The sequence below is a fragment of the Heterodontus francisci genome, chromosome 25, assembly GCF_036365525.1.
Source record: "Heterodontus francisci isolate sHetFra1 chromosome 25, sHetFra1.hap1, whole genome shotgun sequence".
Taxonomy (NCBI): Eukaryota; Metazoa; Chordata; class Chondrichthyes; order Heterodontiformes; family Heterodontidae; genus Heterodontus; species Heterodontus francisci.
This window is the reverse complement of record NC_090395.1, coordinates 49784410-49856498: the sequence shown is the minus strand read 5'-3', so window position 1 is coordinate 49856498 and position 72089 is coordinate 49784410. Positions and strand designations below refer to the sequence as shown.

Below are 72089 nucleotides of genomic sequence, written 5' to 3'. Positions count from 1 at the left end.
AAGTAACCAATAAACCAAAGTCATAGTGTTACTATAAAACACTGCAAGATTTTGACCAGATAAAAGCTCACAACTTCATGATAAGGGAAATATCAGCAATTAAATAATGAAGAACAAAAGTGAATGATACAACCTTATATGGATAATAGAAGCGGGAGGAACATTCACAGTGAGGTGACACCCACATTTGCAATAACCTAATTGGATTGGAAATAATATAAATATAGGGGCTTTACAGTCAAAAAATGAAAAGTATTGAATTCCTCAACAATGCTACTCACCTCATGGTAAAGGAATCTAACTGCATGACACGATAATTCTACTCTTAACTGAGGGGGTTTTGTCTTGTTAGGCAGGAGGCTTACTTGGGGAATTTAAGGTAACAGTTGACTTTGAATTTTGATGGATATTCCAAGATATTTTGCTGTAACATTGTCAAGGTTGAGTTTTTTGGATTCTATTTAAGAAATAAGATTATGTTTTCCATCTTTTAGTAATCTTTAATATTGTGATATACTTAGCCACTTAAAGTGTATTGCATGTTCAATTCTTTAATAAATCTGTAAATAAGTTAGTAAATCGTCTCATGTAGTTTCCTGTATACAATGGCAAGAACTCCTCTCTGTACCTCCTTAATGTTGAAGAGAGAATCCTGGACCCCCCTTATAATTTCTGGGATAGTTCTGACCTAGCTGATGCTTATTAAAAAATAAGCTATCCAAAAGATGGTAATACTCTCTGTTGATTGGTGGTGAGCTGCCTTTTTGAACTCCTGACATTCTTGGGGTGTAGTTATACCAACAGTGCTGTTAGGGAGTTCCAGGATTTTCACCCAGTGACAGTGAAGGAATGGAGATATAGTTGCAAGTCAGGATGGTGTGTGGCTTGGAGGGGAACTTGCAGGTGGCGGTGTTCCCATGCAACTGCTGCTCTTGTCCTTCTAGGTGGTAGAGATTGTGGGTTTGGAAGGTGCTGAGGAAGGAGCCTTGGTGAGTAGTGCATCTTGCTGATGGGACACACTGCCGCCACTGTGCGTCTGTGGTGAAGGGAGTGATTGTTGAAAGTGGTGGATGGGGTGCCAATCAAGCGGGCTGCTTTGTCCTGGATGGTATCAAGCTTCTTGAGTGTTGTTGGAGCTACACCCATCCAGGCAAGCGGAGAGTATTTCATCACACTCCTGACTTGTGCCTTGTAGATGCTGGACAGGCTTCGGGACTCAGGAGGTGAGTTACTCGCTGCAGGATTCCTAGCCTCTTACCTGCTCTAGTAGCCACAGTATTTATGTGGCTGGTTCAGTTAAGCTTTTGGTCAATGGTAACCCCCAGGATGTTGATAGAGGGTCATCAAAGCTCCAACAGACAAGCCAGCCACCTTCATCAACAGAAAGGGCTTCCATTCAATTAATGTGCAACTGGTCTGTAACCACTGAAAGCATTTCCTACAGGTGTGTGCAGGAAGCAGCCATGACGCCTACATACTTCCACAGTACCAGGTGCCACAGCATTTCAGGTCCCAGCTCGCCTTCAGGGATTGATTCACGGGGACAAAGGATACCCATTGAAGACATGGCTACCGATGCCTGTGAAGAACCCTCACAATGCAGCAGAGGAGATTTACACCACTTGCTACGGCTCCACCCAAGCGACCATCGAACCGACCATTGGGCTGCTGAAGAAGAGATTCCTTTGCCTAGTGCGATCCGGTGGAGACCCATCAAGGGTTTTATGTATCATGGTGGTTTGCTGTGCTCCGCAGAGGAGGGAGGCCTTGCATGACAAGGGCATGATTGATCGACACTTCTCCACCAAAGGAGGGAGATGAGCAGGCAGACTGAAAGCTGAAGCCGGAGGTCAGGTACATTGAGCGACCGGCCAAGGAGGCAAGAGACAATCTCATACTTACCTGCTTCCAGCCACCATGATGGCCACTCAGTGTAAAAACAACAAAGACTCACCCCAATGCATGCAGTCTGTCACTTCCTTTCTATTTGTCTTCTGTGACTAGCTTAACCACATTCTATGGCCCCGAGAGACCTATTCAAATGAGTGCTGTGCCTATATAGGCATCCACTAAGGGTGAAGGGAGAAGTCAGCAGCTCACAATTAATGCATGATAGAATAATCACTTTTACATAATGAATATTTATCTAAATACAAAAGAAATTGATATGATGAAGCAAATGTCAAATTTCAAACACCCGTGAAATCCCAAGTGTGTCTAGGTGGTTTTCTTTAGACATTTACATGTGCTTCTATGAGGTGTGACCCCGGTGCTAGCAGCTGGGCTGGAGGCAAGCTGTTGCCCCTTGGCCTGTGATGACTTCGGTGCCATCCTCTGGCACCCTGAGGCTTGGAGGGCCCTGGCTGCTTGAGGTGCAGGACGCTCCGCAGGCATCACGGCTACTGTAGCTGGGCCCACTGGCGGAGGGGCTGTGTTACTGGTGTCCACACTTGGAGTGTCCTGAGGGGATCCCCCAGCTGTGGAGGTCAGCCTCTCCTCCTCCCTTTCAAGACTCATTTGAATCTCCCTGCTCACCAGAGATGAATGAGAAGTTGGAGAAGACTTCAGGCGCCTTGTCCTTCTCTCGCATTGACACTGCTGCGCTGAGCTCACGGCCAGGGCAGATGGTCTGCATCTGTGAGATCTGGCTGTCCATGAGGGTCACCAACCTCTCAATGAATGAAGCCATGCACTCACATGCCTGGGACAAGGCATGGATGGACTCCTCCATCATCCTCTCCGACTGTCAGAGGCCTTGACTGTTTCTACCTCAGCTAGCTGCTCGGGCACATGTGCAGTGCTCTCACTAGCTTGTGATCCTGATTCTACAGCTGAGTGGACACCCACCGAGGAAACCCACCGCTGCGCTGGTGGAAGGTGCAGGAGAGTCATAGGCTGATGCGCCCTCTTGACTCCAGATCCTCCTCCGAGGTAGACTGCTGTTCCCCATCTGCTGGAGTCTCCTGCTGATACAGATCTGCATGAGAGAACACAAACATGTGTGGGTCAGGCTGTGCAGATCTCTTCATGCCCACCATATGTGATGTGGGTCTCCAGAAGTATGTTGATGGAAGACAATCCTCACTCTCTTGCGTGGTGATTCCAAACTCTCCCTCAAATATGGAGCAGCCGTCCTGGGTCCCCACTAATTTTAGTGCCTCCTCCTCGGCTGTGGAGAGAGGCTGAAGATCTGGGATGTCTCTGCCAGTCTGGGATATCTTCCTGCTGTTATCAGCTCTCTTGTCCTGCAAGTGGAAAGAGGGAGATAGTCATACTTTGCAGAGAGAGCAACATGATATTTTTGCTAGCGTCAGCCCCTTGTCCCCTAGTGGGGTTGCCTATATAGTTCATGCTTCCACTTGATCTCAGGGGAATTAATGGGGGTGAGCTGTGAAAGAAGGTGGCCTGTGGCCAAGATGCTGCTTTGCATCTGTCAGGATGAGGTGATGCCTAACCCCTGCTGCCGGGACCTTCGACGGATTGACTAAATTCAGCCCTGTTGTGCATTGATGGATGAATATCTCCTTCGATTTAGAATAAACTCCTGATTGTGGTTGTGGTAGTGGTTTGATTGCCACATGTGTGCAATCAATATAGCACCCTATACTGAGGGGAATCCAGCCAGAGAAGAGAATCCCAGTGCTTGCTTAGTCTGGCTGTTGGCATCACGTGGGAGATTTATATAATTGTCAGCCCTGGCAAACAAGCCATAAGTGACTTGCCTTATGTATTTATGTGCAGCCGACTGGGAGATCCTGGCTATATCACTGGTAGTGCCCTGGAAATATCTGGAGACAAAAAAGTCACTATCACAGCTACTGGTAATGTGTGGTCACCAGGACGAGCAGGAAGCATGTCTTCCTTTAGGAGGCTGCAGATATCTGCCACTGCCTGACGTGACAGCCTTAGTCTGTAGAAGCACTGCTCTTTTGAGTGGTCAAGGAAGCTGAGCCTCTGTCTGTAAACCAGTAACGTGAGTAGTGCCTCCTGCGACCTCCTTGGCCGTCTCCTGTGCAACTCCCTCCTGTCCATATGCTGATCCCACCACAGCACATTGTTGCTGTCAGGCAGGACAGCGATGGTCTTCCTCTTCTGACGTGCTGTCAAACACCTCCAGCACACCTCCTATCCCGATCTTACCAATTTGCAATCCTCAAAAAATTGAATAAAATCTATATCCACAAAAACACTCTCTGCCAAGCGTTTTCCAGAGGGAACTCAGCAGCTGCAATAACTGAGTTTTTATTCAGATGGGACCATGATGAGTTTAAATACCCACCTGAACTACTGCTCAAGCTCACTTCTGTTTCACTGACCAGTTTCCAGAGCTCTGAGAAACCCGTGCTGCCAAAATAAAATTTGGAACCAAGACGAAAACAATTTAAAAATACATCATTATTGTCTCCTAAGGACATTAATTGCACCAATGAATGACCCCCCCTGCATCCAATTATGAAATTGAACTTCTGTCTAGTGACTTGTGTACAGCGACGTTCATTAATAGTGTTAGGGCCATGAAATTTATTCTTGAAGTTGGTTTAGCCAGCATAAATTTTGCATCTGCAAATCAAAACAAGTTTGGCTTCTGACAGATTTTTTTTTTGTTGTCCTTTTATAACTACAAATCAAGTTTATAATTCTTCTGTCAGCAATTCAGGGTTGGGGATGCAAGGCGAGTGACAAGCTCACATTCCGAGGCCCAGTGAGGTTTTAGCTCCCAGACTTCATTTCATAATCAGGAATGAACTCCGCCTAAACCTGCCATATACTGCTAGCTGCCAGCAATGGAAATTCCAACAGCAGGATGCTGTTGTTGTGAATCAGCAGGAAATGTCCTGATCAGGGAAGGGTGGCAACCCAAAGGGCAAGGGAAACCCAAAGGTTACTTGTGAGGCCTGGAAGAGTATGTCTGCTACTATTGGCTCACAAGGAAACAGAAGAACATACATACGAACATACGAATTAGGAGCAGAAGTAGATCATTTGGCCCCTCCAGCCTGCTCTGTCATTCAATAAGATCAAGGCTGATCTGTTTGTGTCTCGAATTCCACTCCCATCTAGCCCCGATAACACTTTATTCCCTTGCCTAACAAGAATCTATCTACCTACGCCTTAAAATTATTCAATGATCCCGCCTCCACCACCTTCTGAGGCAGAGTTCCAAAGTCGCACAACCCTCTGAAAGAAAGAATTTCTCCTCATCTCTGTCCTAAAAGGGCAACCCCTAATTTTAACGCAGTGCCCCCTAGTTCTGGACACCCCAACAAGAGGAAACATTAACTATTTAGCTTTCTGGGCCTCTTCTGGCTATCAATGGATCCTGGCAGGTTTGGTTTGGAGGGGAAGCCACCACTGTTCTCCCATGCACGCCCTGGGTTAAAACCGCAGATCAGGCCTCAATGTAGCCAGTGAGATCAAGGCAAGACAGGAAGGGACAAATCCCTCACTCGATTTTAACGACCCTTCTTTGTTTCTGCTAGGTTGGGGTGAGGGATGGGGCAAGAGGAGGGTGTGGGGGAGAGAGGAGGGGAGGGAGTTAAAATTGAAGCCTAATTTATAGACTCTCGTCCTGCGATTTTCTCCAAAACTCAGGGATTTCAATTTACGCTGAGCATCTTATTTTCGTACTAACAAAGGTCAGCAACACTCTTTTAACCCTTGTTTGAAAACTTTTGTTGGTATTTTTTGATACAGTAAGGATGAAATGACTTGTAATGATGTTATTGAGGATTTCAATAAATTTTCATCATCAGCACAGTAATCATCCCGATCCAAGCTACAATCTCACCCCGCCCTCCCCATCACCACCCATGCCTCCCCTCATTTGATTTTACAAATGGCAAAAGATAGGTTAGTCTAGGGTTGCCAACCCTCCAGGATTTCCCAGGAGACTCCAGAAATTAAAGATAAATCTCCAGGACACATCTGCAAGCAGGCCACGAGGCAAATCCTAGCAGCATTAACAAAAATTGTGTTTTTTGAAATTTTCTTTGATCATTTTAGTTTATTGGTTATAAAAATATCAGACTGTCTGACTGACAGTGAAGAATCATCTGATTGGGTAATGAAGAATTTATTCCCTTTCTGATTGGCACAGGAAGATGGTGCACCATGTGGATGGACATGTTGGTAACCAATAGTGGAAGTGTGGGACATGGCAGAGCATGATTGGAGGCCGGAGGTCATGTGATGAAATCTCCAGGAATACGTTGAAGCAGAGTTGGCAACCCTAGGTTAGTCCCCACTGGGACACTGGTAACTACATCTCTTACCTATTCAAAATCTAGCCCACTAGAGATGGAGGAATATATGATGGTGTGTGAACATTTGTGTGATGTCTCGTAACCTAGTCTAATGGGATGGGGTTTTGCCTCCGGTTGTGGGGATTTTTGTTTTTACTAGAGCAGTTTCATAGGTGCTATGAAAGATGTGGCTAGTTAAAAAGAAGTGGTAGTTGTTCTCTGCCTTGCTTTTTAGTCCAAGCATGAAGCAACAGTAATAAAAAGCAGCAAAAGCCATTTAGTGAAAGCATTCTTATCTGAGTAAGGAAATTCCACCTGTCATTTTCCCCCTTCTTTTCACCTTGCTACATGATTTTTGTTGAGTGTTTCCATGTTAGAATATTTTTATTGATGCTGCAAAGACTTTACATGAGATAAAGTAGAAAGTGTTCCGACCTGTTAATTGTTGTCAGTAAAATTGTACCTGCTGTAAAAATACTGATTCATATTCCAATATCTAGATCAGTGCCGCTACTCTTGGCATACAAAGCATGTTTCATTGGCTTGGTATTAACAAACATTCATGAGTTTTAAAAACAAAATAAAATGGTCTCTTTCATCAATTCTTGTCATCAATTACACAGCAGAAGCTCCACATGATTAAAAAATTAAACCAGAAATCAGAAAATAGAAACCCAAACCTTTTGATCAATGCTTACTGAGGATCTGGGGTGAAATAGGCCTCAGCGTTAAGCAACCCTTTCATGACAGGCAGGAGAGATTCGAGAAGGGGGGCATGGAGTGGTTAAAAATTAAAAAGCGGGGAACACGTCCCCAATCCGCTATGTACACATCTACCATTGTTTTCTATTTCTTTATTCATGGGATCTGGGTGTCACTGGCTAGGACAGTGTTTGTTGCCCATCCCTAATCGCCCTCGAGAAGGTGGTGGCGAGCTGCTTTCTTGAACCGCTGCAGTCCATGTGGTGTAGGTACACCTACAGTGCAATTAGGAAGGGAGTTCCAGCAACAGTGAAGGAACACTGATATAGTTCCAAGTCATGATTGTGTGTGGCTTGGAAGAGAACTTGCAAGTGGTGGTGTTCCCATGCATCTGCTACCCTTGTCCTTCTAGGTGGTAGAGGTCAGGGGTTCGGAAGGTGCTGTTGAAGGAGATTTGGTGAGTTCTGCAGTGCATCTTGTAGATGGTACGCACGGCTACCACGATGCGCCAGTGGTGGAGGGGAGTGACTGTTTAAGGTTGTGGATGGGGTGCCAATAAAGCAGGTTGCTTTGTCCCGGATGGTGTCAAGCTTCTTGAATGTTGTTAGAGTTGCCCTCATCCAGGCCAATGGAGTGTATTCCATCACACTCCTGACGTGTCTTGTAGGTGGTGGACAGGCTTTGGGGAGTCAGGAGGTGACTTATTCACTGCAGAATTCGCAGCCTCTGACCTGCCCTTGTAGCCACAGCATTTACATGGCTGGTCCAGTTTAGCTTCTGGTCAATGGTGACCCCCAGGATGTTGATAGTGGGGAATCCAGCAATGATAATGTCGTTGAATGTCAAAGGGACGTGGTTAGATTCTCTTTTATTGGAGATGGTAATTCTGGCAATGGTTTGGCACAAATGTCACTTGCTACTTATCAGCCCAGGCCTGAATGTTCTCCTGGTCTTGCTGAATGCAGGCATGGACTGCTTAATTATCTGAGGAATCACAAATAGTACTGAACACTGTGAAATCATCAGCAAGCATCCCCACTTCTGACCTTATGATAGAGGGAAGGTCATTGATGAAGTAACTGAAGATGGTTGAGCCTAGGAACTAACCTGAGGAACTCCTGCAGTGATGTCCTGGGGCTGAGATAATTGGCCTCCTACAACCACAACCATCTACCTTTGTGCTAGGTATGACTCCAACTGGAGGAGAGTTTTCACCCTGATTCTCACTGACTTTAATTTTGCTAGTGCTCCTTAATGCTATACCCCATCAAATGCTGCCTTGGTGTCAAGGGCAGTCACTCTCACCTCACCTCTGTAATTTAGCTCTTTGGTCCATGTAATGAGTTCTGGAACCGAGTGCCCCTGGTGGAATCCAAACTCAGCATTGATGAGCAGGTTTTTGCTGAGTAAGTGCCACTTGATAACACTGTCAACCACCCCTTCCATCACTTTGCTGATGATTGTGAGTAGGCTGATGGGTGATAGTTGACTGGATTGGTTTTGTCCTCCTTTTTGTGGACAGGACATACTTGGGCAATGTTCTACATTGTCAAGTAGATGCCAGTGTTGTAGCTGTACTGGAGCAGCTTGGCTAGGGGTGCGGTTAGTTCTGGAGCACAAGTCTTCAGTGCTACTGTTGTCAAGGCTGATAGCCTTTGCAGTATCCAGTGCCTCCAGCCGTTTCTTGATGTCAGATTGAGGGTATTGAATTGACTAAAGACTGACATCTGTGATGCTGGGGACCTCAGGAGGAGGCTTAGTCTTTTGCACTGATGTGCTGGGGTCCCCCATCATTGAGGACGAGGATGTTTTTGGAGGCTCTTCTTTCAATTAGTTGTTTAATTGTCCTCCACCATTACTGACTGGATGTGGCAGGACTGCAGAGCTTTGATTTGATCCATTGGTTATGGAATCACTTTGCTTTGTCTATCGCATGCTACTTCTGCTGTTTCGCATTCATATAGTGTTGTAGCTTCACCGGGTTGGCACCTCATTTTTAAATATACCTGAGGCTGCTCCTGGCATGCTCTTTTGCACTCCTTATTGAACCAGGCTTGATCCGTGGCTTGATGGTAATGGTAGATTGAGGGATATGCTGGGCCATGAGGTTACTGATTGTGGTTAAATACAATTCTGCTACTGCTGATGGCCCACAGTGCCTTATGGATGACCAGTTTTGAGCTGCTATATCTGTTCTGAATCTATCCCACGGTGGTAGTGCCACACATGATGGACCATATCCTCAGTGTGAAGCTGGGACCTCATCTCCACAAGGACTGTGCAGTGGTCACTCCTACCAATACTGCTACAGTAGCAAGTTGTGAAGAATATCCTGTCTTGGAAAGTTGAGACACCTCATTGTCATATTTAAATCAGGCTCCCACAGTGCATTTGGGAGCCAGATTTAATTTTAACAACTGCCGCTCTGTTTCCCAGTGCTCAGGAAACACAGCCGTAAAATGGAGACTCCAGCAGTTTGGTGTTTTTTGAAGACTCCCTAGAAGCCAGGAAGAACAGGGATCCTCCCCCGCACCTAGCCCCTCAGGGAAGCGTTCGGGCTTCCTTCCACTGATCTCGGCCTCTCTTTGCTGTGATTGGTGACCCTGCACCCATGCACCCGCCAACTACCAAGCTCCGATCTCTAGCCATCTGCTGGGCCCGACCCCGTTCCCACCCCCACCAAGCACCAATCCCAATCCCCAATCTCTTCCAATTGCGGGTGACCATCCCCAACTGCTGCTTCCTGCTGCTGGTTTTCCTGCCCGGTAGCTGCTCTGCCTGTCAATCTAGCCGACTCACAGGCAGGGAATGGAAAAAGAAAATGTTAATAAGGTTAATGTCAGCAAGACCTCTGCATCCCCTGTCTTTCTTGGCTTTAAACATGCTACTGCATACCCTGCTTCCTCCCCAGAAATACCAGGGCCATGCTTTCAGTTTCAGAGTTTCTAAAATTGTATCATTTCCAGTTGTAATGACTATTTTACCTGTTACTTCTACAATGGTAAGCGTGTAATTTTTATATCACTGCTTACAGATGGCACGAATATTTAAGGTGATAGATGGGATGCCAATCAGCAGGCTGCTTTGTCCTGGATGGTATCAAGCTTCTTAAGTGTTAGAGCTGCACTAATCCAGGCAAGAGGGTAATATTTCATCATACTTGTGAATGTGCCTTGTAGATGGTGGAAAAGCTTTGGGGAGTCAAGAGGTAAGTTACTCACCCTAGAATTCCCAGCCTCTACCTGCTCTTGTAGCTAAAGTGTTTATATGACTCGTCCAGTTAAGTTTCTGGCCAATGGTGATTCCTAAACTGTTGGTGGTGGAGGATTCAGTGATGGTAATCCTATTAATGTCAAGGGAATGTGGTTAGATTCTCGCTTGGAGATGGTCATTACCTGGCACATGTGTGGCATGCATGTTACTTGCCACTTATCAGTCCAAATATGAATGTTGTCCAGGCCTTGCTGCATGTGGGCATGGACTGCTTCAATATCCGAGGAGTTATGAAACTAAACGCTGTGCAACATTTAAGAAGTATTTAGAAGAGCACTTGAAATGCCATAGCATACATGGCAACGGGCCAAGTGCTAGAAAATGGGATTAGAATAGTTAGGTGCTTGATGGTTGGCATGGACACGATGGGCCGAAGGGCCTGTTTCTGTGCTGTATAACTCTCTGACTCTAATATAAAGGTTGCAGATGCTATATATGGTTGGAAACTGGCTTGAAAATGTAAATGTTGAGCCCTGGGTTTCATTCATTGGCATTACGCTGATGTAAATGTTCAGATGGTATGCAATCATTTTGGGAATCTCAGTGTCTTTTGTGATTCATTAGCAACTATTTGCGTCATGATGTATGCATGCACTTAAATATACACCTCATGGTACAAATTTGCAAATTTACCACATCAGCGTATAGGAATGATGGGCCAAAAAGACTGATTTACTGTGGTGTAAAAGGAACTGACTCTGACCCTTTTTAATCAGTACCTTTTGTCTAATATTGAATTTATATTAAAATTGAGGCTTTCATACTGTTAAGCCATGATTCTTTGTCTGGTGACGTCTAGTTGAGTTTACTTTCATTTGATTGATACTTCAAGCAAGGCCTCACTTAACCCAATACTGTCAATCGTAACCTTGAGCGGGTTTTGTGCTGACAAAATGTATACACTATCATTAATTTCCGGCCCAAGGTATTTTACCTCCTGGGTCTCATTTACATGCTGCCAGTCAGCTGCTTGCCATAAATGGGCAGAAAGTGCCAACTTGCCATTGGGAAGAGGGGATGTTGGGTTGGCCCAGAGCCCACCCATCAGCATTAAGGAATGCTGCCCAGTATGTAGGTAAGTTGCAGGTAGGGAGGTGGGAAGCCTGGGGCAGTAGAAGCTCAGGATTTTCATGAGGGGTCTAGAGGAGGACTCCAGCTCCTCTTGGACCCACTAAGGAAAGTATTTTACTTACTTTTAAGTGTGTGTGCTGCCTTCGTACAAGGTGGTTGTGGCAGATTTCTCACTCGCTACAGGGTTAAAATGGCATCAGACTTCTTTTGACGCCATAGGATGTGGATTAGCATTTATACATGAGCCTCTTTTCTGAGTCCCAGGAGTACCTCATGTGCTGTTAAAATTGGAAGTCAACTGGAACAGAATGGGAAGTGAAAGCCACTCCATTTTAACAGCTAATCTAATCCATTTCCGCCAAGTGAGGAGAGTTCAGATCCTCCCAAAGACTCACAAACAATGCTGGTAGAAATTTTAAAAGATATAACACACACTAGAATAATACAAACAGATCCCAAAACATGAAGCAGTGAAATGTTTCCCTGTGGAATTATGAGCAAAAGCGGTAAAGAAGAAAGTTGATTTTTAATTATTAGAGTTTAATGGAATTGTTGGATTCCATTATGGAAGCTATTATTAAGACTACTTAATGAAGCATTTATTTTGACAGCAGTTCATTCCTCACATATTCTATTGAGACGAGGAAATCCGCTGCTTTATAGTGATAGTTCAATATAAGGCTTCTTCTTTACAGACAGGAGTTTCAATCAGCATTTCAACATTTTGAAAAGACTGTTCTGACCTTTTGCCCTTGACATGTAATAGATGTGGTCCCATGTCACTCAGCCTAAAATCCTGCTGCCTGCGATTGGTTAATAACTTGAAAATCAGTACGTGTGGTTTAACTTGCAAAATAGAAAGAATTGAATGAAAGAACTGTTTGCTTCCCATGAGATGGTTTCCACTTTCCTATTAATAGGTTTCTACACTACTGTTTTTAGAAAACAGTCCTTGGCTAAGAACTCTATGGTGAGCAGAAGGGCCAGTGTGCATGCTAAGTAATAATCCATTACCACCTGAAGGCCTTTGAATCTAAATCCCCATTAATCCTAAATAACCCACATGGGCAAAGGGCTGAGATATGGCTTACAGAGGTATTACCAGTTATAGACTTAGATTTCCCTCTTGGTGACAAACCATTACCACCCAACCAGAGCAAAGTCCAGGCCATTGTTGTTAACTGTGCAGACTTTAATCACAGCACTCTAAATGTCATCCAATCTCTCGCCTTTTGCCTTGTTTGCTCCGAGATTTATGTGCAAAATCACTTTAATATTGCCAGTCTGCTGGGATAACACAGTATGGTGGGGCTTTTCTTGGTCTTCATCTTTTAATATCTCAGATTGACTAAAGAATTCAGTCCTGTAGGACTGCAAAACTGAACTCTGCAATGTTAGTCCAAAATGTGATTTAGGGGATACTGGTAAAACAAAATGTGCACGAAAGGGATTTGAAATAAAAAAAAAACTCTGGCTGAATGACAAGGGCACAATTTGAAATGGAACACATCAAACTAAATCTAATGAAATTACAGCAGTTGTAACCAGAAGAAAAAAGTAGTTAGGGAATACAGTGAGCTATCCAAGGAGAAGTTAATATTAAGAACAAGAAAGCTAGCTTTCAAATCCTTTCAGAAGAATCCACAATTTTGCAATAAGCTCAATCATAAGGACATAAGAAACAGGAGCAGGAGTAGGCCATTCAGTCCTTAGAGCCTACTCCATTATTGAATCCGATCATGGCTGATCTTCTTCCTTCCTGCATTATCACCATATCCCTTAATTACCTTTGTAATCAAAAATTTATCGACCTCTGTCTTGAATATACTCAATGACTGAGCATCCACAGCCCTCAAGAGATTGAGAATTTCAAAGATTCAAAACTACTTGGAGTGAAAAAATTCTCCTCATTTCAGTCTAAAAAAGGCACCTCTTATTCTGAGACTGTGAACCATAGTTCTAGACTCCCAAGCCAGGGGAAACAGCCTCTCAGCATATACCCTGTCAAGCACCCTTAAAAATGTTATGTTTCAATGAGATCACCTCTCATTCTACTAAACTCTCAGGAACATAGGCATATTCTACTCAATGTCTCCTCATAGGACAATTCCCTCAATCCCTTTGTTGCACTCTCTCCAAAGCAAGTATTTCTTTCCTTAGGTAAGGAGGCCAAACTGAACATAGTACTCCAGGTGTGGCCTCACTAAGACTGTATACAATTGCTAACATACCATTTGCTTTCTCAATTGATTGCTGTACCTGCAAGTTATCAATCTGCGATTTATGTACAAGGACACCCAGGTCCCTCTGAATGCCAACATTTCCCAGTTTCTCACCATTTAAAAAAAATTCTGCTTTACTATTTTTCCTACCAAAGTGGAGAATTTCATATTTCTCCACATTATATTCCAGCTGCCATGTTCTTGCTCAGTCACTCAACATAACTTTGTATTGTTACACTCAATACATTACACTCAGTACCCTCATCTAAGTCACTGATATAGATTGTAAGCTGATCTTTACAGTGCGCCTGTCGACCCAAAAAATGACCCGTTTATTCCTACTGTCTGTTTTCTGTCCATTAACTAACCCTCAATCTATGCTCATATATTATCCCCAATCCCAGGAATCCTAATTTTGTGTAATTTTATGGCAACTTATTGAATGCTTTTTGAAAATCCAAATACACAACATCCACTGGATCCCTCTTATCTAACATGCTAGTGACAACCTCAAAAAACTTCTACAGATTTGTCAAGCATGAGTTCCCACTCGTAAATCCACGTTGACTCTGACTAATTAATTATGTTATGATTCTCTGAGTACTACTTCCCCAATAACAGATTCTAGCATTTGTCCTGTTACTTTTGTTAGGTTAATTGGCTTATAGTTCCCGATGTTCTCTCTCATTTTTTTGAACAGTGGGATTATGTTTGCTACCTTCCAATCCCACCATGATTTAACAGTCTCACCCACTATTCTCTTAAGGCATTTTGGAAAACGTTGATAGAGAAGAATTTACCAAGGACTTTTAATATGATTTTGTTGATAAAGAGGTTGTAAAATTTGACCAAAAAATAATTCCAGCTTACAAAATAATTATTAGCAATGATGATGTGTGATAACCACTTATTACGTGTGCACCAGTAAGGAAAGATCTCATAATAACTAGCAAACAAGATTCACCTTTAAATATAACATTAAGAAAAGATTTTGAACTGGAGAAGATCTTGTGGTTCTTTCCTATTAACTATCATGAAAGAGTTGCCATACAAACTGCTTCGAGAATTTATTGTACCTATCCCTCCCCATAATTCAAGCTCACCAACTTAAAATGACTTTCATTGAATATCTTCATTTAAAAAAAAATTGTTTATCTTCTGCACGTTGTTTCTAAGATCACTTTAAAATCACTTTAATACCAGGCTTCCTTCCCTAAAATGATGTCTTTTTTAAATTACACATTGTTCTGGGCAACATGGATATTTGCGTTTTCACTGTACCCAGAAGGCTACAAAGTAACATACACCTTCAATTATAAACAACAAAGCAAGACAGTTTCTAATCATCACTTTGAAAGTGCAGTAGGGAATTTGTTCCTCTCAAATTTCAGATGCTGCCTTGCAGAATCTTATCTATTTCTCAGTATAAACTGCCAGACATTAAACACATTTAATTTCCCGATGTTTAAAATGTGAAAAGAGGTCACATGACCTCTTTCATGTTATTCAGTCAAACTTACAGACATTGCATAAATTATGCTCTGGCAGGTAGTGGCATTACAATTAGCTTTCCAGTATGACAGCTGTTGTTTTTCATGTAACCTTTGAAAGAGCAGCTGGTACAATGTGTCCTCTTTTCAAGGTTAACCCGAAATCTCTAGTAAACACAGTGGCACTCTCAATGTGCAAGTAATGATGGCTTCAGAACAAAGACTCAGAAAACCAAGGAAGAAGCTTGACCTTCACGAGAATCAATGCTGTATCACCAGTGCAGCAACTTCAGTAACATCACGGTATACAGAAAAATGCAAATGTCAGGCTGTAATGTCTTCCACTGAAATAATTATTATTCAAAGTGAGTGAATTATAGACCATTATAATATTTGACAACAGCAGAAACTGAAACACCTGTGCCCAATGAAATCAGGGGTTAAGATCGTTGCAGTTTCATACCCAACCATTTCTCAGCGACTTTGCCCCATGTGCCGTTTCAACAGGTATGTTTAGGTCAGCTTGCAAGGCCCTCACCCTAGGGTTGCAAACTCTGGTTGGAGGCATTCCTGGAGATTGCAGTACATGACATTCTGACCATATGACATTGATGTGATGCCTGGTCACATGACTTCTGATCATGTGACATCTGCTCATATAATTTCTGGAAATGCTATTGCATTTACTTTATAAAAGTTGGGTTAACTGTAGTCAAGCATTTTTGCCTATGGTTTTGCACCAGCAACTGTTGTGCAAAAAATTCCAAGAACCATGCAAAGAGGGGAAGCCCAGGGTGGGGAAAAGGGGAATCTGAAGGGAGGGGAGAGATCTACAGGGGGAACCAGAGATGATTTGATTCCAGCTGTAACTAATGGTAATTCACTGAAATTGCACTGATCGACAATAATAATAGTGGGAGCACTTTAATTCCCCTCATGATGAATAGTAATACTATAACTCATTGATAGTTTATAGGTAATTGATAGTAATTGATGTAATGGCCCAATATCCGACCTGTAACCAGTAGTAATCCTATAACCGGCTGATATTTATCCTGAAACCATAAGCCAGAAATCTTCCTTCACTGACAAGGTGTGGTCAGGCTCCACAATCAATGATACTTTTAACAGGCCTGATCTCTCTCATTGGACTCTGGTTTGGACGAGATTTCATATGAAGGTGGAAATTCAAAGCTGGGAATGTCTGTCAGAACTTCACAGACTGAGCTGAACAAACCAAAAGATCACACAAAAGGCAGTGAGCTTAAGTGTTTGAGGCTGTTCACACAGGTCGTATGACCTAAATCCAGCTTAACGCCAAACATTTCTAAACCACTCCATGAGCTTGGACTCATAAAGGAGTTTTCATAGAGTTATAGAACTGATCACACAGGGGGTCATTCAGCTCATTCCCCAGTCTCCCTCTCTCTCTGAGCCCTCATTTCCCCAGTCTCTCTTCCTGAAACCCCATTCCATAGTCTTCCTCTCTCCCTGAGCTCCCACTTCCCAGTCTCTCTCTCCCTTTCTCCCTGAGCCCCCGTTCCCCAGTCTCCCTCGCTCCCTGAACCCCTATTCACCATCCCCCATTCCTCAGTCTTCATCTATACCCCAACAAACAAATACCACAGTGTCTCTCTCCCCATTCCCCATTCCCCAGTCTCCCACTCCACCGAGCCCTCCTTCCTCACCCTACACCTATTCCCCAAGCCCCTATTTTCATCTCTCGAATGCACATTCCTCAGCCACCCTCTTGAATTCACATTCTTTTGAACGTCCCCAATTTCTCTGCTCCCCACCCAATTTCAGAGCCCTCTACCGACTTCAGACCCTCCCAATTCCTGACTCCCTATCCCCCTGCCGACTGTACTCATGCCAATCAATCAGACTGCAAAATTATTTATCTAGTTTTCAGTGAGATTACTGGCTGGTGTCAGCCTTACCAAGGAAACCCAACCCCAAGCAACAACAGCCCCAAAAGAGGGCCAAGAAAACCAGAGGTTTTTATTTTTTATTTAAAGCTTTTCTTCTGGACCAAAGGAGGAGGTTCAGTAGTAAACCCAAGATGTCCCCTTCCTTGGGCTTCCCTCTCACCCCCACAATTACCTTCAGCACTCCACCCCTCCAGATTTAACTTTGCCAGGAACTGTTCCCAGGTGGCTACTTTGTAACTTTGCATGCCCAAACCTGTTGGCCAGCACCAAGTCATTGATGCCAGATTCTGGGCGGACTTGGCCTAATGTTTTTAAATGAGGGCAGGGATTTAACATGGTCTGGTCTTCATGTTGGCAAGTTGGGGTGAACCTGAAACTCAACCTACCTGCCGCACCGCCCCCCCCCCCACCCCCCGCAAAAATCCCAATGAACATGTGATGCACAAATCCAATTTCATTATTTTATCCTTGTTTCAAAATAGGAGATTTTGTGATACTGAAAGTAATCATTGTTACTGAAAATAAATTCTTGAGAAGATGTGCTCTGGTCACTACATATATCAACATCACAAAAGCATTTATGAAGATTCCCTCCAATTAGTGCCTGTGGCAAAATCATAAAGGTGTACTGGCTTAATACATCTGTTTAAAAAGTGTACAAAGGAGCTTCATGAGCATATTTAATATTTGTACTTTAATGGTCCACATAGTAATTTTGGACTAATCTTTCTGTAACAGAATGCATAAAGCATAGGCAATTTATAAAGTTGAAACATTCATCAAGAACAATCTATTATTGCTTACATTCAGTCTATCAATGTACTTCTGGTAATATGTCTTACATAATAGGCAGGCAGCACAGGCCTCACTGGATGAGCTCTTGTGAACCCTGCCAACAGGCATCTATGGCTCCTATACACCTGTCACTGCATTTCACGTAACCTTCATCGATAGCAACTAAGCTTTCGGAGGGAGAATGCATGTTCATCTTTCTGGTGTAGTTCCTTGCTGGCGTAATTAACTTAGTACCTGCTTTATCCAGCAACCAACAAAGCGAACCAGAATCTTTGGGTAAAACTGGTTATGCTTTCAATTGCTATAAACCTTTAAATACTCCAAAGTCTTTCTAGATGTGTTGCACTAGAAACAGCAATATTGCAATTTGCCTTTTCATTGTACAACTAAAATCAAACCAACAGGCCAGACTAATGAAACAAAAACAAGAAATGCTGGAATCACTCAGCAGGTCTGGCAGCATCTGTGGAAAGAGAAGCAGAGTTGTGCTGGAAATCTGAAACATAAACAAGAAATGCTGGAATCACTCAGCATCCACAGATGCTGCCAGACCTGCTTGTTGATTCCAGCATTTCTTGTTTTTGTTTCAGATTTCCAGCATCCGCAGTATTTTGCTTTTATTTTAGGCCAGACTAATGAACTAGACAACATGAGGGTATGATGAGAAATAAAAACAGAAAATTCTGGGATTGCAGTCAGCATCTGAAGGCTCTGACTACCAATTTTCAGTCCTCTCTAGATGTGCAAACTGGGGGGATCGGCAATGTAACAAGTTCAGAGGGGTGGATGGGGGAAAGAATTGACCGGTTAACTTTAACCAGTTTAATATCAGTTGTGGGCAAGCTCTTAAAATTAATGACCATTTAAAAATACATGGGCTAACAGCCAGCATAGTTAAATCTAAGTTGTGTAACAAATGTCATGAGTTTTTTAAAAGAGAAAACTGATTGGATAGATAAAGGGAATGAAGTAAATGTGATGTATAGATTTTCAGAAGGTGTTTGATTATTTATGTCACAGGAAGGCTGTGTAAAAATTCAGGTGTATAAAAGGAACTAAAGTACAATGGATAGAACATGTTTCGATGGATAGAAAACAGAGGGTTAGGGTTAATGTGTGATGATCAAATTTTACTAGAGTTGGAAATGGTGCATCTCAGGCAATAGTGCTTAGTCCACACAAAAACAAGAAATGCTGGAATCACTCAGCAGGTCTGGCAGCATCTGTGGAAAGAGAAGCAGAGTTAACGTTTCGGGTCAGTGACCCTTCTTCGGAACCCAGTTCCGAACCCAGTTCTTCGGAACCCAGTTCCGAAGAAGGGTCACTGACCCGAAACGTTAACTCTGTTTCTCTTTCCACAGATGCTGCCAGACCTGCTGAGTGATTCCAGCATTTCTTGTTTTTGTTTCAGATTTCCAGCATCCGCAGTATTTTGCTTTTATTTTAGTGCTTAGTCCACTTTTGTTCTCAAAATATCGAGGTGATTTAGACTTGTGCATGGAAGCATAATATTGAAATTTGCTGATGAAACAAGTAAGGGAGTTGATAAACAGCAAAGAGGACTTCAGGTGAACCTAGATAGGTTAGCACAATTGACAGATACGTGGAAGATGCAAATTAACATAGAGAAATGTGAAGTAGAACATTGTGGGAGGAACAAAGCTATAATAGCCATATGCACTCAATCAGAAGATGCCAAAGGATGTGGATGGACGCAGGCGTTTAGGGATTCAAATATATCATTCCCTAAAAGTGAAAGTGTAGACAGATAAAGCCATGAAAAAAGCCAAAATAATTTTTAGGTTTTATAAATAGGGATATAGAGTATGAGTATAGTGATAATTATCTGTTTATATAAGCTTTTGGTTAGGCCACAGTTAGGGCACTGTCTGCAGTTTTGGTGTCCCATTAGAGAAAGCACAATAAAACTATAGAGAGCACACAGCATTGATTTACCAGAATGATACCAAGGATGAGCAATTGCAGTAACAAGGAAAGGCAAGATACTGAAACTATTTCCACGAGAACAGAGAAGGTTGAGAAAATATTTAATGGGGAGTTTTAAAGTTATGAAAGCTTTGATAGGTGAAAAGGGGAAAACAATGATGAAGTGTCTTCAATTTAAAATGATCAATGAGGAAGTGAGGAGAGAGATTGGGAGAAATTTATTTATCCAGAAGGCATGAAATGCTTTGCCACAAGGAGTGGTTGAGGCAGAAAATATTGCATGATTTGAACAAAAAGTGCATAAATATTTGAAGCAGAGGGAGGTCAAAGGGATGCACAGTGCGACTAGATTTTGATTATTTGATTATTTTAGCAATGGGAGCTTGCTGTGTGAAAATTAGCTGCTGCATGCCTATATTACCATAGTGACTGCACACCGAAAGTACATCATTGGCTGCAAAGTGCTTTGGGACATCCTGAGATCATGAAAGGTGCTATTAGTTTACTTTAGAGATACAGCACTGAAACAGGCCCTTCGGCCCACCAAGTTAGCGATAGTCAGCACGGTTTTGTGAAGCGTAGGTCGTGCCTCACAAACCTTATTGAGTTTTTCGAGGGTGTATATGGATTTCAGTAAGGCGTTTGAGAAGGTTCCCCATGGTAGGCTATTGCAGAAAATACGGAAGTATGGGGTTGAAGGTGATTTAGAGCTTTGGATCAGAAATTGGCTAGCTGAAAGAAGACAGAGGGTGGTGGTTGATGGCAAATGTTCATCCTGGAGTTTAGTTACTAGTGGTGTACCGCAAGGATCTGTTTTGGGGCCACTGCTGTTTGTCATTTTTATAAATGACCTGGAAGAGGGTGTAGAAGGGTGGGTTAGTAAATTTGCGGATGACACTAAGGTCGGTGGAGTTGTGGATAGTGCCGAAGGATGTTGTAGGGTACAGAGGGACATAGATAGGCTGCAGAGCTGGGCTGAGAGATGGCAAATGGAGTTTAATGCGGAAAAGTGCGAGGTGATTCACTTTGGAAGGAGTAACAGGAATGCAGAGTACTGGGCTAATGGGAAGATTCTTGGTAGTGTAGATGAACAGAGAGATCTTGGTGTCCAGGTGCATAAATCCCTGAAGGTTGCTACCCAGGTTAATAGGGCTGTTAAGAAGGCATATGGTGTGTTAGCTTTTATTAGTAGGGGGATCGAGTTTCGGAGCCACGAGGTCATGCTGCAGCTGTACAAAACTCTGGTGAGACCGCACCTGGAGTATTGCGTGCAGTTCTGGTCACCGCATTATAGGAAGGATGTGGAAGCTATGGAAAGGGTGCAGAGGAGATTTACTAGGATGTTGCCTGGTATGGAGGGAAGGTCTTACGAGGAAAGGCTGAGGGACTTGAGGTTGTTTTCGTTGGAGAGAAGGAGGAGGAGAGGTGACTTAATAGAGACATATAAGATAATCAGAGGGTTAGATAGGGTGGATAGTGAGAGTCCTTTTCCTTGGATGGTGATGGCAAACATGAGGGGACATAGCTTTAAGTTGAGGGGTGATAGATATAGGACAGATGTCAGAGGTAGTTTCTTTACTCAGAGAGTAGTAGGGGCGTGGAACGCCCTGCCTGCAATAGTAGTAGACTCTCCAACTTTAAGGGCATTTAAGTGGTCATTGGATAGACATATGGATGAAAATGGAATAGTGTAGGTCAGATGGTTTCACAGGTCGGCGCAACATCGAGGGCCGAAGGGCCTGTACTGCGCTGTAATGTTCTAATAAAAAAAAAGTCCATGCCGACCATCAACCACCCATTTATACTAATCCTACACTAATTCCATATTCCTACCACATCCCCACCTGTCCCTATATTTCCCTACCACCGACCTATACTCGGGGCAATTGCTAATGGCCAATTTACCTATCAACCTGCAAGTCTTTGGCATATGGGAGGAAACCGGAGCACCCGGAGGAAACCCACGCAGACACAGGGAGAACTTGCAAACTCCACACAGGCAGTACCCAGAATTGAACCCGGGTCGCTGGAGCTGTGAGGCTGCGGTGCTAACCACTGCGCCACTGTGCCGCTATAGAAATGCAAATTATTCTTTGGCTGTTAGCACCCAACATTCCAGCCCCAGTTCCGCAAGGTACTATTGGCACATTATGCAATGTCCATGGGGAATGTCACTAAAATACTTAAATGAACTAGATTTGTATTTTCAGGTGAGGTCAGCTTATTTGTGCACATCCACGCAGTGTCTAAAGGAGCAATGATCTTAGTGTGCTTTAGCAAGACTGCATTATCATCCCCCCCATGAGTATAAAGCATGTCACCTGACATTGAAAAGCTTGTTAAGTGTTCCAAGTGTGTAAAGCTTCATGAAATTGTGTACCTAAAATCTGTGTTCCGTATACCAGCCTACCATGACATGGGAAATCAACTAGTGATAATGTTAAATATTTTTTATTGACATTCTCCTCTCTCCTCTTTTCTTGAAGGGGCTCACTTCTCACTGACTTGCACTTAACTGACACCAAGTCCTGTTCACCCATCACCCCTGTGCTCATTGACTTCCTTTGGCTCCTGATTGACATATGTTTTATTTTCCAAGTTTCTCCATGGCTTCAACCCTTCCTGTCTCTGTAACCTCCTATAGCCGTACAACCCTCTGAAATCTCTGGGCACCTCTTGGCATCCCCAGTTTTAATCACTCCATTATTGGTGGCTGTGCCATCAGCTGCCTAGGCCCTAACCTCTGGAAATCCAGCCCTAAACTTCTCCACCTCGCTAACTCCCTCTTCTCCTTTCAGACTCATGTTATCTGTATTAATATCTTCTTGTATGGCTTGGTGTCAAATTTTGTTTGATAATGCAACTGTGAGGCACCTTGGGATGTTTTACTGCATTAAAAGCACTTGATAAAACAATTAATCCAGTGCTTCCAGATTTGATCCATCTTTTCTTTCATATTTTCCTTTTCAGTCAGTTCAATTTTTGCAGCTTTTGCAGTAGAATCTATTTGCACACAAGAACAAGTTGTTATTGTTGTTGGTTTTCCTCTAAAACCTCACCCAAGAGCCCATCATTTTGCATGAACCTTGATAACCAGTACCCACATGGAGCATTATAACTGAGGTTGATCCCTGCCTCAACCAGTGCCCACATATGCACACTTCCAGCAGTAAGTGACGAGAAGCAGAAACCTTAGTTGTGTTTCCCTTTCTTCCTCAGAGGTGCTGAACCCAATTGTAGTGCCATCTACCATCACCCAGTGAAGACAAGCTGACTCAGTACAGACCAAAGATTAAGCATAGGACTTCCTTGGTTTGTATAGCCCAACTGCTCATCAAATAAACTCACTGAGCCATCAGGTAGCCAACGTTAGATATGTTCAAATGCTGCAACTGTTTCCAATCCACGACTGAAGATTAAAAAGTAGCTCATGTGACTCAGGGCATTAATAACTGTTCCAGAAACTTAGGAGTGATAATTTTTTCTTTTGTTCATGCCAACCGTTCAAGCATGTTGATAATGAATGTGTATTGGAATGCTCCTGAAATTTTCATTTTAGTCTAGGATCTAATGGCTGCCATGCACTAAGGGACCATGAAGTGAGATTAAATTTGTACATTGAGTGTGATGATGAATTGCATCAATATGACATTTCTCACTGAGTTGACATTTTCTAGACAGCTCAAAACTAGTTACATAAAATGGTTAATTACATAGTTCCAAGTCTGACATCGGTTAAAGAAATGATTGCAGTTGGGGCTCTGGGAAAACACAATTTATTCAGTGAGTCTTTGATAAATGCTATTGGTGAAAGAAACTCTCACATGTTATTGTGATATGAATGAAATGTAGCATAATAGGATAATGACTGGAACCACCTTTCTCTCATTGACTATTCACTTAAATATGGCCTTATCAAATATTTTAAGCAGGGTTACCACACTGCTCTGGAGATATTAAGCAGATGAATATCTTTTTACTGAACAGCACCCAATGGTCAGCTTGTGTACTTTTCTGGGCATGCCTCTCACATTTAAGTATTCATACTAGATACAAACCATACTCTTGCAACAAATAATAGTTGGGACAAGAATGCCCTCATAAATGTAATACTTCATCCCATGTAAAGTAGAAGCTTGGTGATATCTGAGGAGAAATTCAAGACATAGCCCACATTGCAACAAGAAAACCTATTCCTTTAATAACCTCCATTAAAATAACGTTATTCACTCAATAAGATTTTTATTACTTCATAACAAATGTTTCCACAACTAGTGTCTGAACAGAATATGCAAGGTTAATATGTAGTTTATTCTACATGTTAACATCAATATCAATTTTTTTTTTTGGATTTATGGAATTAGCTGGCTTTTTTACTGACACAATTGCATATGTTATGTATACAAAAATAGAATGAGACAAAATAGGTTAGACACCAGCCTTTTCCTTCTGTGGTCTGATTTCTATTCCACCCAGGCTGATTAAAAGAAAATCCCTCTATCTGCTGACTATGTGAAATGAATCTGGGCAATCTGAACCCAATTCTTAATGCATAACTACATGGCTCAAAACTGGCATTAATTATCAATTTTGACGAAGCATGAGAAGGGATAAAGGCTGGCTGGAGATATCAAACTGATGGAGTCTAACAATGTGGCAAAGGCACCTTGTTAGGACAAATTAGAGTTTTTTTCTGCATCCAACTCTCCTGTACCTGACCTGGGGAAATTCTTGAAGCTGACGGTGAGTTTCTGAAATGGGGAAGTGGTCTATTTCACATGACTTATACCCCTCGCTGTAATGATTGCAAATATAGGAACATAAGAAGATAGGAACAGGAGTAGGCCATTCAGCCCCTCGAGCCTGTCCCGCCATTCAATGAGATCATGGCTGATTCGCGGCCTAACTGCATATACCTGCCTTTGGCCCATATCCCTTAATATCTTTGCTTAACAAAAATCTATCTATCTCAGATTTAAATTTAACAACTGTTATAGCTTCAACTGCTGTTTGTGGGAGAGAGTTCCAAACCTCTACCACCCTCTGCATGAAGAAGTGCTTTCTAACATCTCTCCTGAATGGTCTGGTCCTAATTTTTTAGACTATGTCCCCTAGTTTTAGAATCTGCAACCAGTGGAAATAGTTTATCTTTATCTAGCCTGTCTTTTCCTGTTAATATATTGAAGACTTCGATCAGATCACATCTTAACCTTCTAGATTCTAGCGAAAACAGGCCTAATTTGTGTAATCTCTCCTTGTAGCTTAACCCCTGTAGGCCAGGTATCATTCTTGTAAACCTACGTTGCACTCCCTCCAAGGCCAATATATCCTTCCTAAGGTGTGGTGCCCAGAACTGCTCACAGTACTCCAAGTGGGGTCTAACCAGGGTTTTGTACAGCTGCAGCATAACCTCTGTGACTTTATACTCCAATCCTCTAGATATAAAGGCTTTTTTGATTATTTTCTGCACTTGCTCATGGCATTTTAAAGATCTATGCACCTGAACTCCCAAGTCTCTTTGGACATCCACTGTATTTAACCTCTTCCCATTTAGAAAGTACCCTGCTCTATCCTTTTTTGGTCCAAAATGGATAATCTCACACTTGTCTGCATTGAAATCCATCTGCCACAGTTTTGCCCACTCACCTAGTCTGTCAATATCTCTTTGCAATTTTATGCTGTCATCTAGACTGTCTACAATGCTGCCTAACTTTGTATCAGCAGCAAATTTGGATATATGACTTACTATGCCATCACCCAAGTCGTTAATAAATAATGTGAATAATTGAGACCCCAACACAGATCCCTGCAGGACAGCACTAGTCACATCCTGCCAATTGGAGTACTTGCCCATTATCCCCACTCTCTGTCACCTACCACTCAACCAACTTCCTAACCATGTCAATAGTTTGCCCTCAACTCCATGGGCTTCTACCTTAGTTAACAGTCTCTTATGTGGGACTTTATCAAATGCCTTCTGGAAGTCCATATAAATAACATCCATAGACATTCCCCTGTCCACTAACTTCCTCACCTCTTCAAAAATTTCAATGAGATTTGTCAGGCATGACCTTCCCATGCTGGCTGTCCCTAATTAACTGAAATGTTTCTAGGTGTTCAGTCACCCTATCCTTGGTTATAGACTCCAGCAACTTGCCCACCACAAGTGTCAGGCTAACTGGTCTGTAATTTCCTTGGTTCCCCCTTTCACCCTTCTTAAAAAGTGGAGTGACATGTGCAAATAATTGCAACATGAAAGTTTTTAGAGACAGCAAATGAGTGAAATGTAAATAACAGGCAATTTCATTGAGTGCTTACAATGTGGAACTCTCTACCACAGCAAATGGGTGAAGCAAATAGCTTAGCTGCTTTCAAAAGGAAACTAGAAGAGTGCATGAGAGAAAAGGGAATAGAAAGAAATGCTGAAAATTCTGGAGATGAGGTAGATTGAATGGGAGGAGACTCATGTGGCATACAAACACCAGTACAGGCTAGTTGGGCTGAGTGGCCAGTTTCTATTGTGCATTCTATGTAATTCTATGCAAAAACAGGAGCAATTTTCATTTCATGCTTCAAGTGGACAGGCAGTAGGCAGAATGATCGCACCACTGCTGATGCCACTGGTTGGAGGGCCAATTGATTTTGGTGGTCATACTTTAATTACATAAAATTGGGAAGCTGCCAGCACTCCATGAGTGCAAACAGGGAGCTCGTCAATTGGGAGGGAGGAAAGTTATGTAAATCCTCCACAAAGTTAAGCCAACATGGGGAGGACAGTGGAGGGACCAGCAGAGTTTTTATGGGGCCAGTGAAGAGCATTAATGCTCCTCCTGGCCCAACAAAATTCAGCAAATTAAAGTTTATCATCATGTTTTTGAAGCAGACTCTAACTTCAGCCCCAACTAGGTGGGGGGGTGGGTGGGGAAGGCTTGTGCAGCCCATGCTCCACTCAATATACAATGGATGGTAGGACCCTAGGAAATACAAAGGGTCAGAGGGACCTTGGTGTACTTGTCCATAGATCACTGAAGGCAGCAGCACAGGTTGATAAGCTGGTTAGGAAGACACATGGGATACTTGTCTTTATTAGCCCAGGTATAGAATTTAAGAGCAGGGAGGTTATGATGGAGCTGTACAAAATGCTAGTTAGGCCACAGCTGGAGTACTGTGTACAGTTCTGGGCACCACACTATAGGAAGGATGTGATTGCACTGGAGAGGGTGCAGAGTAGATTCACCAGGATGTTGCCTGGGCTGGAATATTTCAGCTATTAAAAGAGACTGGATAGGCTAGGGTTGTTTTCTTTAGAGCAGAGAAGTCTGAGCGGGGACCTGATTGAGGTATACAAAATTATGAGGGGCAGTGATAGGATAAATAGGAAGAGACTTTTTCCCTTAGCAGAGGTGTCAATAATCAGGGGGCATAGATTTAAGGTAAGGGGCAGGAGGTTTAGAGGAGATTTGAGGAAACATTTTTTCACCCAGAGGGTGGTTGGAATCTGGAATGCACTGCCTGAAGAGGTGGTAGAGGCAGGAACCCTCACAACATTTAAGAAGTATTTAGATGAGCACTTGAAATGCCATAACATACAAGGCTATGCGCCAAGTGCTGGAAAATGGGATTAGAATAGATAGGTGCTTGATGGCCGGGACAGACACAATAGGCCGAAGGGCCTGTTTCTGTGCTGTATAACTCTATGACTCAGTTAAAGCTCAAAATTGCATTGGAGCCTCCATAGGATAGTGATTTTTAAATATATGCATGAGGCTCCCACTGGTTCTGTCAGGAAAACTGGTTGATTAAATCAAGGCCCAATTGAAAATCAGAATTGGTAGACCTTAGGCTGAAACTCATTGGCAGTTGTTCTATCCAATTTTCAGCTTGCCCCATTCAAGCTGAAAAATGGGGCATCAATAAGGCACAAAATGCTCCCAATAAGTCATAGAATATAAATTGTAAGAAAAATTACAAAGTAAGGCTGTGAAATTTGATTCTGTCAAGCCATTGGTGTCGGCGCTACAGGAGCCTAAAACTCCAAAACTATTGGCTAGAATGCTTCCAGCCACTCTCAGTGCAATCCTCACTGGGCATCCAGACTGTCAGCTCAGATGTACTATGAGTGTGCCGTAAGATTGCAGGGTGACTGATTTGGTGCATGGCCTGCCATTTTGGATCACGCAGGTCCTGTTTACTCCCTCTCTTAATCACTCCAAAATGAACACGTATTCAGCTTGCATGAGGGAGCCCCCACCAGCCCCCACTACCCTGCCTCCTCTATCTCTATTAAAAGGGCTAACCATGCAACCTTCAAATGAGGTGCTTTTGACTTTCTTTTGCTGGTGCAGAGTTAGTGGAAGTACTGTGTTCAGTGTTATTTGAGGAGATTTGCAAATATTTTGGATTTCATTGAGTCATAGAGTTTTCAGCACAGAAACAGGCCCTTTGGCCCATCGTTTCTGTGCTGGCCATCAAGCACCTAACTATTCTACTCCCGTTTTCCAGCACTTGGCCCATTGCCTTGTATGATATGGCGTTTCAAGTGCTCATCTAAATGCTTCTTAAATGTTGTGAGGGTTCCTGCCTCTACCACCCCTTCAGGCAGTGTGTTCCAGATTCCAATCACCCTCTGGGTGAAAATTATTTCCCTCAAATCCCCTCTAAACCTCCTGCACCTTACCTTAAATCTATGACCCCTGGTTATTGACCGCTCCGCTAAGGGAAAAAGTCACTTCCTATCTAACCTATCAATGCCCCTCATAATTTTGTATACCTCAATCATGTCCCCCCTCAGACTTCTCTGCTCTAAAGAAAACAACCCTAGCCTTTTCAGTCTCCCTTCATAGCTGAAATGCTCCAGCCCAGGCAACATCCTGATGAATCTCCTCTGCACCCTCTCCAGTGCAATCACATCCCTCCTATTGTGTGGTGCCCAGAACTGTACACAGTACTTCAGCTGTGGCCTAACTCGTGTTTTATACAGCTCCATCATAACCTCCCTGCTCTTATATTCTATGCCTCGGCTAATAAAGGCAAGTATCCCATATGCCTTCCTAACCACCTTATCTACCTGTGCTGCTGCCGTCAGTGATCAATGGACAAGCACACCAAGGTCCCTCTGATCGTCTGTACTTCCAGGGGTCCTACCATCCATTGTATATTCCCTTGCCTTGTTAGTCCTCCCAAAATGCATCACCTCACACTTCTCAGGATTAAATTCCATTTGCTACAGCTCCGCTCATCTTACCAGCCCATCTATATCGTCCTGTAATCTAAGGCTTTCCTCCTCACTATTTACGACATCACCAATTTTCGTGTCATCTGCGAACTTACTTATAATACTTCCTATAGTTTTTTTTTAGAGATACAGCACTGAAACAGGCCCTTTGGCCCACCGAGTCTGTGCTGACCATCAACCATCCATTTATACTAATCCTACAATAATTCCATATTCCTACCACATCCCCACCTGTTCGTATATTTCCCTACCACCTACCTATACTAGGGGCAATTACTAATGGCCAATTTACCTATCAACCTGCAAGTCTTTGGCATGTGGGAGGAAACCGGAGCACCCGGAGGAAACCCACGCAGACACAGGGAGAACTTGCAAACTCCACACAGGCAGTACCCAGAATTGAACCCGGGTCACTGGAGCTGTGAGGCTGCGGTGCTAACCACTGCGCCACTGTGCCGCCCCAAATTCACGTCTAAATCATTAACGTACACTACAAACAGCAAGGGTCCCAGCACCAATCCCTGTCGTACACCAGTGGTCACAGGCATCCACTCGCAAAAACAACCCTCGACCATTACCCTCTGTTTTCCTGCCACTAAGCCAATTTTGGATCCAATTTGCCAAATTGCCCTTGATCCCATGGGTTCTTACCTTCTTAACCAATCTCCCATGCGGGACCTTATCAAAAGCCTTACTGAAGTCCATGTAGACTACATCAACTGCTTTACCCTCATCTACACATCTAGTCGCCTCCACGAACAATTCAATCAGTTAGTTAGACACGAACTCCCCCTGACAAAGCCGTGCTGACTATCCCTGATTATGCCCAGCCTATCCAAGTGGAGATTAATCCTGTCCCTCAGAATTTTTTCCAAAGGTTTCCCAACCACTGATGTTAGACTCACTGGCCTGTAATTAAGTGATCTACCCCTGCTGCCCTTCTTGAATAATGGTACCACATTCGCTGTCCTCCAGTCCTCTGGCATCACTCCCGTGGCCAGAGAGGATCTGAAAAGTTGTGTTAGAGTGCCTGCTATCACCTCCCTTGCCTCACATAACAGCCTAGGATACATCTCATCAGGGCCTGGGGATTTATCCACTTTTAAGCCCGCTAAAACATCTAATACTTCCTCCCTTTTAATGTTAATATGTTCAAGTATATCACAATCCCCCTCCCTGATCTCTACACTTGCATCGTCGTTTTCCACAGTGAAAACAGTTGAAAAGTAATCATTTCAAACCTCACCTATGAACTCGGCTCCACACACAGATTGCCACTTTGGTCCCTAATGGACCCTACTCTTTCCCTGATTATCCTCTTGCCCTTAATATACTTATAAAACACCTTAGGATTTTCCTTTATCTTGCCCGCCAATGTTTTCTCATGTCTCCTCTTCACTCCCCTAATTACTTTTTTAAGTACCCCCCTACACTTTCTATACTCCTCTCATGCCTCCGCTGTTTTCAGCGATCCAAATCTGACATAAGCCTCCTTTTTTTTCTTGATCCAATATTCCATATCCCTTGACATCCAGGGTTCCCTGGACTTGCTGGTCCTACCCTTCACCTTAACAGGTACATGTTGGCTCTGAACCCTCACTATTTCCTCTTTGAATGACTCCCTCTGGCCTGATGTAGACTTTCCTACAAGTAGCTGCTCCCAGTCCACTTTGGCCAGATCCTGTTTTATCAAATTGAAATCGGCCTTTCCCCAATTCGGTACCTTTATTTCTGGTCCATCTTTGTCCTTTTCCATAATTACCTTAAATCTTACAGAGTTATGATCACTATCCTCGAAATGCTCCTCCACTGATACTTTTACCACCTGTCCAGCTTCATTCCCTAGGATTAGGTCCAGTACTGCCCCTTCTCTTGGAGGACTTTCTATGTACTGGCTCAAAAAGCTTTCCTGTCTGCATTTTAAGAATTCCTCCCCCTTTAAGCCTTTTGCACTAAGACATTTCCAGTTGATATTAGGTAAGTTGAAATCTCCTACTATTATTACCCTATTATTTTTGCATCTGTCAGAGATTTGCCTATATATCTGTTCCTCTATCTCTCCCTGACTGTTTGGAGGCCTGTAGTACACACCCAGCCAAGTGATTGCCCCCCTTTTGTTCTTAAGTTCTACCGATATGGTCTCATTTGAGGAACCTTCTAAGATATCATCCCTCCTGACTGCAGTAATTGACTCCTTGATCAACAGTGCAATATCACCTCCTGTTTTATTTCCTCCCCTGTCATGCCTGAAGATTCTATACCCTGGAATATTGAGCTGCCAGTCCTGCCCCTCCCTCAGCCATTTCTCTGTGATAGCAAAAATATCATAATCCCATGTGCTAATCAATGTCCTCAATTCATCTGCCTTACTAGTAAGACTCCTTGCATTAAAGCAAATGCATTTTTCACTTGTGCCTTAACAGGTCTATATTTGCTCTGCCTTCCAGACTGACTCAGTTTCTATTCTATATTTGGCTGTGCCTCATCCCCTACTGTACCTCCACTCTGTATCCCATCCCCCTGCCAAATCAATTTAACCCCCCCCAACAGCACTAGCAAACCTCCCAGCAAGGATGTTGGTCCCGTTCTGGTTCAGGTGCAACCCGTGCAACTTGTACAGGTCCCACCTTTGCCAGAAGCAGACCCAGTGATCCAGGAACCTAAAGCCCTCCCTCCTGCACCATTTCCTCAGCCACGCATTCATCTGCTCTATCCTCCTATTCTATACTCGCTTGCACATGGCACAGAGTAATCCAGAGATTACAATCTTTGAAGTCCTGCTTTTTAATTTGCTACCTAGCTCCCTAAATTCTTGTTGCAGGACCTCATCCCTCTTTCTACCTATGTCGTTGGTACCAATGTGTATCACGACCTCTGACTGCTCACCCTCCCCCTTCAGAATGTCCTGCAGCCAGTCCGTGACATCCTTGAGCCTAGCACCAGGGAGGCAACATACCATCCTGGAGTCTCATTTGCAGCCACAGAAATGCCTATCTGCACCCCTTACGATAGAATCCCCTATCACTATAGCTCTTCCTCCCTTTTTCTTCCCCTGCTGTACAGTAGAGCCCTCCATGGTGCCACGGACTTGGCTGTTGCTTCTTTCCCCGGGAGGTCATCCCCCCCAACAGTATCCAAAGTGGTATATCTGTTTGAGAGGGGGATGGCCACAAGGGACTCCTGCACTACCTGCCTGCGCCTACTGCCCCGCCTCGAGGTCACCCATCCCTTTTCTGCCTGTGCTACCATTATCTGCGGTGTGACCACCTCTCTAAACATGCTATCCATGATGTCCTCAGCATCACAGATGCTCCACAGTGAATCTACCCGCAGCTCCAGCTCCATAATGCAGGTAGTCAGTAGCTGCAGCTGGATACACTTCGTGCACACATGGTCGTCAGGGACACAGGAAGCATCCCTGACTTCCCACATAGCGCAGGAGGAGCATATCACGGGGCAGAGCTCTCCTGCCATGACTTACCTTTAGATGAATTAGTTACTCCCTTAATTAAAAAATACTAATTACACCAGGGGCCTTGTTCTACCCATTACAATCTAAAGTCCTTAATAAGTTACAATGAATTAAGAAAAAAAACACTTTAGTAGTACTCACCTTATCACTAGAGGTTTTTTCTTTCAACAAAAAAAAACTTTCCTTTTTTTAAGCTATTTAAATGCACTAACAGCTGCTACTCACCCAAACAAGTACCTTGCAGGTTTCCCGTGAGGTCACTAAGTTTTTTTTCAAGTCTCAGGGCGCACCGAGAGAGAGAGCAGGTCCACCAGCCGCCGCCGCTCATGTCTTCAGGTAAGTGAGGGCCTCGAGCCCCGTGCTCTCTTTTACAGCTCCCGCTCCAGATCACCTTCCGTACAGGTCTGCCAGCCACTGCCACTCCTGTCTTCAGATTTACAGGTAAGTGATACTGGATTTTGACAAAGAGGCCAGAGAAGTTCAGAGGCCTATAAGGGGAAAGCCTTCTTCAGTAATGGCAGTGGGGCGGGGGGTGATAGTTGTAGTACCTCTTAGGCTGCAGTCTGACTTGGAAATGGAGCATAGGCAGCAGAGAGGGGAAGCTGCATGCAGAAGGAGGAGGAAGAGGAGGGCTCTCAGTAGAAGGCCGTACCCACCAAGGATCTTTAGTGAGCACTTCTGCTACCTCCATGTCAGCTAGGAGTAGTGTCTGAGGCACTTATGATTCTTTTTTTTCCAAAATATACTTTATTCATAAAAATCTGTAAACAATACATTACAAAACAGTTCCAAAAAGCACCAAGTCAAACAATACAAAAAGTGTAAAGGAGATCAGTTTCCTTCAATACAGGAGTGAGATGCCTCACAACCCTTCCATTTCATTTTACATGCCAAGTACACTTTACAGCAAACAAACATTTTCTGCATACAGTTCGAGGGGTTTTCCATGGATCCAGCCCCTCAGTTTAGCTAGGTGGGGGGACCTTACACAGCGGTCTTTCCCCATTGAGCCTTTGCTACGGCTGCCCCAAGCTTTAGTGCGTCCCTCAGCACGTATTCCTGGACCTTGGAATGTGCCAGTCTGCAACATTCGGTCGTGGACAACTCTTTGCGCTGGAAGACCGGCAGGTTTCGGGCAGACCAAAGAGCATCTTTCACCGAATTGATAGTCCTCCAGCAGCAGTTGATGTTTATCTCGGTGTGCGTCCCTGGGAACAGCCCATAGAGCACAGACTCCTGTGTTACAGAGCTGCTTGGGATGAACCTCGGCAAAAACCACTGCATCTCTTTCCACACCTGTTGTGCAAAGACAAATTTCAGAAGGAGGTGGGCAACTGTCTCTTCTCCACCACAGCCACCTCGAGGGCATTGTGCAGAGGGTGTGAGACTCCGAGCATGCAGGAAGGATCTGACGGGGTGGGCTCTTCTCACCACCAGCCAAGTTACATCTTAGTGCTTGTTTGAGAGTTCTGGTGACAAGGCATTCTGCCAAATGACTTTGGCAGTCTGCTTGGGGAACCACCCGACAGGATCCACCATCTCCTTTTCCCGTCGGGCCTTGAGGACATTCCATGCAGATCACTGCCTGATGGATTGGTGGTCAAAGGTGTTTTTCCGCAGAAACTTTTCCACGAAGGATAGGTGGTACGGCACGGTCCAACTGGATGGAGCGTTCCGCGGCAATGTGACCAGACCCATCCTTCGCAACACCGGGGACAGATAGAACCTCAGCACGTAGTGACACTTGGTGTTTGCGTACTGGGGATCTACACACAGCTTGATGCAGCCGCACATGAAGGTGGTCATCAGGATGAGGGCGATGTTGGGTACGTTTTTCCCGCCCTTATCCAGAGGTTTGAACATCATGTCCCTTCGGACCCGGTCCATTTTGGATCCCCATATGAAGTGGAAAATGGCTCGGGTGACCGCCACTGCGCAGGAGTCGGTTATGGGCCAGACCTCCGCCACGTACAGCAACAACGTGAGCACCTCGCATCTGGTGACCAGCTTCTTACCCACAATGGAGAGAGATCGCTGCTGAGGCACGTTTTTTTAATTTCCAAAATATATTTTATTCATAAAAATCTGTAAAAAAAATACATGACAAAACAGTTCTAAACAGCACCAAGTCAAAAAATATCAACAGTGCAAAGGAGGTCAGTTTCCTTCAATACAGGAGTGAGTTGCCTCACAACCCTTCCATTTCATTTTTCATGCCATATATATTTTACAGCACATGAAAATATTCCGGGTGGAGGTCGAGGGATTTCCCATGGATCCAGCCCCTCAGTTCAGCTTGGTGGGGGGACCTTACACAGTGGTCTTTCCCCATTGAGCCTTTGCCGTGGCTGCCCCAAGCTTTAGTGCGTCCCTCAGCACACAGTCCTGGACCTTGAAATGTGCCAATCCGCAACATTCGGTTGTGGACCGAGGCACTTATGTTTCATCAAGGAGATGACATAGTTCATTCACCACAAGCCAACCTGCAGCCTTACAGCAGGGCGAAGTCATCACTGCCAGTAAATGTCAAGGTCACTGTGGCTCTAAATTTCTATGCCAGCAGATCCTTCCAGGTGAGAGCAGGTGACATTTCCAACATTTCTAAGTTTACCATCTGTCCTTGGAGCAGGGAGGTGACAGAGGCCCCGTACAGAAGGAGAGAGGCCTTCATTGTCTGCTCACAGGACGAGTGAGCATATGGCTTTTGCAGGCTAGCAAGATTTCCAGTAGTGCATGGTGCCATTGACTGCATTGCATGAGATGCTGTGGGCCCCACATGTCAACCGAGAGATGTACCACCACCTCAAGGGTTACTGCTCCATTAACGTGCAGCTAGTACATGACCTTGCCCAGAAGATCCTGTTTGTAAATGCAAACTATACAAGTAGCAGCCACCACACATTCACCCTGCATCAGTCAGCTGGACCCATTGTCTTTGGCTGACCTTGAAGAACTGGAGCTTGGCTGCTTGGTGACAAGAGTTACTCGTTCTATACCTGCCTCATGACTCCCCTCCACCACAATAACATGCATGGACAATGAGAGTTATGCAGTCACTAGGAAGGTCATGGAGCAAAGTATCGGCATCCTGAAACAACGGTTCCACTGCCTGGACTGCTTGCGGGGAGGCTTCCAATACTCACTGGTGCATTGAGCAGCATGAAAGTTTGGCGGTGCAGTGGATAGGATTTTTCATTTGAAGAAACATTCACTGACCTTTGTAATATTCTAATGCGGATTAGTATAATAAAGGAATATCTGAGAGATTGACAGTAACAGGAACTGGAGTTTATTTACATTCATCTAACTTCTATGTCTTCTAATTTCACTCTGCATGAGGTTCTGTACAAGTTCTGTTACATCACTTCCGGTGATGACAGTCACTGACTATTTACGTATTCTGCCCAGTAACAACCTTTTATGATATTATATGACAACCTTGACCGTCTATGTGAGGTCATTGAACTTTTTCTGGCATTACAACTAGGTTCTTGGGACCAGAATCCAGGAATTGGCCTCCCTAGCCACCTGCTCCCTTTGCCATCAAGGCCCCTATGGAACTATGGCATCTCTCTTCCTTTCAACCTTCATCACTAAGACCTCTAGTGCTGCACCCGAAAACCTGGGAAATCTCTCTCTGGCCTGTTGTTCCATTTGCTGTCCTATACCTTGCACCAAAGTCTTCCTGAGACTGCTCAAGCAGCTGCTGGAACATGAGTGCAACTCCCCTTTAAGAGGTGCAGGCTAGCTGTGCATCGTGCTAGCCATGCACGCACCTGGCCCTCCTGCTGAGTGTGCAATCAGTCAGTAGCGCGCTTTGCACTGGGCTGCATGCTGCAATCATGTAGATGAGCAGACAGCACAAATATTGGGAATGGGCAAGGGGTAATTATGCATTGCGATCCCTATGCCCAGTATTGGGCCAATCCATTTCTTCCCCTTAAATCTTTTAGAAGCGACCTTAATAATCTTGCTTTTGTCATTGTTCATAACATTTTAAATATTTTGATTTGCTTCATTTACAAAGATAATTTGTTTTTTTTATTTACAATTTGGTTTATGAGATGTCTTTGCTTCTGAGGTTGATGTTTCAACAAATGGCATGTAGAAGTCTAAGCAATCTGGGCTCAGAATGGTGTTGCTCTCCCAAACTTATCAGTTCTCATCATGTGCTAATCTGCCATAAGGTATTTCTGTTCATAAATATTTAGTTACTGTGATTTTAGCACTTTTTCATGGCTGTCATCCTGATTACATGTGAAAAAGTTTCCTTGATTGTTAGAAATATGCATAGTTCCACAAGCTTTCAGACAAGTGACATTAAAACAATTTGTGCCAATGCTGAAGTACTCGATTATGTGCAATTGAATAGAAGGCGAGTCTAGTTCAGGCCATTCTTCTAAAGAGAAATTAGGATTTCCTATGAAAAAAAAGCTCCACTGTTATATATTCATCTCACCTCTCCTGCGGGGATTAATTATTCATTTGCTTTAAAGGAGTAGTCTTTTAAGAACAATCACACAAATTGGTACAAAGCAATTTTACTAATATGAAATAAGTACAGTTTAGGAAGGGCTATTATTGTGACAATTGTTATATATTAGGAACAAATGTGAACAAAAAGTTTAGAGCTTCTAACTGCCTCACCAGTTCAGCCATTGTAAGTGAAGCAGCATGAGGGTAACATGTTACCTGTCACCATCACAACGGTGGCAATTCACTCTGAAAACCATAATATTGCATTCACATTATCTTGAGATTTGCATTTCTTGGCAAACCTTGTGCTCACTAGGATTAACGTTGGGCAGTGAGACACTTTTTTGCATCCAGTGTTAACACCAACAACTGCAGGACAGGGACAGCATGGGTTACACGTTACCTCTAACATGGGCCACAAACTCAACTTTCTACAGTTATGTTACATTTTCATTTCCTACACCAGCTACACTTGTGAACTCTGCATGAAATTACCAATTTATTGCTAAGTTACACTTAACCATGTGCTTTGAGGCAATACCAATGAAAAGCTGCAAATTCCTCAAACTTATTCCATCCAGGAGCTTTACAAGGATCAAGCAGATGAGTTCCATCCCATCAGGCTGAAATAAATACAATTACAAACTCCAACAGGGGACTTTTAAACCCTGGGGCGGTTGGGAGGCTAAAAATAAAAAAATGGAAAACCGGACTGCAAGCCACCCACTTCCAATTTTAATAGAGGGGTGGGTTGCAGGGGAGGTGGGTGGCAGGTGACCAACCCAAGAGGCTGATCGATCATTAAAATATTTTAAGCAAGCTGCATGCCTCCGTTTTAGCTACACTTTTATTTTTCACACCCGCAGGCCATGTTTCCGAAACCTCAGGAAACCTGACAGATGAAAAAAGGCATGAAGGTCCAGATCTCAGGTAAGTTCCTTTCTAGCACTTATTATAGAGTCATTTATGGCATAGAAGGAGGCCATTAGGCCCATCGAATCCATGCTGGCTCTCTGCGGAGCCATTCAGTCAATCCCCCGCACATGCCCATCCAATTTCCTTTTGAAATCATTGATTGTTGTGAGCTAGGAAAAGCTGGAGTGCTTCCCCCAGCCTACCAGGCAATTTTGTTTTTAGCCCCGCAATCAGCCCCCCACAATCTAAACCTGATGACTCCCATCTCTCCTAAACATTCGTCCCCCCATCCAAACTCTGAAGACCTTGATCTTACCCCGAACCACAGATCCAAACACCAAAGAACCTGATCTCTCTGTGGTTGGTTTCCCACCTGGCAGGCGATCAAACTGTCAATTCGGATTGGCTGTTGGGCAGAAAACCTTTTGAAACAAGTTAAATCAGGTCCTGCCATTAAATTTGACACAGCCTGTTGGAAACCCTTACTCCGGGTTTCCCATCTGCAAATCCTCTTCCCCCATGCTCTTCCCACCTCAGAGTTATTATCAGGACACAAAGGTCAAAGGACAAGACTAAATATATAGTGGTTATAACATAGGAGGTAATTTTTCAAATGCTTGTGGACTGTAGGAAGCCTCAGCATCAGCAGCACTGTCTGATAAATGTGTGTGACTAGTGCAAAGAACCTTCACATGAATTCCAGATATGTTAGAAGTTGCCATAATGCATTTTTCTTCAGGAGTTCTGCTAGTCTTAACCTCTCCAAGGAAGATAGTCAAGTGAACAGATGACTTGTGGGTCACAAGGCATACCCCTTGATGCCATAGATTTGTCTGAAAGCAGCATCTCTATTGAATAAGGCCATATATAATCTCATGGAATATTTGGACTGCACGCTATAGGAGGATGTTGAGGCAGTCGAGGGGGTGCAACGCTTGGATGTTACCTGGTATGGCGAAGTACAAATACAAAGAAAATCTTAAAATTGGGGCTTTTTCATTACAGCCAAGGATATTAATGGGCGATTTGATAGAGGTGTTTAAAATGAAGGTGGAGAGTATGACAGTATAGTAGGAAACAGACTGATTCCAGTCTGAGCATAGGTTTAAGATTAAATGCAACAGCTTTTGGGGAGAGAGGAGAAACAATTTTCCACAGAGACTGCAGAAATGATTGCCAAAGTTAGTCATTGAAGCAGAGTGGGTTAGCTAGGTGCTTGAAGGAAAGGGAAATAAATAGATATGGGGTAAGAGTGGACACATGGGATTGGGACGATTGCTCTTGCGAATGATAAACACCAACCTGGGTTGGTTGGGCTGAATAGCCTGTTTCTTTATAGTAATTTGTATTTAATTCTATGTAATAGTTTCAGGTTGAATAATTGAACAATGCTATGATGAGGCACATTCTTCTACCAGAGTGGTCATCAAAGGAAAATCAGCCCCATCGTTGAAGTCACATGAGGTGCTTGCATTGGGTGAAGTGGATGACACATTTACTTTAAGATATTAGCTCCTGGTGAGGCATTGGGTAATGCTGTTGGTTCTTATACAGCATCTATATAAACAAAAGACAAAATATGCTAGAATGATGTCTGCTTGACATTCTTTCAAATATAATTTACCTGAAAAGTTCCATGTGATATGGTCCTGTGCAATTGAATAGGTGCAGGCAGAAGAAGGAATGTAAGAAAGATGGTACTAGACCTGACTTGGTGGAGATTTCCCACTCCTAACCATTCTGTGGGAATGAGCTCTTTAAAAGCAGTCAAAGGATGGTTCTTCTGCCATGTGCATCTGCTCCTTTTGATTATCTGCCACCTTATCCTGCAGGCACAGAAGCAATGTTGGAAGTGTCAGGGAAACAGAAAGAGACGCACAGGTGCTAATTCTGCAGTTCTTGGTGGGTGTGAATACATGCATATGGATTTAGCGTCTAAGTTATGTTGGAAATATTTTTGGATGAAATCCTTTTAAGATGTTCATGTATCAAAGGTTTCAGGTAAAGTTACAATTGTAATTTGTGTTCTGCATCAAATAGGACATATATTGTTACTAAAGTTGGAGGAAACACTTTATGGTATGACTACTTTGCCAATATGGTAATATTTGGTAGCCTTAGTTTGGCTGGAATGTCAAGTTTGCAATTTTTTGCATTTACAGCCATTTTTTCTAGAAGTTGAATACAACATTGGCACTTTGTACCATCTCTTCCCAGGAACGTTGGGCTCCTTCCCTGTGGGAAAATGACCAGGCATATCAAACAGTTCCAGTACATCTCTATTGCTACATTTGGTAATATTGTTGTTTTTGCACATTGTTGTTCTAATTCTCACTTTCTGTTGCATTCAATGTGTTGAAAAACTTTTTAAAATTAAAAGCAGACTTCACTTTAATGTCTAATGCAGATCTAAATTTCATTTCATTGAAACAGTGTACTCCTGAACATTGCCAGATTGCATAAGGTTCTCCTACCTTTTCTCCCTCTGTTTCCATCCTCCTCCTCTTATCCCTTTCCTCATTTCCTCCACATTTCCCCTTTCTCTTTCCCCTCCACTTTCTCCCCCTCATCCCCTCTTCTGTTTTCCACCTCTTTCTCTCCTCCGCTTCCCCTGCCCTATCTGTCCTTTGCTACAATTGAGACAAAGCTGACGCTACCATGTGATTCTGGCAGGTCAAAGGTTGTGAAATTGTTAGCTCTATCTCCAGAATCCATGTTATGATCTTTTCTTCCCTGCATTTTCTTCCCTGAAAATCCACTTCTGAATATTGTCTGCCTTCTCCCTGCAAAGTGAGAAGAATCATGCTGGTATAATCTGACAAGGGATCTGCAGAGAAAGCTTTCAGTCAAGCCATATTCTTTTCCAGAAAGCCAGTTGGTGAAAGATAGAACTGCAGCCAATTTTTAAACACCTCTATATTTATTTAACAGAGTTACACGTTACACGCATATGTCTCCTAATGCAAAAATCACTGTTATAGTATATGTCTATTTATAGGGGGTTCAAGTGAATGCCCAGTTATTGCCCACTACCTCCATACAACACAATTAATATACAATTAACAAGCCAGACAACAAACTGAGCTGGCAACTTCACATCTATAATGGCAGCTGAAAATCTATAATCACTAATGCATGCAGAAGTGGTGCCGATCCATAGATGTAATATTAGCTGGTATTGCCATCAAAGTGAAAACCCTGAACAGTAAAGGCATTTGATAAAACACTTCTGTAAGCAACTGCAACACTTTGATCCTCAGGTAAACTTTAATAAGATTAACAAAAGTTTGCAGTGACAGGAAAGGCCATTTGGGTTATTGAGTTCGCTTTCTAATGCTTCATGTACAACTTATACTGTCATGGATTCTTCAGAATCCATTTATCCTTTTGAGGGAACCAAATAACCATAGGTAACACTATATAGAGAGAATTCAATAAAAACACTCCAGGATATCAATCCACTGTTATTTAGCTGACTTCTAAACATAACTTTCCATTGACTTGGACCCAGAGAAATAATCATTAAAATCCGGTAAACCTTCAACCCCTTTGTAAATACATACCTAGCCAATTTCCTTTTAAAAGGTGTTATTCAACTGCAACATTAATTGAAATTTATTCCATTTGCTCACCATCCTATGGAAAGAAAAATGTCTTCTAATCTCTAGTCTTGATTGAAACTTGCCCACTTTGTACTCATCCTCAAGATGTGCAAACACAGTTTGAGTAAAAATGACTGTTTACATCCACATTATCTATGATTTTCACTGTTCTAAAGTTCTGGATAATATTCCCTCTGAGTCTTACTTCCCTCCATGAGGAACATGTACATTTCTGTCAGCCTATTCAGAAGTTCGTGTTTTTAGTCCTGGATTAATTAGCCCATGACATAAATTTAACAAAGAGCTCCAGGAGATTCAGGGCTTAGCAGAAAGATGACTCGTCCTACACAAGCAAGGAAAGAGACAACTTTTTAAATTAATCGCATTTCAGAGAATATCAACAGTAGCTTAGGATGTGGGAATTTCAAAGAGCGTTCTCATCAGCCATTTTGCAATCAAAGCTTTGCTTTGACAACATGCTTTCAGCTGCCTAGGCCCAAAGCTCTGGTATTCCTTCCCTAAACTTCTCTGCCTCTCTACCTCACTCTTTTCCTTTAAAACACTCCTTAAAACCTACCTTTTTGACCAAGATTTGATCATCAGTCCTAATACCTCCTTATGTGCTGTGTCTATCAGTGGCTTTTTAACTCAGCCACCTCAATATCATTTTAATTCCAGATTTTCTGTCCAACCAATGGCAGTGAGTGTGATGATGGCCCACATGATGCAATCTGAACTGCAGTATTTAAAAGGCCAACCCAAAAATTGCAATTTGGAGCAGTTGGAAACAAGAGAGGAGGAAGTTAAAGAATGGAGTTGAGATTTTCCAAAGCTGCATTGCAGATCAATGATGCCTCCCTTAATGTGCTGCTAGGAACTGTGAGGAGCTGGAGCAAGATACTATTCCCCAGCAATGGAAGGGTGAAACATACGGCAGAAACAGAGAAGGCATGGTTTTTGGTTTCCCAGGAAGTGAACAGCAGGAGCCTAGTGTCACACTCCAGGATGAACAGAGGAACATAGGAAATAAGAGTAGGAGTAGGCCATTCAGCCCCTCGAGCCTTCTCCCCCATTCAACTGGATCTTGGCTGATCTTCTACCTCAGTGCCATTTTCCTGCACTATCCCATATCCCTTGATATCTTTAGTATCTTGAAATCGATCGATCTCTGTCTTGAGCATACTCAATGATTGAGACTCCACAGCCCTCTGGGTTAGAGAATTCCACAGATTCACCACCCTCTAAGTAAAGAACTTTCTCCTCATCTCAGTCCTAAATGGCCTAACTCTTATTCTGAGACTGTTCCTGGTTCTAGACCCCCCAGTCAGGGGAAACATCCTTCCTGCATTAAACTTGTTGAACCCTGTTAGAATTTTGTATGCTTCAATAAGATCACCTCTCATTCTTCTCAACTTTAGAGAATATAGGCTCAATCTCCTCAATCTCTCCTCATAGGACAATCTCACCATCTCAGGAATCAGTCTGGTGAACCTCCGTTGCACTCCCTCGATGGCAAGTATATCCTTCCTTAGGTAAGGAGACCAAAACTGTACACAATACGCTAGGTGTCGTTTCACCAAGGCTCTATGCAATTGCAGCAAGACTTCTTTACTCCTGTACTCAAATCCTCTTGCAATAAAGGCCAATATACCATTTGCCTTCCTAATCGCTTGCTCCACCTGCATGTTAGCTTTCAGTGATTTATGAACAAGGATATCCTGGTCCCTTTGGACGTCAACACTTCCCAATCTCTTACCATTTAAGAAATACTCTGCATTTCTGTTTTACCTACCAAAGTGGATAACTTCACATTTTTCCACATTATATTCCATCTGCCATTATCTTGCCCACTCACTTAGCCTGCCTAAATTCCCCTAAAGCCTCTTTGCATCCCCCTCACAACTCACATTCCCACCTGGTTTTGTGTCATCAGCAAACTTGGAAATATTACATTTGGTCCCCACATCCAAATCATTAATATAGATTGTGAATGGCTGGGGCCCAAACACTGATCCTTGCAGTACCCCACTAGCCACAGCCTCCCAATCTGAGAATGAGCCATTACTTTCTGTTTTCTGTTCATTATCCAATTCTCAATCCATGCCAGTATATTACCCCCAATTCCATGTGTTCTAATTTTGCTTACTAACCTCCTGTGTGGGACCTTATTGAAAGCCTTTTGAAAATCCAAATATACCACATCCACTGGTTTTCTATTCTGCTAGTTACATCCTCAAAAAACTCTCACAGGTTTGTCAAACATGATTTCCCTTTCATGAATCCATGCTGACTCTGCCCAATCCTACCATTATTTTCTATTTCCAGTTATAACATCCTTTATAATAGATTCCAGTATTTTCCCTACTACTGATGTCAGACTAACAGGTCTGTAGTACCCCACTTTCTCTCTTCCTCCTTTCCTAAATAGTGGGGTTACATTTGCTACCTTCCAATCTTCAGGAACTGTACCAGAATCTATAGAATTTTGGAAGATGTTGGATGCAGTGCAGGAAACAGTTTAATGATATAAGCAAGTCAGGAAAGGTGAGTAGTTACACATTCACCTACATCTTATCTTATTGTGCGAATCACCCAACCCCTCAATCTGTCTTCTCAAGCCTACTCCATCAGATCACTCCTCAGTTTACCCACTTACCTTGCAGGTGCAGTCATCCCTGTCTGTATGCAGTTCCTCACATCACCATCTAACAAGCCAGCGCTCCCACTCACCCTCATCCTTAGGCAATTTCATGCCTCTCCCTCATACTCTCCTTCACCACATGTACTCCATCCATTGGCTGAACACATGCCATTACACTCACTCATGGGTCTGTTCTTTCTCTTGTTGCATGGGAAGAGAGCACAGAGCACCAGGAAAAGGAAGAGAACCAGAACTATCTCTCAACTAGCAACTGCAGAGGGTGAGGCACAGGAGGTCAGTGGAGTGTGGGCATGTCTGGCCATCAGGCAGGGAGCTCCAGCTACATGGTGACACAATTAAATATCAGTCACCCATATGTCATATGGCACTCAATTGTAGGAAATATTAGCTTTTTATATCTTTTTTGCAGAATGAATTTTATGTACCTTTATACATGGCCCCTATAAGTTTTGGTAAATGAAGAGTTAAATTTAGATGTGTGCCTTAGTGAAAAAAGTGCTGCCTGCACAGATTGAGTCAACTGAAACCACATAGTCATAGAGATATAGAGTTATACAGCACAGAAACATGCCCTTCGGCCCATCGTGTCTGTGTCGGCCATCAAGCACCTATCTATTCTAATCCCATTTTCCAACACTTGGTCCGTTGCCTTGTATACTATGGCATTTCATGTGCTTATCTAAATACTTCTTAAATGTTGTGAGGGTTCCTACCTCTACCACCCCTTCAGGCAGTGCATTCCAGATTCCAACCACCCTCTGGGTGAAAATTATTTTCCTCAGATCCCCTCGAAACCTTTTCCCCTTACCTTAAATCTATGCCCCCTGGTTATTGACCCCTCTGCTAAGGGAAAAAGTTTCTTTCTATCTATCCTATAAATGCCCCTCATAATTTTTTATACCTCAATCAGGTTCCCCCTCAGCCTTCTCTGCTCTAAGGAAAACAACCCTAGCCTATCCACTCTCGCTTAATAGCTGAAATGCTCCAGCCGAGGCAACATCCTGGTGCATCTTCTCTGCACCCTCTCCAGTGCAATCACATCCTTCCTATAGTGTGATGCAGATTAATAACATGAACAGATAAAGGGAAAGCAAAGAACAAATATCAAAAACTATGTAACAATTTGTGGTCAAAATGTAATCGAAAAGCAGGATAAGTTTCACTGGAAATGTATGAACTAATGAAGTTCAAGGTTGTAATGTGTGCACCAAGGACACATTGGCTGGGATTTTATGGGCCCCCCAAGGCGGGATCGGAGGCGTGGGGGGTGGGGGGGGGGGGCGTGGAGAATCGTGACAGGTGGTGGGAGCCCCCTTACCTCCCCGTTCCTCAGCGACCATCCCAGGGTTGGGATAGGCCGATGATAGCCTTCCCACCCAAATGCCAATTGAAGCCTTAAAGTGGTCTATTAACAGCCAATTAGGGCATCTGCCCGCTGCTGCTGGGTTCTTACCAGTGGCAGGGGGGGGGCCTCCACTGTGCAGGGAGGATGCCTTGTAAAATGGGGTGCCATCCCTGTGGGCTTGGGGGTGGTCGCTCCTCCATGGGCAATTTGTGGCCCATGGAGGACCTCTACCGGGAACAACTTTATCCACTGGGACCCCCCCCAATCCGCCTCATCCGGACTAACCTTAGCGGCCCTGCCTCACCTACCTCTGATCTGGGGTTCCACCGCTGGGTCTGAGTCCAAGGCCTCTGCAATACCAGCAGTGGCCACTGCTCCTGGTAGCAGTGCCGATACTGCTGAGCTGCTGGCCCTCTGATTGGCCGGCAGCTCATGGAGGCAGGATCCCCATCCAGCCGATTGTTTTGCGCATGTGATCATGATTAATGTATAAATGGAAGCATCGACAAATGAAATGGCAGGGCCAATTGAAGCAGCGATATGTATAAACCAACAATTAGTACGCAGCAAATCCACCGGAGCACAGGAGGAGCCACTGACTATGAAGAATAAAGGAATAGACCTGGAGAGGTTCGGTGCACAGATTTGAAGATGACAAAGGGAGAGACAAGAGAAGATGAGTCACGAGCCGTCTGTGCCACTAGAGCCGGTGGAGAGTAAAGGCCACCTGGACTAGGATATCGACTGCCTTGGATTTGTGTAGTATTGCTTTTTGCCTCAATAAATCATCCTGCTATCAATATATCAGGTGTCTCCTTGTCTGAATTCTTATTGTCTGGTCCAAGAACAAATTATACGTGAGGCGCTGGAGGTCAGTAGAGTTTTGGTGTGTCTAACCGTCGGAGATGGAAAATCAGGGAGCTCCCAGCTACCTGGTGACACAATTAAATATCATCCACGATATGTTAAATGGTACTCAATCATGTCGACATGATTTGAACAGCAAGTGAAAAATAATCATCCTCCTAATAGTACCTTGCAACATTCTTATCTTGCCAGTATTCATTCATGACTTTTATCTCTGATAGAGCCTTCAAGCATGCACCAGGGGTTGCTGAAGGTCATGGACAACAATTCGTCAGAGGAGCTGAATCCGAGAGTGCACCATCACAGGACTCATGCAATATTACCCACTAGGTCAGATCCTTGTCCCAGCTTCCAGTCTTGCCCGTTCTTGGGTGCTGTGTGGCAAGTCGCTTTTGAACTTGTTTGATGAATAGGAAGCCAGGAATTGATGGGGACCAATGGGGGGATGCAAAAGGGGTGGTTGATGGTTTGCAGGGCTGTTTTGTGTCAGTGACACTCCGAATGGGGAGGGGATTTTGGAAAAGTGACCAATGCATGTGCTTCGGTGAGACCTCATAGACAGATAGTTGGATTTTCAGCAGGTGGCTCTCGCTTTACAAGTGAGCAAGAGCAGCTGGTGGTGACAGGGCCAACAGTGAAGCGTCTGCATTGGAGGATGCAGTCCCCTCCAAGCTGGAATTGGTTGCCACAACTTGTGGGCTGTCGATGAACAGCAGAAACATTGAGCAGCAGCAGATAATATGTGATGGACCTTCCAATTCCACTCACCATGATTGCAGAGAGAATGGATAGGTCCACTTTAATCATGAGTAGATTAATGCCACAGGCCACTGAGATGATGCGTTCTTCCATGGATCGAGTTATCAGCATTGGGAACATCAAACACCCCAATCAAATAGGTCTTTGCACACCTTGACCATGACCATGCATACGCAGGATGCCAACATGTCTGCTGCCTTAAATAGGATGACAGGTACTTTAGCCTTGGCCTTTTAGAGCCCCACCGATCTGCATCAATGTGCTTTCCGTAACAGTGGTAGCAGTGAAATGTGGCTGAGCCATCAGAGTGATGAAAGCGAAAGGGGACATGGAAGTTGAGATTCCAATCGAAGCATTTCCATTTGTCACTTATGGCCCCCCACTCCCCTCGGTCAGTACCCCACATGCTACCATATCTCCCAGTGGCCGAGGCTGGTCCTGCACTAGTACAAGTGGAGCAGTCTTTACCAGAGCCCTCACAGGCTACAAAACCTAGAGGATATCAGCCAAAAACACCTTAGCCTCTACCTCTGCTCAATCCACAGGGGTTACACCATGTAGGAATTGTAGGAACAGGAACAGTATGGCTTTGTAGTTGCATAAAGGTATACACATTGGTTTATGAGAAAAGGTTGTGCTGTTATGTTTCTGTTCTTTAGTTCAGTCACATCAATATTATTCTTTTGCACCACTTTCTTATCTTGTTCACGCTGAATGGCAAGTAACTTCTGAACTTGTTTGATGAGCAGGAAGACATGAATTGAAGTGGACCAATGGGGCGATGCGAAAGGGATGCTTGGTTGTTTGCAGGACTGTTTTTGTCAGTGGCATTGGGGTTGGTGAGTGGAAGATTGGCCATTGCATGTACTTGTGGCATATGTCCACTGGTACAAACCAAGTGAAGCTTGCTTTAATAAGGGCATCCCCAGCATCCCAGGCAACAATGTGAGCAGCTGGTGCTGCATTGCCCTTATCATTTTCCTCCTCCTCCTCCTTACACCTCTGAATCTTCCGAGGAAGGTCTGAGCTCATTGTCTTGTACCTCCTGCAGATCCAAGCTTTGCTGTTGTGCAATGTTGTGCAGACCGCAGCAAACCATGGCTATTTGGAGACCCTGGCCGGTGGATACTGAGGGGGGACGGGGGGGGCCTCCAGATCTGTATAGGCGCCTGAACCGCCTATTTAGCATGTCGATGGCTTGTTGAATCACACATCTGGTGGTCATGTGGCATTCAGTTTAGTGCCATTGCACTTCATTGGGAGGATTTTTGACGGGTGTCATGAACTAAGCTCGAAGTGTGCATCCCTTATTGCCCAGTGGTCACCCCCTAAGCATACTTACAGGTCTGAAGACATCAGGGAACTTGCACTGTTGCAGGACAAAATCATAATGGTAGCTCTCTGGGAATCTTGCAGAAATATCTTTTAGTTGTTGCATACAGCTGCACATTGATGCAGTGGCAACTCTTGTGGTTAACGAATACTGAGTAATCATGGGGTGCCCAGATTGCCACTTGTGTATAGCTGATGACTACCTGTGAAAAGTCACTAGCGTAACCCAAGTGCTTACTCATTCTGACTGACAGCTTCACAGGCAAAGTTGACATAATTGCCAGCCCAGGCAAGCAAGCCGTCAGTCACCTATTTTATGAATTTGTGGGCTGTTGACTGGGAAATCCTGGATAAAGCTGCAGCAGAGCCAGAGAAAAATCTGGTGGGAAAAAAGCTGAGGGCAGTGATGACTTTGGCAGGTCCAGCAGGGGTTTGTAAATGTCTGCCACAATCTGATGTGGCATCTGGAGCCTCCTAAGACACTACTGTTCAGACATGCCAAGAAGATTGAGTCTCTGCCTGTCGACCCTGTTTTGCCCGCTGTGAGCTCCCCTCTTTGCTGCTCCCCTCTCTGCTATGCATCTACATATTGCTCCTCATCTGAGGTCCAATCTAAGGCAGCCAAAGCGCCACCAATCCTAATGTGATAGAACGAATCTCCAAAGTGTAGAAACTAAACTGTCAGCAAAGGTACTGTGAACACACTATGCCACTAGTAGGTAAGAAAATAGCTGTGAGTACTGAATCAAAATTTAAAAAATGCTGGAAATACTCAGCAGGTCTGGCAGTATCTGTGGAGCGAGAAGCAAAGTTAACCTTTCAGGTCTGTGACCCTTCATCAGAACTGGCAAAGGTTAGAAAAATCAGGTTTTAAACAAGTGAAGGGGAGGTGAGTGGGGGAGAGAACAAAGGGAAAGATGTTTGATAGGACAGAGGGAGATTAAATAACAAAGTTGTCCTGGGACAAAGGCAAAGCATGTGTTAATGAATGTGGTGAAAGACAAAGCATTAGTCCAGAGAGAGTGTTAATAGTGGAATAATGAACAGCTCTGACTGCATGAAAAGCAGGCACATGGTTAAAAAATAAAATATAAAAAAAATGCCTGTCATGTTCTGAAGATATTGAACTCAATGTTCAGTCTGCAAGGTTGTAGAGTGCCTAATCGAAAGATCAGGTGCTGCTCCTTGCGTTGATGTTCACTGGAACACTGGAGCAGGCCAAAGACAGAAATGTTAGCATGAGAGCAGGGGGTGGTGTATTGAAATGGCAAGCAACCGGAAGCTCGGGGTCATGCTTTCGGACTGAGAGGAGGTGTTCTGCAAAGAGGTCACCCAGTCTGCGTTTGGTCTCCCCATTGTAGAGGAGACCGCATTGTGAGCAGCGAATACAGTATACTAAATTGAAAGAAGTACAAGTAAATTGCTGCTTCACCTGCAAGGAGTGCTTGGGGCCTTTAATAGTGAGGAGAGAGGAGGTAAAAGGGCAGGTATTACACCTCCTGCGATTGAATGGGAAGGTGCCGTGAGAAGAGGACGAGGTGTTGGGGTTAATGGAGGAGTGGACCAGGGTGTCGCGGAGGGACTGATCACTTCAGAATGCTGACAGGGGAGGGGAGAGAAAGATGCATTTGGTAGTGGCATCACGCTGGAGATGGCAAAAATGGCGGAGGATGATCCTGTGGATGTGGAGGTTGGTGGGTTGGAAAGTGAGGACAAGGTGAACCCTGTCGCAGTTCTGGGAGGGAGGGGAAGGCGTGAGTGCAGATGTGTGGGAAATGGGCAGGACATGGTTGAGGGCCTTGTCAACCACATTGGGAGGGAATCCTAGGTTGAGGAAAAAGGAAGACCTATCAGAGGCACTGTTGTGAAAGTTGCATCATTAGAGCAGATGCGTCGGAGATGAAGAAACTGGGAGAATGGAATGGAGTCCTTACAAGAGGCAGGGTGTGAAGAAGTGTTGTCAAGGTAGCTATAGGAGTCGGTGGGCTTATAATGGATATTAATAGATTGCCTATCCCCAGAGATGGAGACAGAGAAGTCAAGGAAGGGAAGGGAAGTGTCAGAGATGGACTATGTAAAGGACAGAGAAGGGTGGAAATTGGAAGCAAAGTTGATAAAGTTTTCCAGTTCGGGGCGGGAGCAGGAAATGGCACCGATATAGTCATCAATATACCGGAAAAAGAGTTGGGGGAGGGGGCCTGAGTAGGACTGGAACATGGAATGTTCGACATTACCCACAAAAAGACAAGCATAACTAGGACTCATGTGGGTACCCATAGCAACACCTTTTACTTAAAGGAAGTGAGTGGATTTGAAGGAGAAGTTGTTCGATGTGAGAACAAGTTCAGCCAGGTAGAGGAGGGTGATAGTGGACGGGGACTGGTTAGGCCTCTGTTCAAGGAAGAAGCGGAGAGCCCACAAACCGTCCTGGTGAGGGAGGAGGTGCAGAGAAATTGGACATCCATAGTGAAGAGGAGGCGGTTAGGGCCAGGAAACTGGAAATTGTCAAAATGACGCAGGGCGTCAGAAGAGTCACAGATGTAGGTGGGAAGAGACTGGACCAGCGGAGAAAAGATAGAGTCAAGATAGGAAGAAATAAGTTCAGTGGGGCAGAAACCAGCTGAAACAATGGGTCTGCCAGGACAGTCCTGTTTGTGGATTTTAGGAAGGAGGTAGAAGCGGGCTGTCCGGGGTTGTGGGACTATGAGGTTTGAAGCTGTAGAGGGAAGATGTCTAGAGGAGATGAGGTTAATGACAGTCCTGTGGACGGTAGCTTGATGTTCAGTGATGGGGTCATGGTCCACGGAGAGGTAGGAAGAAGTGTCTGAGAGTTGGCGCTCAGCCTCGGCAAGGTAGAGGTCGGTATACCAGACTACAACAGCACCACCCTTGTCTGCAGGTTTGTTCACAATGTCGGAGAGAACGGAGTGCTGCAAGTTCAGAGGGAGACAGGTTAGAATGAGTGAGGGGAGCAGAGAAATTGAGACGGCCGATGTCTCGCTAACAGTTCTCAATGAAAAGATTAAGAGTAGGTAAGAGGCCAGAGGGAGGGGTCCAGGTGGTGGGTGAATGGGTCTGCTGGTTGGGGGAAGATCTCCTGGTCAAAGAAGTGAGCATGGAGGCGAAGGCGACGGAAGAAGAACTCAACATCATGCCAAGCGCAAAACTCATTCAGGTGGGGCGTAAGGGGATAAAACTGAGTACTTTGCTGAGTACAGAACATTCAACCTCAGAGAGAGGATGGTCAGAGGGTATAGTGAATACACGGTAAGGGGTCAGACCAGAAGGGATAGGGTCAGAGGGAAGTGAAGGGGAAGAAGGATCTTGAGGGGCATTAGTCCCCATCAGCTGCTGCAGCTTCTGTTCCTTAACATCTGAAAGGAAGAAAAAAAGTTTTTTGTTAATGCGTTGGATAAGGCGAAGGATGAAATGAAACTGCGGAGTAGAACACCTTTGAGATAAGGTGAGGCGATGCTTCTGGGCAGAGAGATCCAGTGTGTGCATGTGGTGGCACATGGCACTGAGTGTGGATCTCAGGATGTGGTGAGAACAGCAGTCCGAGGGACGTTGTATTTCTTGGAGATACCTGTAATCCTGGTGGAGTCACAGCATGAAGGATGAAACTTCAGTTGGAATCCACGTGCAATAAGTCAGAGCCAGACACAGTCACTGAGGAAGGTGATGTGGTTGTGAAAACAGGTTTTTGTAGACACTTTACTAGGCCCATTTCCCGCACTTCTGCCCTCACACCCTCCCCACCCTCCCAGAACTGCGACAGGGTTCCCCTTGTCCTCACTTTCCACCCCACCAGCCTCCACATCCAGAGGATCATGTTCCGCCATCTCCAGCATGATGCCACCACCAAGTGCCTCTTTTCCTCCCCTGCCAGCATTCCGAAGGGATCGTTCCCTCCGCGACACCCTGGTCCACTCCTCCATTACCTCCGACACCTTGTCCTCTTCTCACGGCATCTTCCCATGCAATCACAAGAGGTGTAATACCTGCCTTTTTACCTCCTTTCCCCTCACTATCCAAGGTGCCAAACACTCCTTTCAGGTAAAGTAGCAATTTACTTGTACTTCTTTCAATTTAGTATACTGTATTCACTGCTCACAATGCAGTCTCCTCTACATTGGGGAGACCAAACGCAGATTGGGTGATCACTTTGCTGAACACCTCCGCTCAGTCCAAACGTATGACCCCGAGATTCCAGTTGCTTGCCATTTCAACACTCCCCCCTGCTCTCATGCTAACATTTCTGTCTTTGGCCTGCTCCAGTGTTCCAGTGAACATCAACGCAAGGAGCAGCACCTGATCTTTTCGATTAGGCACTCTACAACCTTGCAGACTGAACATTGAGTTCAATATCTTCAGAACATGACTGGCATTTTTTTAATATTTTATTTTTTAACCATGTGCCTGCTTTTCATGCAGTCAGAGCTGTTCATTATTCCACTATTAACACTCTCTCTGGACTAATGCTTTGTCTTTCACCACATTCATTAACACATGCTTTGCCTTTGTCCCAGGACAGCTTTGTTATTTATTCTCCCTCTGTGCTATCAAACACCTTCCCTTTTGTTCTCTCCCCCACTCACCTCCCCTTCACTTGTTTAAAACCTGATTTTTTCTAACCTTTGCCAGTTCTGATGAAGGGTCACAGACCTGAAAGGTTAACTTTGCGTCTCGCTCCACAGATGCTGCCAGACCTGCTGGGTATTTCCAGCACTTTTTGTTCTGTTTCAGATGTCCTGCATCTGCAGTACTTTGCTTTTACTTATGTGATTACTGAACATTGTAGTATTTCCATGAGATGTTTTGACCCCTCAACTGTCATTGTGTTCTCACCTTGCTTTCATTGGTGAGTTTCAGGAAGCAAGGGAAACCTATTAACCTGACATTAAACTTGAGAGTCTTTGTAAATATTTCTCTAACTGAATGATTAATGTATACGAATTGGCAACCCCTCTCTCCTGAGTGGGATACTTGCACGCAGCCGAACGCACTCCAGTGAAATGAAGAAGTCAGCAGTTTGGAGCTGGCTTCTCGACATGTTGTCAGCTTCTCCAGTTTGAATTCCTCACCCACACCCAAATCCCATGTGCTCCACCTTGTTAAAGTTCCCCATTGTTTGTGGAGAGACAAGATGATCTGAGCCCGTTCTTCATAACACGGGTAAAACTGCCCAGCAAATTCAGAACACACAAACCACAGTCACAACAGAGCACATTAAAAGAAAAGACCATGCCAGATAGTCAACCAAACAGTGAGCAAGCACTGTAACCAGAACTTCTGATAGAACAGATTCCCATCAACACTTTGAAATCAAGCCCACTACCCTAATAACAAGGAATGGTAGCTGTGTACAAACCATGCAACAGTGACTTTATTCATCAGTGACTTAGAATAAACTGTTAGCATTCCATCTATTGAACTTCATTATTGATATAGATTATAATTTGGTATTCATAGTCCATTAGTGAATATCGGGGAATTAGAATATCATGAGCTGCAGGTGCATAGTTTCCTGAAATTTACTCCCTGCACACGTTGAAGTGAAAAACTGACCCTCACATGTTTTTCAGCTCAGAGGCTTTTCCTAATTGATTACTGCCTGAACTTATAGCAAATGCTATAATGCAGGTGTATCCAAAACCCAAATGGATTGCAGGTTTTATTTTCTTCCTGGTTGTAACCCATTGGGTTCCAACAGGTTCCCCATTGTGTTTTGCACATGAAGAATTACACAGATGATTATCTGCTGGTCTTGTAATTAAACACAGCTGCTGTTTAACAAGAGCTGCCTGTTCACCTGTTCTAATGTGATCACTCACATTAGGAGGTAGGCACAATGTCTGAGATGAGGCAAAGGAATTTAGCTCTGATTTTGAAAACATATTCAGTTTTTATTATTTCTTAAAACCTAATAAATCATATGAACCAGAGTATTGCAGGATGTTAGTCTAAGTATACATAATATATATATCTTTTTAAATTCTATTGTCTTTTTGAATCAATTTATTTTGTCCAATTCTTTCCCCTCATCTTCCATACAGAATTACATAGAATATACAATGTAGAAACAGGCCATTGCGTCCAAATGGTCTTTGCTGTTGTTTATACTCCACAGGAGCCTCCTCCCACTCTAATGAACTCTTCTTGGTGCGGGCCTGTATCCCTCCATTCCCTTCTCCCTCCTGTTTGTATCAAAGCTCCCGCTAATGCATAAATGTCAACTGCTTCAATCACCCCATGTGGCAGAGAGTCCCACATTCTTGCCACTCCCTGTGAAATGAAATTCTTCCTAAATTCTTGATTTGATCCGTTAGTGGCTATCTTATATGTGGCCCAGTACTTTGGCCACAGCTGTTCACTATCTATATAAATGCTTTGGATATGAGGACCATTGTAATATTTCCAAATTTGCTGATGACACAAAAATAGATGGGATTGTAAGTTGTGAGGAGGATTCAAGGAGGCTTCAAGGGCATTTGTACTAAGTGAATAGGTAAGAACATGGTAGATGGAATATAATGTGAATAAGCTTGAAGTGATCCACTTTGAAAAGTACAAAAAGGCAGAGTATTTCTTAAATGGTGAGAGGTTGGGAAGTGTTGATGTCCAAAGGGACCTAGGTGTCCTTGTTCACAAGTCACTCAAAGCTAGTATGCAGATGCAGCAAGCAATTAAGAAGGCAAATGGTATGCTGGCCTTCATTACAAAAGGTTTTGAGTATAGGAGTAAAGACGTATTGCTGCAATTGTATAAAGCCTTGCTGAGGCCACACCTGGAATATTCTGTACAGTTTTGGTCTCCTAACCTAAGGAAGGATATATTTACCATAGAGGGAGTGCAACGGAGGTGCATCAGACTAATCCCTGGGATAGTGGGATTGTTTTATGAGGAGAGATTGCAGAAACTGGACCTGTATACTCTAGAGTTTCGAAGAATGAGAGGTGATCTAATTTAAACCTACAAAATTCTTACAGGGTGTGACAGGGGAGATGTGCATAGGATATTTCCACTGGTTGGTGAGTCTAGAACCAGGGGACGCAGTCTCAGAATAAGGAGCAGGCCATTTAGGACTGAGGTGAGGAGGAATTTCTTTACTCAGAGGGTGGTGAATCTTTGGAATTTTCAACCCCAGAGGGTTGTGGAAACTCAATCATTGAGCATTTTCAAGACAGAAATTGATAGATTTCTATATTAATGGCATCAAGGGATATGGGGATATTGGGGAAAAATGGCACAGAGATAGATGGTCAGCCATGATCTGTTTGAATGGCGGAGCAGGCTCGACGGGCCAAATGGCCCACTTCTGCTCCTATTTCCTATAATCCTATGATTTATGCCTCTTAGTTCTGGACTCAGCCACAAGAGTAAATAGTTTCCCCTCATCTATCCTAATGAACCCCTTCTGATTAACATAGCTACCACACCACTTTTTGTCCTTCCTTATCATTTCTGAATACATTATAGCCTGCAATATTTAGATATCAATCCTGCCCTGTCTGTAGCCATGTTTCCATTATTCCTAATACATATATTTTCTCACTTTTAACTATAGGAACAGGAGTAGGTCATTCAGCCCCTCAAATGTTTTCTACCATTCAATTAGATTATGGCTGTCATATACCTCAACCTTGCCCCCAATTTTCCCATTTTGTTGTTGGTCCTTTGTATATTGCTATACAGGCAATTTAATGTCCTCTTATTTTCATCACTCCTGTTTATTATATTACTTTGTCGAACCTTTTCTTTTCCTTAAGTATTTATGCTACCTTTATCTCCTAGACATTGACCTTTGCGCTCATCCCTTTTTTCTTATGTTTAGATCACTATTCATTCCACTCAAATCTTTCACCTGCCCCACTCTGTACTCATTCTGAAGGTGGTGACATGAAGTGAAGTTTATGGTTCCATGAGAGCCTCCTAGTACCATGCTCAAGTGTCGTTTATGTGGCATTGAGACAGTATTGACAGGCTCTTTGATAGTATAAGGTCAATTTTAATCCAACTGCTCCATTAGGAAACTGACAGATCGGGTGAAAAACTACTTTTGTACCCTGCACGATTTTACTCCCTGTGACGTCAATGGGGATTATTATTGGGCGGGGTGTAAAACCAGCGTTCCATCCAATCCTATGCGTTTCCCATGCAATTAGGTTAAACTTAACCCGTGGATCTAGTCTTATCTTATCAAAGTCCACCTTGCACTTGCAGATAGCAATCAACAAATCAACAACAACTTCCATTTATATAGCGCCTTCAACCTAGGAAAGCAATCAGGGTGCAAGAACTTGCTTGTTTTAAATGAGAAGCGCACCAGCAGCAGACAGACCAATACGAGAGATGAAGAAAAGAGGAACAGCAGCATGAAAGTGGTGTGAGAAACAGGAAGAAATCAGTTTTGTAATGAGAGAGAAACAGCAGCAACAGACACCAGTGTGTGGGACAAGAGACATCAGCAAGAAAGTGTTGTGCGAGAGTGAGAGTGCAGTGTGACACAACAAGAGAACAGTGTGAGAGAGAACAACAACACATTAAGAGAAGCATTAAAGTGTGGAGTAAGTGTTTCGTTAGGGGTGTTAAACCATTGTAGTTTAGCACCAGCGGAGACGACAGTTTGTTCATTAGATGTCGTAATTATTTCAACATTTAATATATGAAATGGCCCAATTCTTGATATTCTTGATATAATTGATACAAAGCATCTGGAGTAAGGGGGAGTGGGAGTAATTGCACTTCACAAACAGCTTTTTAAAATCTTTTGGTTTTTATATATTATGAGAAGGTTTTCACTACTCTTTTTGCATAAAGTTCAACTTCATCCTCAAGACAGATTTGTAAGCCTGAACTATCCAAGAATGTCTGGCAGCCTCTTTTCAGTTGAACACAAAAGGATAGCAATACAAGAGCTTTTGTGAAGGTGTGGAGTACAATATGTGGACCATGATAGATCCTCAGCATATCCAGGGGTAAAACATTTGCATAAAGTGTTGAAAAATTGAGTCTCTGGCGGAAAATCTGTGTACTTAAGGAGCAAATGACAACACCCCGGTAACATCAGAGAGTGTCATGAATATCCCTCAGAATGTGGTCACCAAGAAGAATTGTGAGACAGTTCAGGTATGGGGATAGTATAGAAAGAACAAAGTGGATAACTATCTGCAGTGGTAGCAGACAAAGATAGAACTCAGGTGCAGGAATTACTGCAATTGTCTGGGCGGTAAGTGAGACAGTTTACCGTTACGTTCATTCTAAATTAGATGCAAAAGGGGAAAGGAATCTGTGTCATGGAATCTTTTATGTCCTCCTGAGAGGGGAGATAAGGCCTCAGATTAACTTTTCACCTCTAACAATGCAGCAATTCCTAGATGACATGTTCAGGCCACTGGAGTGGGTCTTAAATGAATAACATTCTGACTTAGAGGTGAATGCTACCACTGGGCCATGACTGACACCTACACCAGAATTGTAACTGATTTAAGTGATGTTTGTAGAGAAAAGGTGTAGGCTAGCTGCATGAGTGCAGAGCTAAGGAAAGGACAACTTCACAGACTTTTGAATATTCATAAATTTTGTTTGAAACATTCACTCGAGGTTGTGCTGCAATATGTTGAATCCTTCTCAGATACTGGCACTGAAGATGGCATTGAGTTCTGCTGTGACCCCTGCTATTTGTCTCAGGTCCTCCAAGATGGTCCTCAGTGCCTTCATATGAATGTAATGCTCATCTAGAGTATTTTATACATGGAGTCAAGGAGCACAAGGGTAAGGAAGTAATCATAGATTTCTACAAAACATTGGTTAGATCATACTTAAAGTACTGTGTGCAGTTTTGGGTACCTCACTGCTAAAGGTCATTTGGGTCATGAGAGTAGACCATGAATACTCACCAGGATGAAACCATGGATGGGAAATTAGTGAGTGTAGAGCATAGATTGACTGATGATATTAAGGATAGGAATCTACGATTATGAGGAAAGAATTGAGACACTGAAGGGTCAATATCTGGGTGCATTGTGCCTACTTTTAGGTGTAAAACAGACAAAAATCTGCACAGGGGTTGGTCCCACTACTAAAGTCATGGATCCCTTTCATGGGGGGTTACGGGCAGCTGCCTTAAACTGTCACTTGGCCACTTTGATAAGTAAACTGGAGGCCAAACACCTGCTGAAGAATCCCATCAAGAAATTTGTTGTTCCAGAGCAGGGCAAGCATTGGACCTGCCCTGCTCAGGATTCTTCATGGTCCCCGCAGTGAGTGCGCTGATGAGGTCCCAGGGTTCGATCCTTTGAACTCTTGGGCCTGAATTTTACCAGCCCCCGGATGGCAGGAAGAAAGGCGGGTGGGGGGGGCAATAAGATAGCGGGGAGCCGCATCAGAACAGCTCCCCAATGCAGGCTGCTAGGGAAGTTTTCCAATGGCAGGCAGGAAGCAGACCGAGATGTGGATTGGCTGCCCACTCCTCGGAGGTGGGAAGCCAATTTGCATTATTAGGCCCCTATTAGGGGCCATTAAGCTGGGCCAGTGGTATTTTGTCGCCAGCGGAGCAGCTCCCCAACACTTGGAGAGGCCACCAGCTTCACAGAGGCAGCCTCCCTCTGGCAGCTTGTGTGGGGGAGGTGCGGCCATCAGAGCGAGATGCTCCATGATCCAAAGAGGGGGCCGTGGGCAGGAAATGCAACATTCACAACAATCCCGCTGGAGGGTTTTCACCTCTGATGGGCAGGGTTTTCCACCCTCAGTCATCCAGAATTTATTATAATCTGCTTACCTGTCTGAGGGCGCCTCCATTTTGAAGCGCCCCCTAGGTCTCCGAGGTGCCTCAGCAGTGCCCATCCCTCCCAGGGGTGCAAGGAGGGAGGGGGTTTCTGAGGCTTTAGAGCTGACAGCCCTCTGACTGGGCCGGCAGCATCAAGAGCCTGCCCGCTGTCCTTAATTGAATGGTGGGCCCAGAGATGGCCAAATAGGAGGCCACCTCCAGTATTATTGCCGAGCTGGTCCTGCTGCCAGCAAGTGCGGCTTCGGGCTCCCCATTTGGTTGTGACATCGACGTCCTGAAGCCCGCAGTAAAATTCAGCCCTTGGTTTGGGTGTCTGCTGAGTCTAGGCTCAAAATCTACCCCAGCACTATTTTCACTTGAGCCGAGAAACACGAAAGCAGATTGAAGAGAATATTTTAAATCATGAAGGTTGAATGAGATGAGACGATTTCCTGCAGCTGGAAGTCGTTGACAGTACTGAATAGGTAGAAAGAAGTTAGAAAAAAGGTCTTTAAGCAGAGTGTTACTGGAGCATGGAAGGCTTTGTGCTTTGCTACACTGAGTGGGCGAGGCAGAAACCATGGTATCTTTTATAGAAGAATTGGATAAAAGATATGGAAAGAAAGCAGGCCAGTGAGATTAGCACTGAATTGCTGTGGCATAACAGCCAGCATAAACAGAATGAGCTGAATTGTCTCCTCTTGTGCTTTAAGCCGTTGTGACATTATAGTAAACACTTGCACTATTTGTTGAATTGTTACAGTTCCTGGATCCTGCTGCATTTGTATTGCTGGGGCATCTATTCAACATCTTTTCACTTTGCTCAAATAACTTACTTTAAATTTTTGCCCTGCTTTAAAGGAAAAATCTTTGTTTACCTTCTCAAACATTTTCTCACTCTCTTGTCTATCTTTTGCTGATCTGTCATTATTCTTTTGAAACAGCATTTGTCAAGCTATTTACTTTTTTTCTTAAGTTTTTATTCTTCCGTACCAAGTGTTAAACACCAGGTGAGTACAACAAAGCAATTTTCTCCCTTTCTGTCCATACTACTCATGCATGTGCAAAAGGACAGTTGCTCTGTCTTGCAAGTAATCACTGGTAAAAAAACAGCCACAATATATGGGAGTCCCTGTAATCTTTGCACTAAGTACTTTAAGTCTTTTCCATGTTTGACCTTCAAATAAAATCTGAAGGTATTTTGATAAAAACATTGTCAGTATAAAGGTCGTGTCAGATTCACAGCTTCTCGTAGTATCTTTGACATAGAGAAAAGAGCTTTTTTATACAGAGACAGAAATTCTTGACGCCGCAAAGACAGCACTCTTAACAGAACTGTCACTACCTTTATACATCTGATTTACGAAAACACGAAGAAAGAACAGAAAAAGGAATTATATAGGAGTCTGCAATTAAAACTGAGATTATTGCGCAGATACAAAAACTAATCACAAATCAGCTGGGTATTATTTAAATCCACTTTACACCAGTGTTACCATCTTTTAGTAAATGGTAACAGTCTCAATCAATGACTTGCTCAAAAGCCTTTCTAAAGTATACACTAGCATAATTATTGTGGAGTGGGTCTTCTCTTTATTGTTGCTCATGTTCCCCTTAAAATTCCAAAAACAAACAGCTTCCTTTGCCCCTATTTACAATGGACTATGTGGGGAAAAGCTAGTGCAGTACAGAAACTGCAAAAGCACACCAGGGATTCACTTAAATATTTTTTAAAGTATCCATGGGGCTTTAATGAAGCTGTGGAAAAATGAGTAAATGTCCGTCTTTAATGTTACGTACAAAGTTGCATGCACTGGGAATGTGTACAGAGAGTTCAAAAGCGTGCCCTTCATGATTTTCCATTCATTAATTTTCATGGACCATGTGAAATGCAGCCATCAGAAAATTGTTGGCAGAAGGAATTGAACCCAAAGCATGCTTGAGCTCCAATTTTCCCACCCCTGCACCTGCACAAATAGTGCAGAACAGTTGAAGTCCTGTTGGGTTAGTACTCTGCTGCATTATCTCGAAGGTTTGAGGAAACAAATTATGTTCTTGGTGATTTCATTTGTGGTTCGCCACCTCTCTCTGGAGATTCTGTGGGGGGGACGTTTTATGCAGTCTGCCGCAGTGAATTTGGTGGCATGCAGGGTGATATAATTAGGCAGGAGGTGTTTTTATCAGATTCCCAATGGCGAGATATTTTAGAGGAATTAAATCGGCAGCGGGTTTGCGGCGTGCCGGGTTCCTCCAGCGCAGTGGCGGATTGCAGCTCTGCATTCATTTATATACCATGAATACTCATTACCCTGCACATAGTTTGGATTTAGTCCTGCCTGCCAGATTAAGTGAATGGCGAGCGATATTCCCGTGCCACCCGGTTCACGAATGTTTAAACGTGGTGTGCAATAGTTGGATTTGTGCAGTTGAATCTCAGGACTGTGCTCTTCTCTCTTTAACTCAGCCGCTAAACTAACAGCAGCATTGGAATGGATGTTTACCTCCAGCTCGGCACCAGCAAGGGTGAATCATCTCAGGGAATGGTGACCAAGACATGGGCGGGGGTTACATGGAGGAGCAGGGCATGGTGGTCGAGGAGGGAAGGGTGGGGTTGATTGGGTGCATGGAGGAGCAGGGGACAGTAGTCTAGGAGGGAAGAGTGGGACTGATCGGGTGCATTGAGGAGCAAGGCAGGGTGGAGCGTCCCGGTTGTTGAGTGGTTGATGTTGATGGTGAAGATGCATTTCCTCGGCTGTGGGGGTAGTGGGTGGATTAGATCAGTACAGCATGAAGATATTCGCCAAGGGCATAAAGGGAGGGATGAGTGTTGTCGACGTTGGGGAGCTGTGGGGCAAATTGAGGGTACTGGCTAGCAGAGGCAGTGGTCACAGTCAATGGGGGCAAATGGATTCTGTAGGGGGGAAGGTCAACACTAATGGGTGGCTATTTGACAACTTCATATGGAGGGGAATGGGACTTGGCAACAATGGTCAGTTTGATGTGCAAAAGTTCAAGGGTAAGAGTTGGCATGTCAATATTAAGGGAAGTAGGAACAGGGGGAGGGATGGCATGAATAAATTGATGATTACACTGTGCACATATTGGGGTGGCTCAATGGACTCATGGCTTGCATGGCCTCCTCCACAGCACTTGCAAAGCCACGCATGACCTTAGGCATCTGACATATTTTCCACATGGCTTTGCTGCATATCTGGCAGACTTCTCATAGAAACAACAGAGGATCATCATAAGCATGGGGCTAAGCAGGGGCCTGGTCCCCAGCAGTCCTCTGATTGTCAGCAGACTCGGCTGGCACATGTTCCCTCAGCTGCTAGGATGTATCTGTGTCATGTACACCAGCATGTGACCCAGATTCTAATCGCAGACCATGTGGATGTATCTGCGCTGGCGGAGGTGGAAGAAGTGGTGCATTCTCTGGGGCATTAGCTTCTTCTTCCTCCCCAGAGGAGTCTGGGGCCACATGGCATTCTGTGACTCGAGTGCAGGCACCTACAGTGCACACAAACAGAGGCACTTTAAGCACGTGCTTCACATGCGTTCATACAATTTCCATTAGTTTCCACATATCTGCAAGAGTGGACTTCATCCTTACGCCCTGTGGCTCCATCTCCGATCACCCTGCCTCCCTCCTCTCTCACAATCTCCGAAGCTGAGGTCAACAGCCTGATGTCATGGACCCCTCTTCTCGTTTTTGCATGCTGATGCTGGTTGTGGCTTTGTCTATTCTGCAACCGACAGTGCATGATTAATGACATGGCAAACGATGCATCATAACCATTGCATACATGCTCAACATCACTCATTCTGCATTGGCTTTTGCATGATACATCTCATCTCATAAACAATGCCAATCTTCATCATTTAGTAAATGGTACCAAGGTAACTAAGTGAGCATTGGTCCTAAAGAAAGTGAATCTGGGGAATTAATAAGAGAAAATAAGGAGATGGCAGATGAACTGAACAGGTATTTTACATCGGTCTTCACTATAGAGGATATAAGTAACATCCTAGAAATAGCTGTAAATCAGGAACTGGAAGGGAGGGAGGAACTTAAGAAGATTTCATTCACCATGGAAATGGTACTGAGCAAATTGTTGGAGTTGTAGGCTGACAAGTCCCTGGGTCCTGATGGACTTCATCTTAGGCTCCTAAACGAAGTGGCTCGTGCAATAGTTGATGCGTTGGTTTTAATTTTCCAAAATTCCGTAGATTCGGGGAAGGTTCCATTCGACTGGAAAATACTGAATGTAACTCCTTTATTCAAAAAGGGAGGGAGACAGAAAGCAGGAAACTATAAGCCTGTTAGCTTAACATCTGTCTTAGGGAAAATGTTAGAAGCAATTATTAAAGATGTTATAGTAGGGCACTTAGAAAAATTCAATGTAATCAGGCAGAGTCAACATGGTTTTGTGAAAGGGAAATCATGTTTAACCAATTTATTGGAGTTCTTCGAAGAAGTAACATGTGCTGTGGATCAAAGGGAATCAGTGGATGTAGTGTACTTGGATTTCCAGAAGGCATTTGATAAGGTGCTGCATAGGTTATTGCAGAAAATAAAAGCTCATGGTGTAGGGGGTAACATATTGGCATGAATAGAAGATTGGCTAGCAAACAGGAAACAGAGAATAGGCATAAATGGGTCATTTTATGGTTGGCAAGATATAACGAGTGGTGTGCTGCAGGGATCAGTGCTGGGGCCTCAACTTTTTACAATTTATATAAATGACTTGGATGAAGGGACCGAAGGTATGGTTGCTAAATTTGCTGATGACACAAAGATAGGGAGGAAAGTAAGTTGTGAAGAGGACATAAGGAGGTTACAAAGGGATATAGATAGGTTAAGTGAGTGGGTGAAGATCTGGCAAATGAAATATAATGTGGGAAAATATGAAATTGTCCATGTTGGCAGGAAGAATAAAAAAGCATATTTTCTAAATTGTGAGAGATTGCAGAGCTCTGAGATGCAGAGGGATCTGGGTGTCCCAGTCCATGAATCGCAAAAGGTTAGTATGCAGGTTCAGCAAGTAATTAGGAAAGCGAATAAGAATTCTATTGCTTATTGTGAGGGGAATCGAATGCAAAGTAGGGAAGTTATGCTTCAGTTATACAGGGCATTGGTGAGACCAGATCTGGACAGCTGTGTATAGTATTGGTCACCTTACTTAAGGAAGGATGTAAATGCATTGGATGCAGTTCCGAGAAGGTCAACTAGTCTAATGCTTGGAATGGGTGGGTTGTCTTAAGAGGAAAGATTGGACAGGATAGGCTTGTATCTGCTGGAGTTTAGGAGAGTAACAAGCAACTTGATTGAAACATATAGGATCCTGAGGGCCTTGACAGTGTGGATGTAGAAAGAATGTTTCCGCTTGTGGGAGAATCTAGAACTAGGGGTCAACATTTAAAAATAAGGGGTCACCCATTTAAGACAGAGATGAGGAGAATTTTTTTCTCTCAGAGGGTCGTGAGTCTTTGGAACTCTCTTCCTCAAAAGACAGTGGAAGCAGAGTCTTTAACTATTTTTAAGGCAGAGGTAGATAGATTCTTGATAAGCAAGGGGGTGAAAGGTTATCGGGGGATAGGTGGGAATGTGGAGTCGAGGTTCAATCTGATCAGCCATGATCTTATTGAATGGCAAAGCAGGCTCGAGGGGCTGAGTGGCCTGCTCCTGCTCCTAGTTAGTATGTTCATATGTCTGTTCATTTGCTCATGCATTCCACTGCATTCCTTGCGTTCTCTGCTTTAAAGAGAGAACCAAGGAAGAAATCAATGGAGCAACCTGTCCAGGACCACTTACCCTCAGTGATCTGAGCAAGTCATTGATTCGCTTGCAGCACTGCATCCATGTTCTAACAGTTACCCCACAGTTCGAGACCTTCTCCTCTACCTCCATTCAGGCCGCCTTGGTGAGGCAGGAGGGTCTTCGGACTCCATCTGCAGGGAAGAGGACCTCCCGCCTTTCCCTGACGGCCTGGAGGAGAACCTGCAGGGAAGCATCACTGAACCTTGGGGCGGAATGCTGCCTACTGGCTGCCATGTCATTCACTTTGGCTGTAAGAAAAATAAATAACATGAAGGTCATGCTGACTGTCACAAAATAAAGGAGATAAAAACATTTTGATTTAAGTAAAAGCTTCAATTTAAGTTAGTCTGAAGATACTTACATTAAAGGAAGGCTTCTGATCCTTGAGTCTGCAAGGACAGAATGTTTTATATCTGTGACAATCATGGTGCTTGGGGCAGTGATGGTGGGTTCCACCAATGAAAGGCCGCCTCTGTCGCATGATCCCACGTGTTCCCCGAGCCCATCGCCGCATGGCTAATTTAAATACAAAATCGCATTGAGAAACGGGATTTGCGGTGGGAGCGGAAGTTACGACAACTTCTGGTCCCGCTGTCGGGAGCGCCACGGCATAAAATTCCACTCAGTGCCTCGACAAATACCTTGAGAAGAAAATCTATAAATGATCTGTTAGAGGAAGTAGAGTTGATTAACAAAACTGCTAGTTCTTCCATCATTTGAACGTTGTACCGTTGTTTAAAAAGGGTGTGAGGGATAGGTCAAATAATTATAGGCTGGTCAGTCTGACCTCAGTGGTGGGTAAATTGTTAGAATCAATTCTGAGAGACGGGATAAACTGCCACTTGGAAAGGCATGGATTAATCAGGGATAGTCAGCATGGATTTGTTAAGGGAAGGTCATGTGTTACTAACTTAATTGAGTTTTTTGAGGAAGTAACAGGAAGGATTGATGAGGGTAGTGCAGTGGATGTGGTCTACATGGACTTTAGTAAGGCATTTGACAAGGTCCCACATGACAGACTGTCCAGTAAAATGAAAGCCCCTGGGAATACAGAGATACAGTACTGAAACAGGCCCTTCAGCCCACCGAGTCTGTGCCAACCATCAACCACCCATTTATACTAATCCTGCATTAATCCCATATTCCTTATTGCATCCCCACCTTCCCTCAACTCTTCTACCACCTACCTATACTAGGGGCAATTTACAATGGCCAATTTACCTATCAACCTGCAAGTCTTTGGCTGTGGGAGGAAACCAGAGCACCCGGCAGAAACCCACATGGTCACAGGGAGAACTTGCAAACTCCGCACAGGCAGTACCCAGAACTGAACCCGGGTCGCTAGAACTGTGAGGCTGTGGTGCTAACCACTGTGCCACTCACTCAACCAAGACATTGATATCTTTCTGGAGTCTACGGCTATCCTGTTCATTATCAAGTACATGGCCAATTTTTGTGTCATCAGCAAATTTCCCAATCATGCCTCCCACATTTAAGTCCAAATCATTAATATATCTATATATATATGTGGCAGGTTGGATCCAGAATTGGCTCAGGGACAGGAAACAAAGGGTAGTAGTCGACGAATGTTTTTGTAAATGGAAAGCTGTTTCCAGTGGCATTTCCACAGGGCTCAGTGGTGGGTCCCTTGCTGTTTGTGGTATATATTAATGATTTGGACTAAAATGTGGGAGGCATGATTGGGAAATTTGCTGATGACACAAAAATTGGCCATGTAGTCGATAGTGAAGAGGATAGCCGTAGATTCCAGAAAGATATCAATGGTTTGGTTGAGAGGGCGGAAAAGTGGCAAATGGAATTCAATCCAGAAAAGTGTGAGGTAATGCATTTGGGGAGGACAAATACAGTGAGGAAATACATAATAAAAGGGAGGATATTGAGAGGGGCAGAAGAAGTGGAGTGCATGTCCACAGGCCCCTGAAGGTGGCAGGACAGATAGATAGAGTGGTGAAGAAGGCATATGGAATGCTTTCCTTTATTGGCCGAGGTATAGAATTCAAAAGCAGGGATGTAATGCTGGAACTGTATAAAACACTGGTTAGGCCACAGTGGAGTATTGTGTACAGTTCTGGTCACCACATTACAGAAAGGACATAATTGCTCTGGTGAGAGTACAGAAAAGATTTACAAGAATGTTGCCAGGGTTTGAAAGTTGCAGCTATGAGGAAAGATTGGATGGGCTAGGGTTGTTTTCCTTAGAACAGAGGAGGCTGAGGGGTGACTTAATAGAGGTGTACAAAATTATGAGGGTCCTAGATAGAGTAGACAGGAAGGACCTGTTTCCCCTAGTGGAGAGGTCAATTACCAGGGGGCACAGATTTAAGGTGATTGGTCGAAGGATTAGAGGGGACATGAGGAAAAGCTTTTTCACCTAGAGGGTGGTGGGTTTCTGGAATTCACTGCCAGGAACGGTGGTGGAGGCAGAACCCCTCAATTCTTTTAAAAGGTACCTGGACATGCACCTGAAGTGCTGTAACTGGCAAGGCCATGAACCAGGTGTTGGAAGGTGGAATTAGAATGGGCAGCTAGTTTGTTTTTCCAGCCAGCATGGACATGCGGGTCGAATGGCCTCCTTCAGTGCTGTAATTTTTCAATGGTTCTATACTTTATTTTATAAAAATTACAACAGAAAATCAAGCCAATAAGTTCTATTTCATGACATACAGAAATTCTTTGAAGAAGTTACCAAACCTTCATTTGCGAAGATTTAGAAAATTTTACTTAACGTTTTTGTATAGTACTTCTAATCAACTTATCGATTAAGGAATCTCTCTAGCCTGATACATTTTCTGTAACTTCCATAGCTGTAGAAGTTCTTTGGATCCCTTTTGCTGTTATCTATAACCACCTTTTTATTGTTCTATTAACTTTTTTGATACTCCTTTTAGTTACTTTTAGCTTACTTCCTTTGTAAAAAGCAAAAATTCCCCTTGCGCATTTTGCTCTGCCAATCCTCTCCTCGCTTCTAACAATGACTATTTGCTGGGGTGTCATTCTATAGTCAACAGTCACCTTCGTGCATCTCCCGAAAAGGCTATCATTTATTCCTGAGTCTTGACAGTGATCATCAGACTAGTTGATAAAAGAGCATCACTATCAAAACAGTACTCTCCTGATCACTTCTCGCAGGGGCTACTGGCAAACCATCAAAAGTGGGAACATGGTCTGATTTTACCCTTCCTTACCACAGGTGTTTGTGTACTCTTTTCTGTCCAGATATCTTAAATTTAAAGAATGTTTCTGCTTCTGCAAGAATACCTTGATGTTTTGGATCCTCATCGCTCATGCAACCTTAACTAACCAGTTAGTAAATAACTCAATATACAATGATGCAAATTGCAATTCTTTTTGGTCTTGGGTACCAATTGAAAGGATATCCAAGTTGAGAACCATTAGAACTGGTCGAATACTGCTTTATCGTCCACTGGTATTGAAGTTTTTTTAAGGTCAAAGGCGTCCTCATTTGAATCCAGGACTGGAAATTACACATTGCTTCCTAACCTGTTTGATTCTAATATAAATAGCAGATGAGACTTAGGTCAATTTTGGTCAAAGGAAAGGCTTCCTATGATTTTAATGGTCGGAAGTGGAAAGTGGAATGGAGACCAATTTGAATATTGCAATGAGTGCTCATCATTTTGATAAATTTATATAGATGGAAGAATTGCAGAAATACGGTCTGTTAAGTTTAACGATGTGGGTGTAGTGTGGGCGCAGCTGATAGTCATTAGAAGTAAGACAGTGCTTTAGTTGTCATGTAATCTAATCTAGCAAGGAAATAAAATGGTGAATTCCAGATCCAAATTTCTTTTATTCTATTTTTTCTAATTTATTGCAAACATAGGAACAATTCATTGATGTTGCACAATCTGCAGGAGATTTTCATCGACTCTAATTATATTTCAATTCTTTAAAGTAAAGGTGTGGTGTGATGTGATCAGTATGTAGCACTAATAACCTTGTAGATCTCAGACCCATCAACAATATCTTACCATCTATGAACAATTATCACAATTACAGCCATAAACATCCACCCACACTCATGTTTATGCCATCAAATGTGTGCTGAACCTGAAGTGACAAGGAAATGGTGACAAATTATACAAGCTTGAAAATGCTGTGCAGAAAATGAGCGCCTGTACTGTAATTAAAGATAAACTTTTCGAATAATAACTGTCCACAGACTTACTAAAATATTTAGAAGTTTGTTCTCAGTTCCAGCCACCATAAGCATAGAATCAATAAAAAGAAAAATATTCCATTTTTATAGGGACTTTCCCATCCTTAGAATATTCCAAAGTGCTTCACAAGCAATAAATTATTTTTGAAGTCACTGTTCTGTCGGCAGGCAATTTGTACATTCAAGGTCCAACACACAAATAAGATACATGACCAGAAATGATTTTCTGGTGTTGCTTGCGGGATGAATATTGACAGGACCCTGGGTGAACTCTATTCTTCTTCAGAGAGTTACAGAATAATCAGTGGAATAGACAGAGAGGGACACCGGGTCAGATTTTATCCTGGCAATAAGGGTCATGGCTGCAGACCAGAAGGTAGGGGGAGACCCCACTTCGGCCCTTTGTCAGACCCCTGGCGGAATTCTATGGCGGGCAGCCAATTAACTGCCTGCTATTGGGAACACCGTCCCTTTAAGGGAAAAAGCTCCTGCCTCCAGGGCTGCCGGCCAATCAGTGTGGCCACTGTCAGTACTGCAGGAGGCCTGCACTACCGAAAATGGAGGAGACCACAGGAGGCAGGTAGGTGGGGTTGGAGATGCCGCAGCAAGTCAGGCAGGCTCTGGTAAGTGGGTGGTGCGGGTTGGCGAGGGCGGGTGGTGGGTCTTACTGGAGGTTGGCCATTGCCGCCGTGGGGGTCCTCCATGGGCCATGTATTGCCCCCAGAGGAGGAACAACCCCCCCGAGTCTGTGGTGTCTCCACGTGGCAGCAGGCCCCTCAAACCTGCAAAATGGGAGCGAAGGCAAGAGGCTGCCCTTAAGTGACCAGGCCTCAATTGACCTGGGGTGGGAAGGCAGTCTTCGGCCTTCCCTGCCCCTGACAAAATGGCATGGGGCCAGGACAACGTCGGGCACGCGCCCAATGTCACCCCATGCCATTTTGTGTGCCCCTCCCACCTCCATTCCCATCTCCAAGTGCAGAATAAAATCCTGCCCAGCATTTGTGACAATGCAGCAGCCCCTCAATACTGCAGTGAAGAATATGTTCCCAAATACTGCATTAGGGCATGAACCCTACACTATCATTTACTGACTTAGAGACAAGAATACAACTATTGTGTCAAACTGATATAGATAGGTTCCATTTTCTTTCTGTTATGAAGATACTACTATCTTCGGGTGGCGCAGTGGTTAACACTGCAGCCTCACAGCTCCAGCAACCCAGGTTCAGTTCTGGGTACTGGCTGTGTGGAGTTTGCAAGTTCTCCGTGACCACGTGGGTTTCCACTGGGTGCTCTGGTTTCCTCCCACAGCTAAAGACCTGCAGGTTGATAGATAAATTGGCCATTGTAAATTGCCCCTAGTGTAGGTAGGTGGTTGGAGAATTGAGGGAAGATGGGGATGTGGTCAGGAATATGGGATTAATGTAGGATTGATATAAATGGGTGGTTGATGGTTGGCACAGACTCGGTGGGTCGAAGGGCCTGTTTCAGTGCTGTATCTCTCTAACTCTAACTAAATCTCTTATATTCTGATACTAGTTCCTTCAAAGAAGACTTGGTCCTTGTGAAAACAAAGTCTCATCTCCACTGTGATGAAATTATCCATTGTACAATGTTACACCTTCACCATGTTAGTGATAGGCTAAAGACAGATCTAGCAGCTCAAAACTGGGCATCCATTAGAGTCTGCAAGCCATGGGGAGCAGTACCTTTGCAATCTGTAACTTCACAGGTCAGGCATACCCTTGAGCTTAGTGAAGCTATTACGCAGGGCTACCTGAGATGCTAAATGTCAAAAGCAGCAGGCTATAGATAGACCTAAGTGATCCCATAACCAGTAGCCCTACCACATCCTGCTGAGAATTCTGGTGGATAAACAAATGACTGAAAAGAGCAGGCAGCTCCATTAACATCCCCACAGTCAACCATGGTGGAGCTCATCACATCAGTTCCAGAGATAAGCTGCTGAGTTCGGCAGGTGATTCATTTGCACAGTTCCGCTTTGCTGAGGAAAAGGAGTGGGAAGTAGAGGTTCCTTCTAGTAAACAGATATCACCTTTGTTTGTAGACTGTCAATCCCTGGCTCAGTCCCTTCAGGAACTCCCCCTCTACCTTAGACTGAATGTGGAAGCTGAGTTGGTACAGATAACTCCTCCTGCAGAACTACCACAGATGAGAATGATGTGTATGCATGATGCCCTAAGCAAATTTAGCCAGTTTAGAGCACAAGCAACAGCTGTGGACAACATCCCAGTCAACTCTGTGCCTGGGGATCCAGGCAAAAATACCTTCAGCCTCATGCTCAAACCTGTAACACAAGCACCTGAGAATGCTCCTCCTGCATCTCAGCAACCACCAGACAAGCTAGACGAGGAGCTGGATTTTTTACTTCAATTAGAAACGCCTGTCAGCAAAAGTAATGATATTTTCTTAAAGGGAGCTCAGGATGTAGAAGTTCTCTGTGACCCTGGAACAGTTAATACTTCAACTGACTCGTCTGGTGCCGACATGACAGACAGTACAAATTCACAAGCAGCAGAAACAGTTAAGAAGCTTAACTCTGAGGAGGAACTGGAAGATTGGTTAGATAGCATGATATCATAATGTTACCATGACAATCTTGCAAGTGTAGAAATGAAGACTAAAAGACTGTAAACAACAGTGGCATCACATTTCCTGCAAACAGTTGGGTAATTGTTAGGACATGTTTCTTTTTGAATTCATTGCTGCTATAGCATGTATTTCAATAGTATTCCATTGCTGGCCAGTTAAGCAGATATTAATAAGAGTGTCGAATGGTGTAATTTTGGGCGGCACCGTGGCGCAGTGATTAGCACCGCAGCCTCACAGCTCCGGCGACCCGGGTTCAGTTCTGGGTATTGCCTGTGTGGCGTTTGCAAGTTCTCCCTGTGACCTCGTGGGTTTCCGCCGGGTGCTCCTGTTTCCTCCCACCGCCAAAGA

The 72089-nt window shown here is 43.8% G+C and overlaps 1 protein-coding gene across 1 annotated transcript; it reads left to right on the top strand.

Annotated features, from left to right (window-relative positions):
- Nucleotides 1–15205: 15205 nt before the first annotated feature.
- LOC137384021 (cell death regulator Aven-like) lies at nt 15206–71772 on the top strand. The gene is made up of 3 exons (XM_068057587.1): nt 15206–15365; nt 37723–37786; nt 71021–71772. The coding sequence occupies exons 1-3, from the start codon at nt 15206–15208 to the stop codon at nt 71730–71732; spliced, it is 936 nt and encodes a 311-aa protein (XP_067913688.1). The 3' UTR covers nt 71733–71772.
- The last annotated feature ends 317 nt before the right edge of the window (nt 71773–72089 follow it).

Excerpts from the sequence above, each read along its gene's own strand:
- LOC137384021 (XM_068057587.1), top strand. The coding sequence starts at position 15,206 with ATGGCTTCAGAACAAAGACTCAGAAAACCAAGGAAGAAGCTTGACCTT. Across the intron at positions 15,366-37,722 it reads TGAAATAATTATTATTCAAA|GCCATGTTTCCGAAACCTCA; the intron begins GTGAGTGAATTA and ends TCACACCCGCAG. Across the intron at positions 37,787-71,020 it reads CATGAAGGTCCAGATCTCAG|AGCAGGCAGCTCCATTAACA; the intron begins GTAAGTTCCTTT and ends ATGACTGAAAAG.